The sequence below is a fragment of the Ornithodoros turicata genome, chromosome 1, assembly GCF_037126465.1.
Source record: "Ornithodoros turicata isolate Travis chromosome 1, ASM3712646v1, whole genome shotgun sequence".
Taxonomy (NCBI): Eukaryota; Metazoa; Arthropoda; class Arachnida; order Ixodida; family Argasidae; genus Ornithodoros; species Ornithodoros turicata.
This window is the reverse complement of record NC_088201.1, coordinates 78,605,413-78,657,769: the sequence shown is the minus strand read 5'-3', so window position 1 is coordinate 78,657,769 and position 52,357 is coordinate 78,605,413. Positions and strand designations below refer to the sequence as shown.

General features: G+C 45.8%; 2 long non-coding RNA genes and 1 pseudogene across 4 annotated transcripts; 1 reads left to right on the top strand and 2 right to left on the bottom strand.

Moving 5' to 3' along the window:
* Positions 1–2,053: 2,053 nt before the first annotated feature.
* On the bottom strand, positions 2,054–48,238 carry LOC135401315 (uncharacterized). 2 transcript variants are annotated; one of them, XR_010424782.1, is made up of 5 exons: positions 48,221–48,238; positions 38,498–38,595; positions 31,895–31,993; positions 28,793–28,849; positions 2,054–2,189 (listed from the first exon to the last, which is right to left on the bottom strand). It is a non-coding gene; the product is annotated as an uncharacterized LOC135401315 (long non-coding RNA). The 2 variants fall into 2 exon arrangements; XR_010424781.1 differs by lacking the exon at positions 48,221–48,238 and adding an exon at positions 45,603–45,643.
* On the bottom strand, positions 21,616–23,083 carry LOC135378553 (putative nuclease HARBI1; annotated as a pseudogene).
* On the top strand, positions 23,897–25,728 carry LOC135401322 (uncharacterized). Of its 2 annotated transcripts, XR_010424785.1 has the most exons (4): positions 23,897–24,030; positions 24,636–24,861; positions 25,061–25,117; positions 25,609–25,728. It is a non-coding gene; the product is annotated as an uncharacterized LOC135401322 (long non-coding RNA). The 2 variants fall into 2 exon arrangements; XR_010424784.1 differs by lacking the exon at positions 25,061–25,117.
* Positions 48,239–52,357: the final 4,119 nt, after the last annotated feature.

Genomic DNA, 52,357 nt, shown 5'->3' with positions numbered 1-52,357 from the left:
CGTATCCAGTTGTCGAATCGAATCCACCCATGTAAAAGCGTCAATTCGCTAGGAGAGCGTATCGTATTCAATTCGCTAAACAGAGGTGGATCGAGACTGTGGATGCGCATTCAGATTGTGCATGTAAATAGACGATGCGCATCAAGGCAAGAAGAGAGGATTATGGGAAGCGGCGTTCGGCTGCGGGCTAGTTGCGTCGTCTGCTACTCCTAGTCGGGATCACAAAATGATCATATTAGGGAGTTCGCAAGCCGTGTTTACATGAATACGACACAAGCGTATCGAATCGAGTCGAAACCGGAGAGAAGACGATACGCCATCGTTTACATGAATGCGCATCGAGCCCAGACCGGAGGTGGCGCCACGCCGTGTCATATCGGAAAGTTAGAGGCCCACTTCCGCAAATACTGCCATTTCCGGTGTCCCGCTACTCTCGCATCGAACGCTGAAACGTCGAAAACGTAGCATCTACGCACCATTTTCAAGCGTACTTCAGAATGACATCTGCTCTACGGCTGCAAGCCCTGCTGCTTCTGTTAGTGTAGACTAACCTACATATCCAAAGCGGAGCGTGGCTGCGAACTCCCTAATATCATCATTTTGTGATCCCGACTAGGAGTAGCAGACGACGCAACTAGCCCGCAGCTGAACGCCGCTTCCCATAATCATCTCTTCTTGGCTTGATGCGCATCGTCTGTTTACATGTACAGTCTGAATGCGCATCCACCGTCTCGATCCACCTCTGTTTAGCGAATTGAATACGATACGCTCTCCTAGCGTATTGACGCGTTTACATGGGTGGATGCAATTCGACAACTGGATACGATACGCTCGTGTCGTATTCATGTAAACGCGGCTGCAGCCATGCTCCGTTTTGGATATGTAGGTTAGTCTACACTAACAGAGCAGGGTTTGCAGCCGTAGAGCAGATTTCATTCTGAAGTACGCTTGAAAATGGGGCGTAGATACTACGGTTTCGACGTTTGAGCGTTCGGTGCGAAAGTAGCGTGACACCAGAAACGGCAGTATTTGCGGAAGTGCGCCTCTAACTTTCCGATATGACACGGCGTGGCGCCACCTCCGGTCTGGGCTCGATGTGCATTCATGTAAACGGTGGCGTATAGTCTTCTGTCCGGTTTCGACTCGATTCAATATGCTTGTGTCGTATTCATGTAAACACGGCTAAGGTGCCTGTTTTGACGCCTCAATGAAATGGCCCAACTAGGCAAAGAAGAAGCGAACATATTCGTCGCGTGCCCTGGAACAAGGGAAGACGATGACGAAGAAGTTAAAGACGCCTTTCGATAGAAGAAGCAGGAAGTACAAAATATTCAATTTTGTATGTGTCAGGTATTGTAACGGGCGTGATGAGAATTTTGCATGTTATTTATAAAACGTTGAAGACCATATCCTCGCTGAAAAATTGCCCCAGTGTATGCATCGGATATGGCACGTCCAGGATAGGATTTCCACACGCGCTACAGCATTTTTGACAGCTCTTAGCTGAAGATGATCATCGTGTACATTTTCCCGTTTCTGTACAGGCTCTAAAATAAATTATAGCGTCAAACATGTTTCACAACCTTTTTCACAACCACTGAGCCCTGATGTACTATATTTAGTGCATGACGCCATCTTCTATGGTCAAGAAATAGTAACCAAATAGTAGTAAGTAGTAACCAATAATAGTAAGTAGTAACCAATAATAGTAAGTAGTAACCAATAATAGTAATAGAAACCAGATCTGATCGAAAGGTTGAATCCAGGGCCGAAAGGGATATCACAACATTGGTGCTCGCTCCGTGCGCGTCCCATGCGTTTCGGGTGGCCGTCCCGCGGGTTCGTCGCCGCGCGTGCAACGTCCCGGCCTGCACTCGACGTTTGGACGGTTTAGTTTAGACGTTTAGACACGAGGTTTAGACGTTGGCAAAACGTGTCATGTGGAGCTGAATGAATGTTGTTAGCACATTTTGTGTCACGTGCTTGATATGGGATATGGCCACGTCGTATACTACTACAGAAATTCAGAATGCGATAGAGTAAGGTTGATTCAACTATTATTTATTCAGGGTGATGCGACGGCTATCTCTAGAGTGTGCCTTCGGAATGCGTTTTGTACGTGGTTGCCTTCTCCTCCAGCTTGTCGTTCGTAAAAACGTGTGTATTATGCAGCGGAACTCTGAGGAGGCCTGAAAAAAATATATCAGGGAATTATTGAACATGCTGCGCCTGTCGTATTTTGAGGCACGAGTATGTGGCATAACTGTCTGGGATTCATAGAACGTCGCCATTATCCCGTAGAATAGGAAGATGTGTCAGCAAGATAAATTTCTGTTTGGTGTCTGCTGCGCTCTCTTCGCCTTCTGTTAAATATGTAGCACACTTTCCGTGTGGCGACATGGTGCACGTGCCGTGGGGTAGGACTGCGGATAATTTTTCCCAGCTGAATACCACTTTTGCCCACCTGGTGTTATTTTGCCGTGCGCCGGAGATGTTTACCTCCCCCACGTTGCCATTGCCCTCGGCCGGGATTGAACCCGCGATCTTGAGTTCAGCAAGCCAGCACGTTACCAAGTGAGATTCCGACTGAGTTAATGTATGACCGTTGTTACGTTGACCGGAAACAAGAAACGAATCAAGAAGGCTACCACTCGCGCTTGTAACTCGTTCGAAGTCGTACTTCAAAAGCTAGAGATTAAGCGGCGACAGATGCAGCTTGGTTTGGCACTAAACCTAGTATCTTTACGTTCGAAAGGCTTGCCCCTTATACAAATTGGTTTCCACAGTCTCGAATTATTTTTTTATTGCATACATTCTCTCGACCCTCTATACACTGCTACTTTCTATCCACTTGATCTAAAGGTTGTGTATAGAATTCTTATCAACATTCAATGCATTTTTTATTCCTTACTTCTAACTACTTCTTATAGAGTTAAGGTATAGACATTGTATACAAGTCATATCTATTATGTACTTATAGGTCATGGAGTGAATAAGCATGCATGCATGTGCAAACAGTATAAGCTGTATATGTTGCAAAGATGACCATGATGTTAAAACTGTTAGTATCTAGCTCATTATCAATATTAATATTATTTATTGAATATTATTTTTCAATCATTTTATTGTTTATTCTGGAACTCTCCAGGAATTAATATGTATTTATATGTGTATGTAGTATGATTGATAGTTTTAACGAGTGGGCTAATTGGTCGTAACATGATGCTACAATTTTCTAGTATGATGGACACAAAATTTGCGAAATATTTTTCGCATTCCGTCTTCAAAACATTCATATATTATCATTCTTGTGTGTGTTCTGGTTCACGCACAACTGCAAAAGTACTGCACACTCTTGCTTGTGCTAGTCTCAAATACCAATACGCCAACTGCACTACATCTGCTGCTAAACCTTCAGGTTTCAGTGTAAAAGGATCTCACACAGTCAATGTACAACTTGGGACAAAGAGAATGACAAAAGGATCGAAAGAGAAATAAATGTGGCATATTTCAAATTGTACAAACTTTCCGACAAACTTTGAGGACTCATCAAACAACCAAACCTATGCTCACACAGCCTCAAAGAGAGGTATTTGGCCTCCTTTACAGACGTACATATGACTTCCAAGTTTTAGACACATACACTTCTTTACAGTCTGTGCTCTAACAGTAACAATGTTTCTTGTTTGAGAAACTTCCATGATTGCATTGGTGTTCAAACCATCATGCACCAGACCTAATAAGGTGCTCTTAACAAACAGTGTTCTGACATAAAACACAACCTCTTTATCACAGATGCAGTGAGCACAATCATTCTGGCAAACGCTTATAATTTTTTCTATCACCCCAAATCTGCAGTCACTCTCAACATAAGAGTTGCACCGATACTTATCTGCTGAACTGACACAACACTTAAGACCGTCCACTACTGCTTTCTGGCAAGAAATTCCAACTGGCATAGCAATCCCTCTACCATACGCGACCACACCAGATATGTTTCTTGTATACTTTCGCAAGTGATACCCTTTAAGAAAGTATTTCGTTAACCGAATGATGGTTTCATTGTGGTGGGCTTTAGAACACTGGCTCCAAACTCTTGGCAAAGAGGATATTTATATAAGAGGCCATATTTTTCAATAATCTGTAAATGAGCAAAACGTGTACCATTTACAAGGCGTGCGAGCTGTCCATTCATGTCCTCAAAGGGATGTTGGGAGAATAATTCCACATTCAGAAACATGGCTCAAAAGATGTGAAAGATGTGTGTCATGTTTTCGAATCCATACAATGTCTTATACTCTTTCAAAAAATTGCGCATTGCTTTCTTGGCAGCTCACAGCTTGTCAAGCGGAATAGACGCTCCCAAAAAAAAGTGGACAGTTCTGACAAACTTCAACCAGTTCTTGTAGTAAGCCGTGGGTAATATACCGTACAGCACCACAGGGAAAAAAACAAAACAATTTCGCCACTCTGAGGCCTTCCACAGCTTTCTTTGCTCCAGTGAGCGTGGCAATCGTGTGATCTCCCATGCAGGGCTTACCGCCACCAACCGTCTGTCTATTTTAAGAATGCTGTTTCCGAAGCTGTGTGGAAATGCTGCTTTGTGGTCGAACCACAAGGCTGCTGTATCTGTAACAAACCCAGCACATACAGCATGCATGTAGTCAACCATAAAGTTTGCAGGGAAAGCAAAGAACGATAACATAAATAACACATTAATTTATTTTTTATTCATTTTATTCATTATTATTTATTTTATTCATTTTTGTACCAAATTGGTATTCACTGGTTTCTTCTGCTCTGGCTGCATTTTCACGAAATGACTTGTCTGTCCGTACTGTTGGCGTCTGTTGTAGTTTGTCTGAATAGTTTCTTGCATGACCCTCATGATGACACCAAGCACAACCATATAGTCCGTTAAATTGTGTCATGTTCATCACCATAGCTCTACCCACAGAGTCAACACAGCAGGGACCTGGGAATACTCTTGTTGTGTGCTCCGTGCCATGTAACACCTGAGGCGGAGAGTTCATTCATTTCGTCAACAAGGGCTTGAGGAACAGATTCATGTTGGGTTTTTTCTTTACATACCATAAACCAGCAAGCAGTGTGCGTTTGGATTTCTGTTTGAGGGAGTTCATTCACTTGCAGCTGTAGAGGCCACACTGCGTATGGTGATGACTTAAAAAGCTGGACGCCGTCAGTACTCCAAGTGACTGACAAATGATTCGTGCCTATGGGAAGGCGTTGATGTGCACTACTCGTCGTGATATCACTAACATCTAGCGAAAGGCACTTTGGTTTCGAAATTGTTCTCCCCAACTGCTGAAGAAGGTCAACAAACTGGGATTTTAAGGTCAGAATATTGAAATAGGAGCCTCCATTACATAATGTTTTGCCATCATAGCATACATGGCAGCTCGGACAGCTCATTTCGGCACTACTTCCTTCACCCAGATACTCCATACATTTTGGGCAATATAAGTGTATGGATTTGTGTTCCTTGCTCTCTGAGAACTCCTTGAAAAATCGGTACTTGGATGTTGGAAGTGCTGTACCATGGGGAAAATGTAACTCCACAAGCTCCAGTAAGGATTCTGCTCCTCCTTTTGTGCAGTGATGCCTTCGGCAATGACCCATAATAAGGATAATAATGGGGTGTTTACGTCGCGAGACAACGGTTGTGCCTCATATGCACCAAATGCTCATAACCTCGAAACGCTCAAAACCTCCAAACGCCCATATGCACCGAAAAAAAGTTGGTGGTTTTGAACATTTGGTGGAAATGAGCAGGAGGGGAGAACCTGCTCATAAGCACCAAACGTCCAGATCATCCGAATGCTCATATGCACCGAAAGGCAGGAGACCGCAAAGGCCGGTTCTTCCTCTCCCGCATTTAGAACAAGGTCATAGGGTGAGAAAGGTAGAATGAATGGCGACCACCAAGGCCGCTTAATGTGTCAGTTTGAAGTTTATGTAACGACTTGGTCCTGCTTGTATGTAGCCAGAACGAATAGCGCCTTCTCGATTTCAATTTGAGTTTTATTTTCATAGACATGGAGGCAGCCTAGGACAAAAGACTTTATTCTAGCTCGAAAGGCACTCGGCTCCCAGGGCTGTAGTAACAAAGAACGTGGCCTACTCCGAACATATGTCCGGGCTCACTTACAATGCAGCAGCTGCAATACGATATTTATGTAGGGTTTATATTATGCATACATAGGCGTACAGTGAACATTTACGACCAGCTCCGGTGGCGCAGCGGTAACGCGTGCGCTTGGAGACTGGGAGGTCTGCGGTTCGAATCCGCGGACCGGCTGTGCCGTCTGGGGTTTTTCCTGGGTTTCCCTCAGATGTGTAATAGGCGTATGCCGGCACAGTTCCCCTGAAGTCGGCCCATGGACGCAGCTATCCTCCCCCCGAGCGGATTCCGCTCGGTCTTCCACTTCACCCTTTCCTCTCCTCCTCTCCACCACCTTTCCCTTCCCGAGAAACATGCCGCCTAATCAGGCAGGCAGACCTCTCGGGTTCCTCCCAACGACACTCCTCCTCCTCCTCCTCCTGAACATTTACGCAAAACCCTTCTTTCGAGCCTTGTTCTTCGCAAGTTGGTTAATCAATGCGCCATAGTCTAGAGATATGATAATCTTGCTTTCGGTTGACTACAAATTCAGAAGGCCTGACGTCTCTAATGGTTGAGCGCAGGATATTCTTGATCGATCAGTTTCATTGTGCTGAAGCTTCTTTCAGCATCCGCGACAGTAACTGGTGTGGTCAGAAAATAGAAGCCTGACGCAAATGCAAGGATTCTGGCTATATCTCCTGGAGGCTTTCTTGTATGTGTACGTTAAAAATTGTTTGGGGCCTGTTTGTTTTGCGTCCTCTCTTTTTCTGAATGACACAAACCGATATTCCATTATGAGTTCGTTGGCATCAATGTCTGCCATTTTCACTTTTTTTTTTTTTTTTTGCAGCGACTCTCCAGTTCAAGTTCTCGTTCACACTGCTCCAAGTTGTTAGCGTTTTACAGAAATCCAAACAACTTTTTACCACTCCACGAGTTGGTCGACGAAACAGAAGATATGGCCTGATCAGTGAGAATAAGAAAGAACTGCGATTTGAATTTTCGTTCCGCAGAAATACGACTCTTACTTTTTGATGTTGTTGTTGTTGTCACTTTTAGGAGAAGGTAGCAGACATTGCAGAATTGCTTCCTGATCATGTCGCGTTGTGTGTACTCAAGCAAGGTAAAGAGAGGAACAGAAAGAACAGACGCGATTTGTACACTACAAGCGGTGCAGCAAATGAAACCGTTTTTATGTTCCTCATTAAATGACCTGCAGCATTTATTGTTCATTAATGATGTTAAATTGATGATTAAAGATTAATGTTAATTAAAAAAGCATGTCTTCCAATTTCGAACGAATTAGGAGGGCGAATGATAGCACTTGATGGGCTATGATGCGGTTCCTCAGATGTCCAGAACGACGCTCCCTCATTTTTGGGCGCACGGAACCGCGCGGGACCATTTTTTCCGCCACGCAGCCAGGGACCAATTTTTCCGGGACCAACTTTTCCGGACTGTTTTTTTTTGTTTTTTTTCGGAACTCCATCTAGCATGCTCTACACATTCTCGCTCCTGTAGTTCTTCAATCTTCGGTCTGGAAGGTGACTGGCTTGGTTCTTTGGATGATTGGTTTTCAACTCATTTCTGTTTGCCCCACCGTATCAGGCATTCAAGATCAACGTTACTTCCTCTTATAAGTCGAACTCGGAAATTTACGTGCTAAAACCATGAATACAGACAGGTATTTAGGCCTTCAAAAACACCTAAATAGGCAAGAACATGCAAAAACAGACACGTTGTAACACATGCCAAAACTACTTCTAATGTACGCTTCACGACGCAGACTACTGTGGAACTGTAGCGAATGCTACAGAACCATTCGATGACGCCAATAGCTGACTGCGACGCTGTGCCGCGTCAAGGCTCCTTCCTGCGCCGCTAAATCAACCTCACTGGGTGTTATCGTTCATCATCTAACGTACATTCAGTTTAATTTTACTTCAGTTTATCTTTACTACTCGTTTTCTCTTATGTTTACTCGTTTCCTTTAGCATATGTAACTTAAGTCGCTATGGAGTAGACGGCGTTCCGTGTTGATTATATTATCCGTCCATCGGTCATATTTTCTCGTAGACGTTTTGTCAGCCACATGTCGGCCTCACAGACGGGCAACGTCACGACTGACGGCCTGGGAGAATGTGCATCCTGGGCCGACTTCTAAAGGAACTGTGTCCGACATATGTCTGAAATGCGTCTGAGGAAAACCAAGGAGAGACCCCAGACAGCACAGCCAGCACCGGGATTCGAACCCGGGTGCCTCCCAGTCTCGACGTGACACGGCAAGCACGCTAACCATTGAGTCACGCGAGCTGTGGCATCGCTCATGATCACAGTTGTCTCGCGACGTAAGTCCATCAATTAGGAACATGCTGCATGCGCATGACAATAGAAGAGTGACGGCGGGCGTGTTTGTCACGTTCAAACACCCGCCGACTCACGATAACCCCATTCAAACCCACATGTTCAGCCAAATCAAAACTTCATAAACTTCCAAACTGACACATTAAGTGGCCTTGGTAGTCGCCATTCATTCCACCTTTCTCACCCTATGACCTTGTTCCAAATGCGGGAGAGGAACACCCGACCATTGTGGTGTCTCGCCTTTCAGTGCATATGAGCGTTCGGATGTTCTGGACGTTTGGTGCTTATGAGCAGGTTCTCCCCTCCTGCTCATTTCCACCAAACGCTCAAAACCACCACCTTTTTTCGGTGCATATGGACGTTTTGAGCGTTTGGAGGTTATGAGCATTTGGTGCTTATGAGCTATTACCCGAGACAACGAGATCATGAGCGACGCCACAGCGGTCGTCTCACCACACGGCACCCCGTATTTAACGTCCCTCGCGGAAGACGGCGTGTCTAAGCAACTTCTACCCTGCCACCAAGTTGTTGGCGTCCTCGGCCGGGTTCGACCCCACGATCTCGGGATCAGAAGGCGAACACGCTACCGACTGAGCCTCCGAGGCCGATCCCCATAATAAGGAGCAGACTTTCTCCTCTTGTACGCACACTCCCAGGATACAACTCTTCATCCTGTAAAATAAAGAATGTGGGCGATTTATATTGTTGTCAGTTTCGCATTCAGTCATGTTTATCACGTCACTCTACTCCGTTCAAGTCTCAGCTATTTTTCAAACATGTTACAACGCAACATGTTAAGGTACACTATTAACGTAACTGAGCAGAATATTGTTAATATCTGCGAAATGTACTTCAATGACACATCCATCCCGCTTTGCAATAAATATGGCAGCTGCGGCATTCTTGGTGCGGACCATATAGTGTGTATTATTACACTTTTCCTAGCAGTACTGCCAGCATCCACAGGAATGAAACTGGTATCTGGCGCTAACAGTACATTTTGAAGGGGCCTTGCGACAAGACCACTTTTCCAATGCCTTCACAGTGACATTTTGTCGGTGGTAGCCCAGTGATCATGATATGCAGTCGAGCCCAAGTTGCATGTATCAAAAAGAAAGGAGCTCTTCCACAAAACCAAGCAGCTTTTATCTGTATTATATTTCATGAAACAAGAGCAGGACATACCAGTTCACTTTTTGCATTATCGGTTTCCTGCTGTGTGTTGTCTTCATTAGTGGCGTCAGTATGTGCGTCTTCGTAAGCCTCGGAAACCGGAGATAGCATGGTGAGGTCAGACTGTCCATGTTTTCTTCATCATCGGACGCCAGCAATGAAGGTGCAGGACTCTAGATGCGGAAATGTTTTTATAGGACAAAGTACACATGCCGTTTACAGTCATACAAGAACCTCTCAAGCAAAAAATGCAACAAGAAATGCAATTACCTCATCGTCGACAGGAGGAAGCATGCTGCTATCGGACAGCGGCTCAATTCTCTGTGCGTTATCGTCCTGCTCGCCTTTGTAACTAGCAGGGTGGTCCCCATCACTGTTATCATTGCTATCGGAAGAACTGTCCGCATCGTCTTCACCGAAAGCGCCAACGAAATCGTCACAGCTTGAGTCTGCATTGTCGGTGTCATCTTCTGCAGCCCTTGCCCGTTTCTTCTGCAGACTTGTGCCCGTTACCAAAAAGAAGGAACTAAATACCGTTACCCGTTACTTCAGAAAAAAGTAACGAAATACGTTACTCGTTACCAACATACAAAAGTAACGAGTTCTCGTTACTCACAGGTAACGAGTTACTTTTACGTTACCGCCGCATAGTTAAAGGAGCCAACAAACAGGCCGTCACTTGCCTTCAACTCTTTATCAATGAGAAATCATGATCATGACATAGAGATTGTGATATTAATAATTGCCGCTCAGATTATAAAAAAATAAAAGCAACACCAATCACACCAATATGGGCTCGGCCACTTCAGAAGAAGCTGATACTCGAAATTTGTCATTCATCCTTCGTGTTCCGTGTCTCTCGGCCCCTTACCATGAGTCTATATCAGTTTGCCTGGACCTTCTTCCTTCTTTCCGAAGTGGGGGTGATCGGAGATTATGAAAACACAAGAAAAAGAAACACCGGTTTTGGTGCCACCGATCACCAACGGTTCCCATAAACAGACGACGGGCTGCGTCATCATTTAGGGCGCTCAGAAGCTTAGCAAAGACAAAAAAAGGCTAGAAGTCCAAACGCGTTTTTTGTAGCCATAGCACAATTGGTGCCCATTCTTGGGAAGGAGTGATGGTCAGAGATTACGGAAACAAGAGAAAAGACAACAACACATCCAGCGAGGGACTGTAATGATACGTGGTCGTGGGTCACACAGGTCAAATCTGTACGCATTGCAGCACACGAAGTGCCGAAATGTGCTCCCCCGCGCTGAAGAAAAGGAACGAGTAACGTCAGTAACGAGTTACCAATTTTTGTAACTGATTCCGTTACTTTGCCAATTTTTAAAAAGTAACTGAATTGTTACTTCGTCACAAAAAAAAGTAACCGTTACCAAGTAACGAGTTACTTGTAACGAGTTAGGCACAACTCTGTTCTTCTGCCTCACTTTCCTTTTTGCTGGTACAGCCTATCATAGCCTCATTATCGCCAAAGAAACTTTCTGTATCGTCGTCTTCAAGTCCCGTTGCTGTTCGACATCACAGGCAATAGCAGACAGAAAAACAGTACAAAAACGACACACAAAAAAGCTATAATCTAATGAATTGTCGTTCATTCACAATCAGAGATTTCCCTACACCCCCCTCAAGGGGGGTGTACACCCTCCCTGCATTTTTGCAACACCCTCCCCTGAAATTTCTCAGGTGACCCCACCCAGCTCGGCCCCCAACACGTTCTGGTAAACTATATATTAGACTATATATATAGACTTTATATATTGAACTATATATTCTAGAAACCGGGTTTAGATCCACACGTGACAGACGCGATAGGGAGTCTTATCTCATAACGCTCTCCACCCGTCCGGTATCAACAAATCACAAGGCACCCTAGAAACACTTCACAGATAAAATATGCTTTTCCCTTTCACCTACCATCTGTTATGTTCTGCATGGCCACTGCTTTCTTTATTGCCTGCCACAACTTTGTATTAAAACAAAAACAAAAACAAAAAAAACTTTGCTCGTTCTGGAATTTTCCCCACGTAACCACTAACCTCCTTATCTTTCGCTATGCTTGCCAATTCTTGCCTGCTGTCCCGTTTCGTCCACGTGTTCGTGAACCTTCCATTTTTCTGTAACCGGTCCGTAGACTAGATCACTACTTTCACATAATCCCCTCCACTCTAACAAAGCAGCCATTCACTCCGACGGTAGAAGCCCGTACGGACCCTTTCTTCCCTCCGGGCTGTTGACCCACAATTCGCATGACCATTTAAACACGTCACACCTAACCCTTTAAATACCATGCCAATGATGAGGACGGTGCCCAGAAGAAGAACAGTCTCTGTTCGAAATCTTGGCGGCTTCTGTCCTGAGGCAACTCCCTTCCTACGTTCTGGTAGTGAGTCCGGCGAAGCGAATTACATCCTGTACTGTCAAACTTTGGTTGTACGACCACAGTGATGCAGATGATCGTACGATGCATTTGTCCGAAATCATTTGAAAGTGACTGTGCAGTGCATATATTGTGCGTATGTACGAGCAAAAATGTGTGTGGGCACGCAAACTCAATGTGGATCATCAAGAGCCATTTGCAGGAAGCAAATAAAGCAGGAAAGGTGTGCAGATATGTCACCGTTGTGCCACGATTATTTCCGTGTCTAAGAAAAATTCCGGAACCTTCACCAAGCATGACCCCCCCCCCCCTTGAAAGCTCGGCACCCCCCCAGTAGAGAATTTCTGGGGAAATCACTGTTCACAATGCATACATGCACGGCACAGCCGCACCGCGGCACAGCACAGTGCGCAACGACACGTGGCGCAATGTTATTTAAACATTCGAACGATCTCGATGTATTTATGGTTCAGCTTTAAAAAAAATAAAAATAAACATTTTAGTCTCATGTTTTTCGATAACGAGCCGTATAATTGGCACAGAACGCTTTCAGCATTTGTCGGAAAGATTAGCCAATCCAAGGCTCTAGTCATCTTCTATACATGTTTTCTTGTCACATGTTTCTCTCTTTCTGTTTGCTCTAGACCACCGTCATTTTTGAACCATAGCAGTTGTCGTGCTTGGCCAGTGTTCGCGTTCGCCGTGTTGTCCTGTGTTTGGACATATTCTTGTTATCATGAGCCACATTCTTGTGAAATGGGTTAGTGAAGACAGCTGGGGATGTTTATTCATTGCGTGTCATGCTTGACGTAAAAACTGCAAGGGAACTGGCAAAGAACCCGGAGCTCGTCCATAGCTTTATCGGTATAAAGGTGCTGTCACACTGGACCGACAGCCGACAAAATTTGTATGCCGACATCGAAAGACACGGTGTCCTTGCACCTGTCACACTGCACAGACCAAAGACGGGCGACGCGTCTGTCTGTCTGCCGGCCGTCACGGCTGGACGCTGTCGGCACCCGCCGCTGACAAACATGCCTGTCACACTGAACGACAGCAACATCGCTACTGCCGCCACCACTTTGTTCGAAGATGGCGTCCTGCACAGCAGAAGCTTATGGGAATGTGCGCCGTGGCGTTTTATCTTGCGCTCGACTCGGACGACGATGAAACTAGTACAAAAGCCACGATCATTGTGGAGTAGGAAGTGGCTCTTGCGACGAAAAAGCATGGGGTGCTACGAGAATCTCATGCTTTGTCTCCATTGTTGATATCAACGTTTTCTCATCTTCCGTCGTGAACTCCATAGCTGAGGGGCAACACAACGCGCGCAGCGAAAGCTTTCCAAAAGACAACGGTTTTCGCGAACACACCTCCGTCAGAGGTGCTGATTGTTTAAATAATAATCGCAACACCCACAACATAGATTTTTCATAAAATATCTTTTCGCGCAGTGGATGTCGTATGTCGGTCATCGGATTTTTGAGCAACGATCAAACTGCTTTTGACATGTCGTCAGACACTGACCGCCTGCCGATTTTGTTATCGAAATCTGTCACACTGAAACGACATTTTGTCGACTTGCGTCTGCCGCTGTCCGTCGGCGCAGTGTGACAGGTGTGCTTGGCAATACAATGTATGGTGACAACGTCTGTCTTCCGTGGGCGTCGGCGCCGTGTCAGTGTCGGTGTCGTGTCGGTCCAGTGTGACAGCACCTTAAGACGTACGATATTATCTGGGACGAAGAAGAGCCCTCACCAGCATATTTGGTTGCTGTAGGTAACACTAATCGTTTGTTTCGTTGCATTGTTGTGTATGCTAGCAATGTGCGCGCACACGAGGTTGCCATGGTCGGGGCAGTATCGCTGCGGTGCTGTTCCGGGAAGATCTTTTCTTAGATCTTGCATTTCCGGCATTAACTGTCATTCACTGTGTTTGAGACAATTTCAATTATTCTTTCGCTAGGGGACGAAAAAAAACCGGAGAAAAGACGGACTGAACTTGCGGCAATGACGACAAAAGGAAAAAAAAAGCGGCAGGTACATAACTTCAGTTTACTTTATTGCACCGACCATTTGTTTACTTCCACTCTTTGTTTTAGCGGTACGAGGGCTGTGATCAGACCGATCAGCATAAAGAACTGAACAAAGAAGTTGAAAGAATACAACAGGAATACGAAAGTTTGCGTGAAGAAAATACGCTACAGAAGGCAAAACCTGCAGAGGCGAAGGAAGGTGCAGGTATTCTGAAGCCCAGCCCATATTGGTGTGATTGGTGTTGCTTTTATTTTTTTATAATCTGAGCGGCAATTATTAATATCACAATCTCTATGTCATGATGTCATGTGTATTGTGTTTCCATGTAGATGCTGCAAAAATGGTGAAGAGGCTCCGTCGATTGGTGAGATCTGCCAGCACCACTGCCACTGGCCAGCCACCCACAATGGTAACTGTCATTTGGTGGTTTACATAGCTTTCTACAACAACCAACCAACCATAAAATGTAATGTGTGTGTGCCGATTAGGGGAAGCTTGGGGAAGAAAAAAAGCTTGTGGTTTAGTGGCAAAGGACAATTGTGCTAATTAGGGGAATTTTGTTTTATATTGGTGCACTCAGACCTCCACACAAGTGACTAACCTTTCGTTTCATGAAATGCATTATTGGTGTAAACCCCAGATTACCAGGCAAGTGCTCAATTTTTTTCGTGTTCTAATAGTGTCTATTTGATACAGGAGCATGAACTGGGTGCTGGGGAACCTCCTGTATCGATTTGATAGTGCCTAATAATGCCTATTCCAGCATCAGTGCCTAAACCCTGACTAGACATAGAAAAATGCCTATGATGGCCCTTAAGAAGTGACAAAACTTCGTTGTGCAGGCCAAATTGACATCGCTGATATTGCACGCTGCCGCTTACAAGGCACGGGTTTCGTTTCTTTGCTCTGTATTCTTATAGTGTGAATTTCTTGTACTCTAACCAAATGATAGCAGTCGAAGTATACACGGAGGGGCAGATTGGAGGGAACCATAACATGCCACCCATCCAGACTTGTACGTTACTAAAAAAAGTAATTGATTATCGTTACAGTTACCTTGTACGAAAAAGTAATTTTTTACCGTTCCAAGTTACTTGCCGGAAAAAGAAATGATGTAACGCCTTGAAAAGTAACGCGTTACTTTGCCAATTACTTTCGATATCTGAGAAAACGATATAAAAAAAAGATAGAAAAAAGATATAGAATAAAAGATATCCACAAAAAAGAGGAAACTGCGCAAAAATGAAGCGAAACGAAGCAAAAAACGAAGTCAGCATTGAAGCAGAATTTATTTCATAAGAGCAGTGTTCAACTTTAGTAGCAGCTGCTTCTCGAAGTTTTCTTGTCAGAACGTCAGCAGCCACACTGAACACTCTTTCCACCATCGCACTTGAAGGAACTGCAGTGTTGTACCGCAGGAACACCTTTCGTATTATTCGGTGGTCTGCAAGGATGGACAAAGGGGCGGTCGCAGAACAAGAAAGGTATCGAGCAACCTCATCGCTTCCACTATCCCCCGCGCTGGGTATGGAGAAACTGAAATAGTCTTCCTCCACGCAGCCTTTGTTTGATTGTTGGCAGCAACCTGCTGTAACCGTGACGTAGGGGACGCTTTCCAGCGATGACACTAACTGTGCACGCATTGCTTCATATTTGGTATCGATCCGGTTGACCAGCATCCTTCGTGTAATCACAGTTTTGTTGGGCGCCAAGTTTGTTACTAAATTCACAAAGCTTGGGGCTTCCACAACAGAGAAGAGTTGCATGGTGTCAATTACAAAAGTGGCTACCATGTCATCAATGTTTGCCTGAGAAACGCCCGTGGTTGAAAAACTATGCTGCTTCATGGTGTCCCCGGCTGCCTCTTCTGCTGCTTGCCTTTTCTTCATGATGCGCTCAAATCCAGCGATTTGTGTCCCATGTTGCGCCTACAAGAGCGCAAAAAGACCACGTTCAGAAGCGGGACTCCTATATTTATGCATACTTGTTGTAATCCAGACAGACACGCACTCATAGCGAATATGAATATCGTAAAGACCACGGTGGAATGGGCACTGGGATCTTAAGCAGCGACCATGTTACACATACCTTGACGTGTTTCCTGAGGTTCGAGCTCGTTGCCTTTGAACATGACAGGAATTTTTCTTGAGGGAGGCACAGCAGGCATTTGAACAAGATGTTGTTTCTGTCCTTTCGCTCCAGCGCTCTGAACATGTCGGGTAGCTGAGGCCACGGCGACAAGTCATTGCAGATCGTCGACATCGTTGTGATAGCGACAGTATTCCGCGCAAGACTGACAGGGGCTCATGGTCACAAGAGTGACATTAGTTTATCGGGGTCGAGAGTTCTGTGAAAAATGTGTCGAGAGGTTGAGAGTTTTGAGAGTTTTGTGAAAAGAGTCCCAACTGGAACTCCCACAAATGACTCATCAGGTTCACGGTACAACCTACAGTCCAACTTACTGCGTACAGGCCGGGTTACGGATAGATAGTACACATGAATGGGGAGAGGACAGTGGACTCAAAAATACACTACACGTGCGGAACACTGTGGCAATTGACCTCGGGGTCCTCGGGTAAGTAATTGTTGCGGGAAAAGTCCTAGAGATAAGACAGCTGCCTTGCACCGAACTTGCAGAGGGCAGTTGGTTTGTCTTCTCGCGGTGGTGAATCATCCCATATATGTGGGTGTGCGTCGTCCCGAACAATGTGGATTCTTTAGTTTCCAAGTAATCGATTACTTAGTAATTGATTACTGAAAATTGTAATTGAATTACTCAAAAAATTACTGGGCCCAAAAGTAATCGATTACGTTACAAATTACTCAAAAAAGTAATTGATTACTAGTAACGCAATTACCCGTTACGTACAAGTCTGCACCCATCTCGAAGCGGGATCTCCGGTGTTGATACAGTTCGAAGAACCCCTGTCTGACTCCACAGGCCATAACTACAACAAGTGTCGGGTTTAACACGGTTGCGTTACAGCGGTCTGGCTGGACGAGGTGGGTGGCTTCGGTGCATAGTGCATGGGTAGTAATGTCATTATTGTAAGGAAATTACGGTAATAAATTACTTTTTCTGGTAATCTGTAATGTAATGCATTACATTTGACATTATGTAATTTGTAATGTAATTTAACTACATTTGGGCAGTAATTTTAATGACATTACTAGTTACCTTTTACAAGAGAATCGAGTCTGTGTTCTGTGTCTGCACTTGGCAGAAAGAGAGTTGGCAACTGGCGAGTTAAAAGAACTGCAACTCCCACAATGAATTTCCACATCCTCAACATCGTTACGATTAAGCTCGCAGTAATGACTTTGTAATGTCATTACCCTTTTCGTAGTAGTTGTAATGTAATTTCGTTACATTTCAATTGCAGTAATGAGTAATGTAAATTAAATAAATTACATATAAGAAGTAATTTACCCAGGTATGCTTCGGTGTGTTTATGGTTCGCTCCGTTTTCTTTTCTTTCCGTTTGGTACGCTTTGGATCTCTGTACCATGTGACCTTTCTTCTCTCCCTTGTGTCTTGTGTAGTCTAACTGCCGAGCTCTCGCTCTCTTCTGTCTGAACATGTAACCCAAGGTGAAGTACAGGAACGTTTTTTCACCTCTCCACGAGGTTTATCTATCTGACGAGTCAGTTTTCTTAATCATTCTGATGAGGTCAGAATACCCTCCCTGCCAGAATTGTGCTGTTTCGTGGGTTGTTATGATAAAATATAGGCACGTTTTGTAACGGTTTTCTCTTTCAACACATTTGCCACACAGTAAAATGCTAAGCTGGGGAGGGGATGTGAGGTACAAAAGTAAGTACAGTTCAGGTACAATCCCTACTGTTCAGCACCTGGGGAAGCTGTCCTCCCCGCGTGCAGTGCCCGTGCCAGCAAGCCATATGAGCGAAAGTGACGCCTCCGTGTAGTGTGCATAGCTGGGCGGCCTCACTCATGAGGACCCTCATGAGGACCCTCATGAGGACGCCTCACCTCACGACGATGAGGTGAGGGTGAGTGAGGCCAGTCCACGCTGAATGTTCCTCATGTGGATAGTCCTGAGGCATTGTCCCTCATGAGGCCCACAGTGAGGGCCCTCATGAGGCCAGTCGTCGTGAGGTCTTCAATACGAGAGGGTACAACGTATTCTGTGAGGAGTCTCACAGATGAGGCCATGAGATCCTTTGTGAGGAACCTCATGGATGAGGCCATGAGACCTTTCGTGAGGGACCTCACGCATGAGGCCTTTCGTGAGGGGCCTCACGGATGAGGTCATGAGTCCATTCGTGAAGAGCCTCACGGATGAAGGGGGAGCCACCGCATATCCTCGCTTGGAGAAGGTGTGGTGGAGATGACGTCACTTGGCGCGAGGCCCAATGTAAATTCGAAGATCTTCGAGGATCGCCATGTTCCGCTCTTATGTTGCTTTTTCCCATATATGAAGGCTTTCATGAAGAACCTCAGAGCTAGGTGAGGGCATGCGACTTTTTCATGAGAGACCTTACAGGTAAGTCATGACTCTCTTAGCGGTCACGTTAAGTTGTTACATAACGTACAAACCCGAGACTATCGCACACGATTTCGTTGACGTTAAGTTGTGTTTTGGGCGCGACAGTACTTCTCATGGATTCGTTTTTCTGCCTGTTTACTGGAATAGCAGCGTCGTTTGAAGAGGCCCTGTACTGCGTTTTTAAAGGCGCGTGCAACTGCTTTTACCGGCTGATTTCGAATGATTGCAAGTGGACACATGCGTGCTATGTCGTGCCAAAGGTTCCATGTGCCGTATTTTTGTATTTTTTTTAAACAAATGTTACCGCTGCTGGGAATGTAGCGAGGCTTTCTTTTTAGTTTGACGCCTCTTGTTCTTGACAGCACACAGACTTAAATGCGGAGGAGAGTGTAAGAGTTGTACATTTTAGAAACCTTGCAAATATTGTACATTTCCACCTCAGTGGAATAGCCACCCAACAGAGATTCGGGGAAGGCGCGTTGGACGGGGGACACTTGACACCTCAGGGGGTCTTCGCGACCAGATGCTGGCTGGCAATAAATCAGTAGAGTGGGCCAAGGAAGATGCACTGTCCAAAGTTGCACGGTGCACGGATTGACAGCTTGGTCCGTTACCCATAAATACCGAGTAGTGGGCGGACAATTAGGAGGTGCCTGGTTCGTTCTAAATTCAAACTAGGCCAACCATGAGTTGGAGACGTTTGAACCGGGCTTCTGGGATTGGTGTTTGCTGGCGGGGGGTTGTGTCTCAAATGTCACCCTTTTAAGCGGAGGACACACGAAAATTCGTGTGTGGAAGCCGCAACGACTTGATGAAGACGAGGCGAAAGCCCCGTGACTTCAGTCGCTATAGTGTTGTCTTGTATATAGTTATGTAAATAACTATGTAAATAAAGCCCAGTTATTGTTCGAAAATACCGCCTGTCGGACGTCTCTTGGGAATATCTCCGATCTGTGAGCAACATCAACGGACCATCTTCCAGCAACAACGGAAGAAACTTTACTGAGAGAAATGGACTGATGGGAGAGAATTATGGTCTGTTTCACCCATGACAGTCTTCCAATTTGAGTTCTCAGTGGGCATACCTTGACTTAAAGCAAGCGTGCGAGACTGAGACCACGAGAGTCCGATCTTCAACTTGTCGTTATCTCCATAACGCGCGTTAAGTGCATCACTTCGCCCGTGATTCGCCACGAGTTCTTGCAGGAGCCTACCAAAAACAGCTTTGGAGCGCGCGAACTTTAAATATAACCATAACGCTAGCTATGTTAGAGTTCAAGATCGGGGCCCAAGCAGTAAGCTATACCAACGTCATGATAGCTCGTTTTAGTTTCACACGTTGATAAATTGCCTCTTGTTTGTCATTGGCGGACCACCAGAAGCCCAGGAGTACAAGAAGTGTTCGTTTTATCTGGGATTTGTTAAACGAACAAGTTCCCCGCTGAGTATCGGCTGGCTATCCAGATTTAGGCCCGAATTTTTGAACTCTTCTTTCCTTCTTTGCATTCTTTTCCTTTCCGTAGGTAGCCCGAAAGAGACTTTCCCAGAAAGGAAGCCTTCTCTAGTGCCTTAGTGGCAATTTTTGAACGTGCCTTACGCTTTCTATCTTCTTCCACTTCTTCGTGCCTTTGAATATATGCTACTGTATTCTCAGCAGAATAACGTCTGAACTATGTCACGTGTTCTTAGCCGAAGAGAAAGAAAAAGCTTTGCGTGTCTTCCTTCCCCGCCCTTGGATACTTTTCGGTAACACGTGGTTTTCGTTGCCAATATGTCTAAACGGACATGTCGGCCGATGAGACGGCTATCTTAATGGAGTTGATTGGGAGGTACAAGGGAGTACTTGAAAACAAGAAGACTGATAGTGTGTCAACGAAGGCAAACAGGACACCTGGGAAAGGCTTACGTCCCAGTTCAACAGCATGCCCGGCGTTGTCCGCAGAAATTCAAGGCAGCTTCGGAAAGCCTGGGACAATTTAAAGACCAAGTGGAAGAAGAAGACGGCAGAGGGCGTCAGAAAAACTATGTCAACTGGTGATGTGTGTACGCTTTTTTGGCGATTGGGACCTGCCATTCATCCAACTTTTCAAATCTCTTTTTTTTTCTTCAGGTGGCGGTGCCCCCCCCCCCCCCCCTCACCAATGGACCTGCTTTTGGAGCAGGTACAGTCTTTGGTCCCCTATATTGCAAAAAGGGTGCATAACCTTTACGATGGGGACCGCCAGCCTGCTGAGGTAGATGACCTTCTGCTCCCCATGGTGCAAGCATGTCGCGACGAAGGAGATATATTGAACATGGCAAGTACTCGGTCTTGTCCTCACAGCCACATTGCTTCCCTGGATTTTCTACTTTTATTTCCGTTTCATCGTTGGAGCACTCGCACCCATTAACTAACCGCGCACTTGTATGCAGGGTACCCGCAGGAGACGTACGCCAACAGTGAATCTACTGAGGAGTTCTGTTGTGATGGTCAAGAGCAGCGTGCTTCTCAGAATAATCTCGCTGATGAGCACCATGAGGAGCCTCCTGCCGACACCTCGACGTCGCAGACTCCTGCGCAATCAAACCGCGCATCTAGCAACGTCGTACTGCCAACAGGCGCTATTCAGAGTACGTCGACTGGGCGGAGAGTGAGACCTTATAGAGGCAGAAACGCTGTTCTTGAGTCTGCTCTCTCTGCAGAATTGGAGGCTCGAAAGCAGGCCATGCAACAGGACAGCACACGAAAGGAAAAGGAGCATGTCTTGAAAATGAAACTGATGCAAGAAGAGCATGAGACGAAAATACGTAACATGCGCATTTTCCATAGACTGCAAGTCAAATGCGAAAGGAAAAAAAACTGCAACAAAGGTGCTACAATTGAAACTGAAAAAACTCGAGCAGCAGTTGGCCCGTGGTGATTCGGCTCATGAGACGTGAAAAAGTCAAAATAAAATGCACTGTTCAAAAATAAAGTTTTATGTCAGCATGGTGTGATCAAGCAATATCCAGATTGCTCTGGCGCACACCAGAAAAATCGGTCTATATAAGTCTACGTCGTATGTGCGCTCCCAAGAGGCTATCTCCGCGATTGGCAGGAACACTGAAGTCGTCTTCCGATGCATCTGTTCCATCATCCGGGCACGGGTCATTCAGCGCGCCGGCGACGTTGTGGAGCGCTGCGCAAGTACAGACGATAGCAGCACATCTCTCTATCTTGTTTTGCAACTTCATACGGAGACACGGGAACCTCCTTTTCCAAACTCCGAATGCTCTTTCCACGGAGTTGCGTGTTTTTATGTGACTCGTGCTATACCTACAGAGGGTGGATAAAAAAAAGATTAGTTCGCTTCGAAATACATGTTGCGCACATACTACAATAGTGCGCTTGACTGGCAACAGGTCCGCCTTTCTTTCTGCTCTTTGCCATATGGCCTTTGTACGAGCCTGGTAATTCGAGCGTAAGTGGAGGCGAAAGGTCGCGCCCCAGCAACCTAACGGTAGGCCATCCTTTCGTCGCTGCGAAAGGAATGGCGAGAGGAACGACTACTGTTTCGGACTGAATGACAGGTAACCGTCAGACAGTAAAGGGGCACGAGGAAGGAATGATACGTTAAAAGTCTGTCAATATCTATACCTCCTCTCTGGCGGGGTTCTGGGATTGCTGAGTGGCGTCAACAGAAACGGCGAACACGGGTATCCTTGATCCCCAAGCAAAATGCCAGGAATCCTGCCTTCCTCATACAGAACTCGTGCTCTGCTGTTTTCAAATATGCGGCTATCATGAACTGACCCCAGCCAGCTGGCAACGATGTCGAAAAACTGAAGTTCCGGGCCAGTGATTGCCTGTGTAGGTAGGAAGATAGCACCTATCAAAACTGTGGACGTTGTGGTATGTAGTCTTATGCATACCATACCTGCATGTTGATGGAGAACACGCCTTTCCTATTTCTGTAAACCTCAGCGTCACTCCCTCCAGGGCTGTTTATGGGTACGTGAGTGCAGTCAATACAGCCTGTCACCCTTTGGAATCCGGCGATGGAGTGAAATCGAGCCATAACTGACGGTGCTTCGGACGCAGAAGGGAATTTCACGTATTTTGGTTAAAGCTCCGAAGCGATGCTCCTCGTCACTGCCCAAATTGCATTACATGTAGCTGGCTGCGATATTTTGACGAGATCACCGATAACGGTCTGAAATGCCCCAGGACCGTAAAACCGAAGAGTCACCAGCAGTTTCAGCATTGGAGGCAGGGGGTGACCTCTGTTGTCTGTAACGTCTGGGAGGGACAGCTGGCTCAGTATGGAGAGCACGGCGTTCTTCATGAACCGGAATCGCTGCAGAAACTCACGTTCGAATAAAGCTCCATAGGGTTTTCCCGATCCAGCAACTGACGGCGGTTCGGAGAAACATTCCAGTCGTCATCTAAGCGGCATAATAAGCCACTCGCTCGGAAAGCAAAGTCGATAAAGTTAAGGCACTCTACGAATGACTGGTGAGAAGCCGCCATCTTGAAAGAGCAACAACGACGAAGTTGACAGCGAAAGGTAGCATCCTACCCACCTATCGATAGGCCGTCCTTTGCCGTAACGAAAGGACTGGCTCAAAATTAGCGACAGTCCGCCATTCGAAAGGAAAGGGGAACAGGAAAGGAAAGTAGAGTTCAAAAATTCGCCCCCTAGGGTGCCTATGTTTGTGGCTCGCAGGGATTTCATATTTTTACCCTGCCACGACGGTTTCGCTATCTCCTGGAAAAACGTAACACGTTGTGCATGGTACGTCCATAAACTACTGCGATTATTTGGATTGTCGCAGCAGAAGAAAACCACAATGAGCGAGTGCAGTACCTTTCAAAGCCCGCTATCTGACAATTACTGGACATCGTACAACAAACATGGTTTAATTGTTCAAGTTGGAACACGAACACAGACATAATGAACCCTGTGAGAATGGGTATGGTAATATGCTATTGTAATAAACGAGATGGGATACAATGCCCCTTTGGCGAAAATGATCCTGGAGAAATACAGATAAAATAGTTAAAAAGCGAGCGAGCTGGTGACTAAGATCCATGATGAAAAACGCGAGACTGGGGAAAAGACGAAAACCAGACGTTGAAATTGAGACTTTGTGTGCGTCGTCTGGTTTTCTTTTCCCCAGTCTCGGGTTTTTCCTCGTGGAGTTGTAATAATTTTTGTAATCTTTATTTGTCTCCTCAAGATGGAGGCAGGAAAACTGGAATCCCCGTGACTGCAGCGCACGTTTGAAATGTAAAAGAAGGAGAAGAAGAAAAGCACGATGTGATTGCCGGTGCGATTAGTACCATCGTTGTGCGCAAAACACTTCAGCTGTGAGCGTATCGTCCGATTCTGGCAGCAGCGTCATACTGTTCTGAGAATCGAGTACAGGATCTCTTCAAACACTTTCCTCGCCACCACCATATCGTTTACATAACAGGTACATCTGCACTGTAGTATTTCGGGCTCCACTTTACAGAGGCCAAACACTAACGTTAAACCTCACTGTGACAGCAACAACTGTTACCAAATTTATCCAAGCATAGCAGGCTACCCTATAAACAGTTTAATGCCGCGCAGTATCATTATGCCAACTACCGTCACAGTAGTTCAACGCCGACGTCTCATGTGAACATGACTGGAAGTTCTTTTGAGGCTCATGTGATTCCTAGTGACTTGAAGACATGTGAGGCCATGAGGGTACTCACGAGACGAGGGATCGTAAGGATGAGGTGTCGTGGGGCCATGAGGGTCATGAGGCGATAAAGTTTGTACTGCGTGAGGTGATGATGAGTGAGGCCGCAGGAAAATGCCCACCTATGGTAGTGTGAGCAGAATGCCATTTTTAGTGCCTCTCAGGACTTTTAGGGCCTTTGATGGGCACCTAAAACAAGGGTTTTCGTGCCTAAATGTCCGGGCTGTAGTAATGAACGAGAGCCTGGGTCCACAAGGGCATGAAAAAATTGGAACACGTGGATTGTGTGGATTTTTTTCTGATATGTTTCCCTTAATTAAAGCTAATGTTTGCCCTTTACCACCCGACAGGAGGGCATAGGGAATTGTGTTAGTGTGCCCATCAACACCCTGGAGCGCTTAAAGGCCACATATGAAGGTGCAGCAGCAGCTCCCACCTTCGCTAGGAACCTTTTGAGGGCTGTTTTTGCTGACGACGAATTGCTCGGGAGATCCCTCTTAGGGATGCAGTCCAACGTTTGCAAAGAAAAGGTGCCCAAGCTACCATTAGATGAGTGGCGAAGAGATGCTGTCATTGGTATGCATTACATTTTTAAGACAAATGTGCTTCCTCGCTTTGGTATGATTCATCCAGACTTGTTCAAATTACACACAAAAAAAAGCAGAAAACAAATCCAGTTACTCGTTACCTCAGAAAAAATGAGCGATGCATGTTTCCAGAGCCGCACATGATCTCTGCTGTTTTGTTTTTGTTTGTTTACTTTTGTTGTTTACAGCGTTCCTGGCGGGTGGATTGGGGGAGGGGGACTCGCACTGCCCCAATTGTGAAATCAGTATGTTTGTTTATTGTTGATTGAATGAAGCCTAGGCATGTTTTGTGGTGTAGTGTAATGGTAGCACATGTGACCGGTGACCGGAGGCATGTGGGCTCGATGACACTTGTTGTCGTCTTTGGATGCTTACATGTATAATAATCCTGAAAATGCAGCATAGTGTACACATAATTTTTCCAAGGTACTGAAATATTTTTTGTGGAGGCTACTGTAACCGGCATATAAATCCCCTTTCCGCTTTGTCTTGCTTTCGGGAATAAATGGTGGTCTTACCCCCTACAAAGAAGAACAACAATTTGCTTGGCGACACATACATTGGCACTTTTGCGTTTCACGGAGGGAGGCTGCATCCTATCTTAGTACAGTAATATTTTGATAGGTGATGGACTAGATTTCTTTTCCTTCTTAAGTTAAGCACTACTATAGTGCCTATCACTACATGTTGTACACACGCAGTGACGACACTTACTGTCAACTGTTTTTGTCTGCAGACTAAACTTGTGGCTTCTTTGGTGTAGCAGCGGGACCAGTAAAAAAGCTTGGCATCGTTGCTGCTGTCCATAGAGAAGACTGCTTCGATACGAGAAAAATGACCAATGCCATGTATCTGACTGAATATAATTCCTTGCCCCCCTGTATATACTGTTCTGTCTGCTATGTACGAGGGGCGTTCAAGTCAAACTGGGACTTTTCATTTTTCGCAAAAGTAAAATGAACTCACAGGCGAGAAATTAGTTTTATTTTCAACGTAATCTCCAGCTGCACTAATGCACTTGTCCCAACGTTTCACGAGGGCTTGGATGCCAGCAGCCTAGAAATCCTTACTGGCGCGGAGCAGCCATGATCGGACCGCATTCTTGACCTCGTCGTCACAGCTGAAGTTGCGGCCCCCAAGGAACACCCTTCAGTGGCCCTAAAAGATGGAATTCGCTCGGGGGCGAGGTCTGGACTGTAACGGGCATGTGGCAGCAACTCCCAGCCAACTTCCTGTAAGGTGCGTGTCGTGAGATGCGCGGTATGCGGGAGTGCAGTGTCCTGTAGGAGGAGGACTGCTTTGGTGATGAGGCCCGGCCGCTTTTGCTTCAGCGCCTTATGCACATCCCTGAGAACCTCGCAGTAACATGCACTATTGATGGTGGTACGACTGGGCAGAAAATCAGCATGAACAACGCCAGCCTTGTCCCAGAAAACCATGGCCATGACCTTACCCGCAGACGGGGTGCTTCGGAAATTCTTGGGAGCTGGCGAGCCGGGATGCTTCCACTGTTTTGATGCGCGTTTAGAGTCAGGAGCGAAATGGTGCACCCACGTTTCATCGCACGTGATGATCCGATCAAGGAACGGCTGTCCTTCAGTGTCGAAACGGTACCTTAGCTCTTGGGAGATTTCCAATCTTCTCTGCCGGTCAAACACGGAGAGCTGCCTGGAGGTGTTCATGAATGATAGTGTTCAACGTTCCTACAGAAAGGTCCGTCTTCCGAGCCAGTTCGAGACATGTTATCCCTCGGTCCTTGAGGATCAAGCGCTCCACAAGTTCGATATTCTCAGGAACTCTAACACTGGGCTCTGAGCCGCCCCGCCCGGGATCGTCCTGCACTGATGTACGGCCGTCTCGGAACCGTTTGCACCACTCAAACGCTTTGCTTCGGCTAAGAGTATCGTAGCCATACTGAGCCTGAAGTCTTCTGTGAATTTCAGATGACTTTACACCTTCATTCACGAGAAACTTCATGACAATGGACCATTTCCGACAACGCGTATGCGCATGCCCAGCCCTTGAGCCCGCCATCTTTGAGTGGAAAACATCGCTATGGACCCACCTGCGGGAGACTGTCATGTTCATTGTGGGAAGATAATCGGTTTCAAGGTTACGCGGACGTAGGTCTGGTAACGAGTAGAATGATCTTTCACTCTTTCCGCATTCTTCTTCCAATCTTCTCCCGCTACTTCCCCACGCAATGTGTGAGTCCGAAAAGCGCGTCACCATTATTGTAGGGAAAGACACGACGTTCGACATTCCGTCGCCAGGGGCGACGCGAATATGGAAATGGCCCATTCGCTGTTCGATGGCCGCGCTCACCTTGTTGTCGGCCATTTTGTCCAGCACGTGTCTTCTGTTTTGCACAAACTTTGGACCACCACGTGGTGAACGCCGAGGCCTGTCGCGTGTGAAAATGACGAAAAAGAAGTAGCGCGAGCCATTTGTATACTCTTGGAGACAGAAGGTCCCGGTTTGTCTTGAACGCCCCTCGTATATAACTTCTGTTACATGTGTATATAGATTATATACACAGGCTATTTGTTATTTGGATAGACAGTCTATACAAAATAGTGTGACAATTAGGAGTTGGCTGTCTATAGAAATTTGTTTAGAAAGTATGTAGGATTTCTATAGACATCCTATACACACAATCAGGCTTCTGTCTATAGACATTCTACAGAATGTTGCCATATTTTTCTGTAAGGGGCTACAGGTTGTCTAGGAGAAATAACGTCGCATGCAGCCACTTGCATATTTGCATACAACACGTAGAACGCGATAGCTATCTCTTTTGTTTGCCAAATATTTTTGTATTTTTCTCGCAGTGTCAGTCGTAGACGCCTACGTTCATAAGAACACTTCACGTTATATCACTTGGTTATAGGTAAAATTACACAACACAACATGATCGTGAGTGTACATTATTCGGTACGCGTTATATCTGAAACATGCGCTTCCACTTGTCCATGGTCGTTGCCTCTACTCGCAAACCGGATCAGCCGGTGGTTGTAACCAGGGACCCCGAACTTTCTGTGCAAAAATATATCCGGATTCTGTGCTAAAACATTGAAAATTTGCGCTTTTCTTTCTCTGCAGAGAGGTCATGCATAATACTGGTCGCACGGCGGCATAATAGTCCCGCCCTCTAGCAACCCTAACAACAACATTGATAACAACAACACCAGTAACATTGATACATTGCACAGACACTTAATGCAATAAAATATGACTCCTAGTCTGATGGGATGATGTTTTCCACGCTTCATATATCCCGTTACTTGCACCATGAAACCTGGAATTTCAAACATCGGTGTCGCGATGTAGAGTACGCGCAAGTTCGTTGAACGTGGACCCCACGTCAACGTTCGGGTTGTTCCGCTAATGTGGTCTTGGGCCTGTTTCGAGAGTATGCTTATGAGGTTGCGATTGACTACTGCGATCCGCGAGAAACTGTCCTCAACAACACCGAATATCCTCTGGATGTACGAATAATGTCCTAACGAATTGGTACATCCAGAGGAAATGCAGTGAAATTGTGAAGATCCACTGCGAAGTGTCCAGAACCATTTCAGTTCGTAAGCACCACAATACTCAACACTTAAAAAATAAACTGGATCTCCGTACGGAACCGATTCCAGATGGACGACTTGTCACCAGCGAAACGTGAATGTTCGTGGACGTGTGTGGTTCTAACGTTGTGATTTGCACGTATTGCGCGTCTACCACCGTGAATAGTGGTGGCTGATGTTGAGTCTTGGAAGTACTGTGAACAAGTACTACAATGTGCATAGTCCAAGGCACAACACATACAGAATATACTAAGCGCACGATCAAACTTTTTCTGTCTAGAGCCTGTTGCTTAATGCACGTTTAATGACAAACACCACAATTGTGAGCGCCTTAAAGATGCTTACTTTTGGTTCTGAAAATCGCCTTGCTCCTTGCAACCTTCGACGACGTGTTAAGATTGGCTGTAAAATAAGAATAGATGGGGAAACAAATGAAATGTATAACTGTTCTTCATCGATGCCACACAACATGCCTTGCCGTTTGCGTAATGATCGTTTTCCTCACGAAGGAACCTAAACATATTAGATGTTCTTTGATCATCTCGACCCGTTCTGCGAAAGTACCAAGTCAGTTCGCCAGTTTAACGCTCGTGGTAACGTTTCTCTGCGTGGTGCGGATGGTGGAGTATTTTTGCGTTTGGTAGCAGTTAGTCACTGATGGGAGCGCCACTGACTGGTGTGAGAAAACTCGATCCGCCTGCTTAACTATCATCGCGCTCCATTAGAACAGCCTAGCAACACTACGACTACTCGCTAGCATAGTCGTCAAGGAAACTGCATCGCGCAACCATATAGCGACATATCATAAGGAGAACTGTATAGAGGAATTAAGCGAAGCATCACATGGTACTAACTGATGTCACTTATACCCGCTCCGAAAAAAAGGAGCTGTAGGAGGGACCGAAACGAGGCCATCATGTGATACCACGTGATATCACATCGTCATTCACGCCTGCTCCGAGAGGAGAAGTGGATAGGGCTGTCTATGCGAGCGCGCAACTTGGTATTTCCCTGAACTCACTCACCCGCTCCGAGAGAAATCGATAGAGCTAGCTATGTGAGAGCATAACTTGACACCTCTTTGAAGTCACTGACACACGCTTCGAGAGGAGAAGTCGATAGCGCTAGCTATGCGAGCGCATAACTTGGTATCTGCCTGAACTCACTCACCTCCGCTCCCAGAGCAAAAGCAGATAGAGGCAGCTCTGCGGACGCACGACTTGGTACCTTCCTGGACTCACTTACACCCGCTCCAAAAGGAGAAGTAGATAGAGCTATGTATGCGAGCGCATAACTTGATACCTCCCTGAACTCACTCACGCCCGCTACGAGAGCAGAATAGATAGACGTAGCTATGTGATCGCACAACTTGATACGTCTCTGGATTTAGTCGCAGCCGCTCCGGGAGGAGACGTACAGAGAGAGGTAGCTTTGCGAGCGCATAACTTGATACCTCCCTGAACTCACTTACACCCGCTCCGAAAGGAGAAGTATATAGTAGAGCTATCTATGCGAGCTGATCACTTGATACCTCCCTGAACTCACTCACACCCGCTACGAGAGCAGAAGTAGAAAGTGGTAGCTATGCGAGCAGATAACTTGATACGTCTCTGGATTCACTCACACCTGCTCCGAGAGGAGGCGTAGAGAGGGTTAACTCCGCGAGAGCATAACTTGATACTTCCTTGATCTCACTTACACCCGCTCCAAAAGAAGAAGTACAAGAGCTACCTATACGAGGGGATCACTTGATACCACCCTGAACTCACTCACACCCGCTCCGAAAGGAGAACTAGATAGAGGTAGCTGTGCGAGGGCATAACTTGATATGTCTCTGGATTTACTCACAGCCGCTCCGAGAGGAGACGTAGAGAGATGTAGCTCTGCGACCGCATAACTTGATACCTCCTTCAACTCACTCACACCCGCTCCGAATGGAGAAGCACAGCTTGCGATATACCTGTCTGGAATCGAGAGCTTGTGGTTTATCCGGCCCGGAATGTCCCAAACATTGCAAGATTGTTAGTTTCGACTAATAAACACATACTTGGTGGCATGCTGGATGTGTCTATTGGTCCTTGCAACACGTGTAGATTTCAAACAGGTTAAACCGCAAGCTGTCGCTTCCTGACATGGATGTCGCACGCTGCACATGGAGCTATCGTTGCGAGCGCGTAACTTGATATCCACCTCGTGTCACTCACATCCATTTGGAAAAGTGAAGTGGAGAGAGAAAGCAAAGCGAGGACATCACGTGATACCGCAGACTGCACTCTACATATGTAGACTGCACTTTGATTTCAAGGAACTGTAAAGTGAAATATAACCACAATGTTTCAAGATATTGCCACGTATCATCTTTGAAGCGACCACACGGAACAGCAACAACGGGCAACGAGGCATCGAACGGTGGGCTAAAATCCACGACACGCCGCACTTGTTAGCGAGTGATGCTTCCAGAAGCATCTGTTCCTACGCTCGCATCAATCTCAAGGACGGATCGACGACCCTGGAGAAGCTTCTCTATTTCCTGTTCTTCACCGACGCGTGTTTTCTACAATGTTCGCTGCTGTGTATAAAAGCTTGAGAGCTCCCAGCCGGAGTATTCTTTACTTTAGTTCTGTTTGAGAGCTATCGCTCTTGTGTTAGCCAACTAAGCAGCTGAATAAAGCGTTCGCCGATTATTCGCCTTCTCGCTCGTCTGTTTTCATCCATGACAATATATCATGTACAACTTAGCTGTGTGATTACACACACAAGTCATAACCTCTGAGTTCTTAATACTTTTCGCGCTGATTAATTTTGAACACCTCTAGAAACTGAAACGTGGTGACCTTCTACGTTCGCCGATGACAAAATGGGAGTTGGTCCCGGATTGGCGAGGGGCATTTCCAATCTGCCCACCAAGTTTCGTCTGACGACAGCAAGAAGGGAGCGAAGAATCGCAGTTCACCGTACTGGGAATTTTCGTTATACGACGAATCTCGGACGCTTCTGCGGACGCCGACCACGCGATCACGTTGTAAAAGGAGGGAGGAGGATTGTAACTAACACGAAGGATAACGCACTGCTCAAGACACGTTACCTCAACAGACCAACTCCTTTGGGATCCATCGAAACTAAACGCGTACGACTATCCTATTGTGGGAAGCGGATCGGTTTATCTAAAGTAAAACCTGTAAAGAGATGTCACAGCTCCAGTAAGAAATATACCAAATATTCAGTCAGAACAATTCGACATAGTCCAGCGTGGTGCTGTTTTGTACCTTCAGACGGCCTGCAATGACGATACGATAACTGGGTTAATTTATGTCACTTAATTTTACTTTACTTTACTGCGTTTACGGCGTTTACTGCGAGGATGGGTAGGTGGGAGGAAAATAGCTTTTAGTGAGGAGCGATCAAAAGAGCCTGGAAACCGCCTGAGTAGTATATCATGGTACTTACGTTCCTCAGGCAATGAAATATTGAAGTATGGATCAGTTACGTCCGGATGGAGTGCAGTTTCGGGATCTAATTCCGCGTCTTCGTTACCTAAACCTGTTTCTGAAACCAAATCAGATATGACACCATCAGAATGCACGTGCAGGAGAACTGATGGCAAACATCCACATGTACTAGATGTAATAGTCCAAGTGTTGTACTTCATCAGATGTGTCGTTTCCTCATCCACAAACATTTCAAGTGCTCTGAGAGGTCATTCGACGAACAACGCAATATACAAGTGTCTCACGCAACGTGTTATGAAAATAAATGAAAAAATCTACATGTCTGAAAACTTCCACCTCCTTCTGCTTCGTCAGAGTACATGCGCGTGCGCTTGTCCTCCTCTCCCGCCTCCCACGTGTTTCCTAGCTGGTTGGAAAACAAAGTGGTTCAAAGGAAAAGCGGTGTCCCGTTTGCGGCGTTCCAACATAGGGAGTTTTTACCTACGTCACATTGTGATGTGGCAGTAACGTACCAAGCTCGTAAGCTCCTCCCACTGATGGTCACTCTTCGTGCTAGCGACATGGAAATATGACAAACTGCGCTTTGCCTCAATGCGACAACCATAGTTTTCATACAAGGAAATGTAGAACGACAATGACAATTCTGTATTCGGGATAAAAGAAGTGTACGGACGCGACCGAATTTCAAAACACCATTCAAGGCTTCGTTTTCGAGCAAATGCTAGATAATCTCGGTAGCTGTGCCGAAAAAGTGACCACCACTCGGCCAACGGGTTCGTTTGACGTCATGTGAAAACACCCTATATTTAAAGTTCGACGCTCCAAAGCCACTTTGGTAGGCTCTCGCAAGAGCTTGTGGCTAATCAGGGGCCGAAGTGATGCATTATGGGACGCATTATGGGATAACGACAAGTTGAAGATCAGGCTCCAGTGGCGCGGCTGGAAGCAACGGTTTTCCCAAATTCATTCGAGCTACAGCTATTGTAGTAGGGAATGTATTTTGTGATGGAAAGGTGGTAAATCCGACATGCGCTTGCTGTTTCTGGCAAAGGGAAAAAAACATTTGCTTGGTGAATTTCGATGCTGAGATTCAGAAATACAATTTCTCGAGGCCGAAAATTTACCAAAGATGTCGTATGGCATGACCAAAGGCCGAGGATAAGCATTGTTGGCCCCATAATTTTTGGACAGGTAGATTTTTGAATATATTTTGTAACTCGTTAGGCGAAAAACCCTGTATATTACCATTATGAGATTCAGTTCGTAGGTCTATCTTCTTAACGCTCAAACGGTTTCGGCCGGTTACTCGAAAGTACGCAATAAGCTTGTTCCATTCTATCTGGCGTATTTCACTTAAGTAGTTAGTCACATTATCACTTGAATGTGGGGTGTTCGTTTAATGTTGGATGAATGAATCCAGCATTCTATGTGGGGTTCTGCTTCTTCACCCACGTTCGACTGCTTCATTTTGAGTGGACAGATATCGAATGTGCAAAATTAACATAGCACGTTGACACGGCGTGGCGTGGCGTTATACACTTAACACCATTGCGTTTTGGAACATAGGAAACACTGCCACTGTTGCGTCATGCAGAATCGTGAGACCACGAATTCTTAATGCGGTAGTCTTTGAGCTCAGCACACACTTGTACGTAAGTTACATACAATACTCAAGTTATTATATCTGAAATACTTTTGGAACTAACTTTGTATCTTTGAAATACTTTATCTTATCTTAAATACTTTTTGGCAGTAACTCATCTTCTAAGATGCTCCTGAGGTGTTCCTTATACAGGGTGTCCCAGAAAACGTGTCATTGAATTATAATAAAAAAACTACGCCACCTAGAATCATGCGGTCAACTGCATTTGTTCTTATTAGGTTTTTGCCACCTCCTGATGTGAGTGTCATGTATCGTGAATTTAATTATGTAAATATTTGCGAACTGAACTCGGAAATTTGCCAAGAATAGGTCACTTTTCTACCCCACCAATATGAGAAGCGTGCCGAATTCACTCAAACTCATGATAATTGACAGTGATATCCACGAGCTATCCTCTCGGAAAAAATAGCCGAACATCATGCTTTTCGGAGCACCGGACCATAACGCGCGATGACTTTTTGAGCGCAATCGCTCTGAGTCCGACGAAAGGAGGTTCAAAAGCCAGCCCACAGAGTGATAGTACAAAAAGTAACAGTTCCTAAAATTGGGAGAGGGAAAGCATTATCCCAGCGAAAGTCGGACGTGATAAGCCATGCCTGTGTTATCTCTTTCTGCGATGCCGGGATGGGCTGGGTTTCCAAGCTCGTTTCGTCGGACTGACAAAGATCGTGCTGAAAAACTCATTGTGCGCTATTCCGTGGGTGCTCCGTAGAGCATGATGTTCGGCTATTTTTTGGATGGGATGCTTCCTGAATATCCCTGGCAATCATCATTAATTTGAGTAAATTAGACACTCTCTTATTGGTGGGGTAAAAAAGTGACCTTTACTTTGCAAATTTCCGACCTAAGCTCGCAAAAATTCACATAATGAAACTTACGTTACACAACATTCACATCAGGACGTGGCAAAAACATCTTAAGAACAAATGCCATTGACCGCATGACTCTAGGTGGTGTAGTTATTTTAGTATAATTAAATGACAGGTTTTCTGGGACACCCTGTATACAGGGTGCTTCACCTAAGGTGATAAAAAATAATAACTGGCGACGTACTCGCCGGAGGATTGTTCGACTTTCGGGGGGGACTTTGGGGACTTTCGGCATTTAACTTCTGGAAACTTTTGCCATCATTGAGGAAGGCTTTGGACAATTTTTAATTGCAGTAAATTTATTTTTTCAATTGAACTTTGAAAATTGGCAAGCGAACCTCACTTTTATTTACAGAAATATGATGTCCTCCACGGATAACCGCAGACCCAACAAAAACTATGCACAGTATCGCAACAGAAATAGTCGAAAAAATTCGTAAAAATTACGCTTTAACCCCGCCTGCTTGATTTTCGCAGAGAAGCGCGCGCGAAATCTGCGTCTAGACGAGAAAGTGTCCCCGCATTCATTTGTCTTGGCTTCTTTGTGATAAGGCGGTTGTTTTGTTTTCTTCGTGATAAGTCGGTTGTCACAAGCATCAAGGTCAACACGGCGCAAAGAAAGGCAAAACAAGAAGCGGGAATACTTCCTCCTCTCCCCACAAATACTGTGCGCTTTTATTTGCGACAATCAAGCAGGCGGGGCTAATGCAGAATTTTTACTAATTTTTTAAGGCTATTTCTGTTGCGATACTGTGCATACTTTCGGTTGGGTGTGTGGTTATCCGTGGAGGACTTCACATTTCTGTTTAAAAAAAGTGAGGTTCGCTTGAGAATTTTCAAAGTTCAACTGAAAAAATAAATTTCCCGCAATTAAAAATTGTCCAAAGCCTTCTTCAACGGTGGCAAAAGTTTCCAGAAGGTAATTGCCGAAATCCTTCGTTGAGTACGTAGCCAGTTAGAATTTTTAGATTAGATTTTTCCCGATGGGATAGCTCCTGAATATCCCTGTCAATTATCATTAATTTGAGTAAATTAGACACGCTCTTCACATTGGTGGGGTAAAAAAGTGACCTTTACTTGGCAAATTTCTGACTTAGGCTCGCAAAAATTTACATAATTAAATTTACGTTACACGACATTCACATCAGAAGGTGGATAAAACCAAGTAAGAACAAATGCCACTGACTGCATGACTCTACGTGGTGTAGTTTTGTTTTATTATAATTCAATGACACGTTTTCTGGGACACCCTGTATATATATATTTGGGAGAAAGGAAGTTAAAGAAAAAATATTTTCGTCTGTTTTGGTTGGACGCAATACCACTTACACATTCATAGGTACATTTCATATTCCGTGGTACTCTTGTCACTCATGCGGCATAGCCTACAAAAACAACCCTTAGGTTTAAAGGGGCACTAAAATGTAAAGACAACTTGTTCTCAAATGACAGTTCGTGTTCCAATTACTATAGTGCAACCAAAATTAGTTCACACAGCGCTACCGTTTTGAAGAAAAACGCAATGAAAACAGAGCCGTCTTTGGCGGCAAGCAATGGTACCCTCAGGAAGCAAAGATTGACGGCAAGGTATATCTAAACAGGTAGCGCAACTCCCATAGGCCCCGGTGTCTTCAGAATGACGCCATGATAGAGACGGTCAGCGCCATCCAGCCGTTGCGCGGACTACTACGATTGTAAATAAATGGCGTCAGAGGTGACGTCAGCAGTATGAATAATAGGTAGTGCATAATTGGCTATGGCACGTTTTCGTTAGCGCACTTCGTTTGCGTTGTATTTCCTTTTCCTCACCCGTGCAACAGTACCAGACGAGAACACAGAAAAAATAAATCGTATCAGGTTTAATGAAACATATCAATTCGAAATACATATAGTTATCACATATATTGACAACTCCAAACAGATGGGCACCGTGATATCACACAGAAACGAGGAAGGTTCACTTAAGCTCCATTTCTTACCTAGAGCAATACGCACACGCAGTGATTAGACGTTTGCATTTAGTCAATGAGTGGCCATTGCAACAAAACATGACATCGTTGGTGCACAGCTGATTCCTGCTAACACTCACGCTATCATGGCCGCTCGTCCCATGAATTTTTTTTCGCGGGGCCAGCAACAGGGGATGCATTGTATTCATCAGTTCACACGTGTTAATCTTGGCCTACAGCTCCGCGATGTCAACGTCGCTACCTGTTTAACCCACAAAGTATACGAACTCCGCATTACAATGCACGGACACACGGCACGGATACTAAACGCATGGACCATTTTTTAAACGCTAAACGCATGGAGCATTTTTCCGACGTTTTCAGGACGCGCGCGCGCTCGGCGTGCGTGTGACCTCGTAAAAACCAGTTTTTCAACGCGCGTGGAGGGCGTACGCCGGAATCTGTCGACTACAGATATTCGCGCGCGTCCGGGCGCGTTTTCCGAGAAGTAGACAGAACCATGGCCGTCGTGCGGCAGACAAGGTGGCGTATGAGCAGCTCGCATAAATGTTTGGGACATTATCCATCACACTAAATTTATGTGAACATTTTAATGGCATCTGGAATGAAAGAACGCAGGAACCACAGGAAAGAAGAGCATCTGCACGTTCAACAGATATTTGTGGTCGACGAATATAGCAACAGTGGCGTGCGTCACTCGCTCCGTACGCGTCCCATGCGTTTCGGGTGGTCGCCTCGCTGGCGTTTCTTCGCCGCGTGTGCAAGGCCATGGCGTACGCGCGACGTTTTGACGCTGAGAAAACGTCCAATGCGTTTCGCCCTTTACTTCTATGTTTTTCGCCGGACCTGCTTCACGGCGTAGCACGTGCGTGCACGCGCGGTTTGGACTAAAAGCACAAGATGTATACCTCATCAACGAGCTGAAGCGACGTTCACTACTTCGCACCGAAGCAGGAAAGAGTCCGGTATGATTCTGATTCTAGCTTCGTAACGCAATCAAAGTTTCGAATTCTGACAGCAAGTGAGAAGATAACTTAGCGTGTGACACAATTTGAAGTGAACTTGTGTGGATATAAGTGGATACGCGGGGCGATGTGTTGGCCTAAAGGGTATGTTGATAAATGCTCGGGGTCTGTCGTAGCCAGCGAAGACAAACTGTGTTTCATAGAGTAATAGGAAGCAAAGACTGCTATAAACGTTACTAGTTTAAGTGAACAGTTGATTAAAATAATAGGTGCAGTTCAAGAAGACTCGCTCACTTACGTTCGTTTTATGTGGCCCTTCCTCCTCCTCTCTGCACGGCATCGAGTATCCGTGAAAGCGACATTTATTTATTTACCCTCAGGGCTACAGCAGATTATTGGGCAAGATATCGCAGGAAAACAGCGACACCCTTTTTGTCTCCGCTTTCTTTGTATTTGTTTGATAGAAAATTTCGCAAATTGTAAATTGACAGCATCTTGAAAGGAACGAGTTACTTTTTTGGGTAATTAGTATTCTACATTCTACTCAAATGCCATTGATCGGCCTCGATGGCTCAGTCGGTAGCGTGTTCGCCTTCTGATCCTGAGATCGCGCGTTCGAACGCGGCCGAGGACGCCAGCAACTTGGTGGTAGGGTACAAGTTGCTTAGACACGCAGTCTTCCGCGAGGGACGTTAAATACGGGATGCCGTGTGATGAGCTTTCATCGCACGTTAGAGAACCCTCAGGTGGGCAAAAGCAATCCACAGACCGACCGCTGTGACGTCGCTCATGATCTCTTGTTGTCTCGCGACGTAAACACCCAATTATTATAATCAAATGCTATTGGAGGTTGAGGATTTAGTGTTCTACTCATTTACTCAGTAGAACAATCACGTGCTGCTTACCATTGTGACGTAACGACACGTGGTTTTGGTACCACGCTTATCTGCAGCAATCTGTTTTGGTTCCGGAATGAATATTTTACATGTGCTGACTCAAGCCCCTTTTCCCTGTTTTGCTGCGCTGCACTCTATTGCGCACTATAGTGTAAGCCATATTCAAATTATTTATTTTCACCAGTAGCGGTTATGCAACCATAAGTCTAGGCATGATGAGGACAGAAAGTGTACTTACTCTTCAGTTTCGGCAACAACACAGTCCATATCAGTATTCCGCTTATCAACACTAAGCACAGGGACCCAAACACGATGAGTGAGCTTTTATTGTCGTGCCTGCAATCACGAGGAAACGAGAAACTCAAATTATGATTAGCTTTAGCGAACAATATACACGTACGTGATAAAATAGCATACATGCAGGCATGCTGGTGGATGAAATCCACTGTAAAAAAAGCCTGAGCTTGGGCAACAGAAGGACCGAAAGGACGACAAAGCACAAGCAGCCCAACCTTTCCGTCATTCACCAGCTTGTCCTTTCTATCGTCGAAGCTCAGGCCGTTTAATGGAACATACAGGTAGCCTGATAACAATTTCCATCATGGAAATGAAAGTATCTTATCGCTCGGCATCTTATATTTGTCTGCTATATTTCTTATCTTATATACCTTATATTTCTCATATACATATGTCTCTGCTCAAATTAGATGGTCGGAAACCATTTTCTGTATTGTTACGATGTACCAGCTGTCCATTTTTTGTATACCGCATAACCATTTATACGCATCGATCATTTATCATTGTATTCATATGTGTATCATTTCTATTTATTTAGTTTGTATATCCCACGCCCCACTGTAAATTTATTACCTTGAAGTCATCACAAATGCATTAGGCGTCAAGTTAATGAGAGAGTGTGTAGCGCTCCGTGATGCTATCCAGATGCCATATTGTTGCCCGCAGTATTAACAATATTGACATTTAATAAAAAAAAGTGGCAAGAAAAGCACCCAGCTATTCCCGATAAGAAGTTTTGCTATACTACTATATAGCTTGTTATCTTCAATGCTAGCTGCACAATTCAAGTTCGCTCAGTGTAGCGGGAAAGTGAATTAGGCGTTGCGACATTGACCGGAAGGCATCGCTTTCGCGCAAAGAAATTAAACCCTGAAGCAGGTACGCCAAGTTCCGGCTATCGTAAGCAGCAAAAACATGGACACGTAGATATGTCTAAAGGGTAAAGTCGTGAAAGTTAAATGAAATGAAATGAAATGTACACTTTGTTACACATGCTACATAATACTCAGCCGCTACACTACCAAAGGTTATATACCTTTTGACTTCACGATTGCTTCACGATTTCCTTACGAACCGAACTGTCGCTGTCCGCACATCCCACGGCCAAAGCCCCAAGCAACCTGTTCATCAAGGCGTACCCCAAGGAAGCATTCTCAGTCCTACACTTTTTAATCTGGTCATGGCAGGACTAAAATCGATAGTTCCACGCGAGGTCGCATTCTCCGTGTATGCCGATGACGATGCCCTTTGGACAGTAGGCAAGTCACGACCAGCCATTCAGCGCCGTTTACAACAAGCCTTAAACAACGTTCATCTCTACCTTACGCGACTTGGAATGGACCGTTCGGCCGAAAAGTGCGTAGAGCTCCCTTTCACCCACAAGGCTATGAGTAACTTCCCTCTTTGGGTTGGTGCACGGAAGCTCGAGCCTGTGCGTTCCCATCGCTTCCTTGGTGTGGTCCTGGACTCCCACCTGCGCTGGGGTCGCCACATTAAGCACCTTGAAACCAAAGTGCAGCGATGGCTTCCTGCCATTCAACATCTTTCTGGCTTCGGCTGGGGCTGTGATCAATGCTCCCTCTTAGCCGTTCACGCGGCTTTGGTGAGGGCGACTGTGCTTTACAGCCTTCCAGTCTTGCATAGGGCTTCTACAACATCGTTAAATGCCCTTCGGTCCCTGTTCGCCCGAAGCCTTCGTCGCTGCCTTGGCGTTCCTACAATGGTTGAAACACGGCAAGTCCTAGCTGAAGCTGGATAACTCCCGGTGGAGGTCCTCCTTGAGCGGGAAACGGCTCGACATTTCCTACGTTTGCGTGCGAACGTTCCCCGTCACCCACTCCTCAGGAAAATTCGATACCGTCCTGAAAGTGATTTCCATCGCGTTGCGCAGAGGACACGCCACGCTCTCACCGGCTTCACACCTAGGACTGTCACACCGCCGAACGCCCCCTGGTCTCTGCCTGTGCCACCCACCTTCGCACCTCTTCCTGACCCCCAGGTCCGCAGAGCTCAGGTTCCCCCTCAAGTCTTTCGAGCCCATTTTTATGCTCTCGTAGACGCGAAGTTTTCCACCTCTACCGCCGCTTACACTGGTGGCGCATCTCGAAATGGCAAGTCCGCGTCAGCATTTGTCATCCCCGACGAAGGCGTATTTCAAGGACGTCGCCTTTGGCATTGTACATCATCCACAGCTGCGGAACTCTACGCCATACTTTTCTTTTTTCAGCATATCGTTCCACCCCCCCCCCCCGGAATTGGGTGGTCTTTACTGACTCAGCATCTGCGCTGCAAGCAATTGAAAAGTCTGGCATCCGAGGCTCCTCCGCACTGTTGGTTATGGATGTGTTACCCGCTTACAAACTTGTCTACGAAGCAGGACATAGGCTCGCTCTCCAATGGGTTCCCGCCCATTGCGGTGTCGAAGGCAATGAACTGGCGGACAGCGCCACCGAAGCAGCTCTCTCGTCTCGGGCACGGACGCTTATTGCACTGCTGAGAGGCGATCGGCGGTCCATACTTGTCCGGCCTTGTGACTCCTCTGGCTACCCGCCAACGGACTGCCGACATACTACACCCCGCCATGCTGAGCAGAGTTGACACAGCGCTCGCTTTCCGCATGCCACCACATATCTCTCGTCAAGACGCCGCATTAGTTCATCGAATGCGCCTCGACGTGGCCTTCACAGCACCGTGGCGCTACCGCTTGAGACAAGTTAACTCTCCCCACTGCAGTCACTGCGGTGCTGTTGAAGATCTCGAGCACATTCTTCTCCATTGCCCACACTACCACCCTTCCCGCTCCGTACTCTCCGCGTCCCTCAACGAGCTAGACTCCCGTCCCCTCTCCCTCACAAAATTGCTTGGCCCCTGGCCGCATCCAGCTCACCAACGCTCTGTCCTCAAGGCTCTCTTCGCCTTTTTGGACGCCACAGGACTTCGATCCTCATTGTAACTGGACCCATTCCTTCATTCCCCGCTTCACCTCCAGCAATGGGGTAGAGTGTTGCCCCCGGCAATGAAACTCCCCACCCATCATCCTGAAATAAAGTTGTTGTTTTGGTCAGGGCGCGCGACCGGTAATCGAGAAGTGCGTGGCTCAAATCCCGCCGCTATCTAGCTTTTTTCGATGACCGCCATAGTTCATACGAAAGCTCAGTTTGCACAGATGTGTTTCTCCTCTCATCTGTCTGCACTGTTTTAAGGCGGTGCATCAGAGCCGGCACTTCGTCGTCTACAATCGAGGGATGGCGCAGCGAGCGAAATGGTTCGCGCAGACACCGCTTCACAACATTTTGACGCTTGCTTGGAAATACGGTACCGCTGATGTAACGTCTTCCTTTTGTGTTATTTTTGTTTTCTCTTGGCGCGCGACGGGTCAAGCGAAATCTTGTGCAAACATATGACCGCTCGTGCTCACATGCCAAGTCCAACACTGTAAACACGCATATCGCGCTCATCCAGACGGAACAATTAGTGGCGCGGCTTTTGAATGCGCACAGGCTGTCCAGCTGTCTCCTGAACTTCTTCGTCGATCTGTTGCTGTTCTGTGCTGTGTTGTTCTCGGGCGAAGGGTTAGTCACCAGTCGTTTCGTGTGATTTCTGCAATGCTTTCGCATATAATAAATGAAATTCCTCGTAACACAAAAAAAAAACTAGGTTGGACACGACGCGGTTGAAACACGTTGGTGTCGGCATGTTATAGCCTACCGACATTACGCGGAAATTGCGAAACGAAGCCGCAACCTGTTTTTGTTATTTTCTGTCACCCTGGGCTTACAAATTTCAGACCACGTTGTGGTGGTGCAAAACGCTTCATTTACTTGCACAGTCAGCGGCAATGAAATAAAACTGCAAAGAGGCTGCATAACGTTTCCCATATCCTTGGACATCAGTGGAGAAGGAGGAAAAAGGTAAAAGAGAAGAAGAAAAGGGAAGAAAAGCAGGGTAGAGGAGAAAAATGTGTCTGCCTGGGCCATACAGCTGATTGGAACGTAAAGTGCGAATGGAGGTTTCCAGTTTGGTCGTCTCTATAATTCGGGTCTGTTGTGCTCATCCTGGTCGTCACTAACCGCGGCCCCAGACTTCGCCCAAGCACAGATCAGCACGCCGCGAACTGGGTCTCTGATGTCCCATTCGTCTGGAAGTGACCTTCAGCTCGTGGTTCTGTCAGTCTGGATCTCGGAGTGAGAGCATTTCATAACAAATTGTCATTGTGAGTGTCATCTTGCCTATCCGCGCAGGAACTTCCAGAAATCCTCTCTAGCTTTCTTTTTCGTCCTCGTCGTGGCTGCCGACATCACGACCTTGTCTCGATTAGCAAAAACCGCACGGCACACTGATTACAATTGTTCTGGCCTGGCGTACGTCCTTCTGTAATCGGGAACTCTAATTCGCATGCTTCGAGGATAGCGAGGGTCAACAAGCTCTAGCAGGAGGTAGTCGTTATAAATTCGCGCAAGGTACGTACACCACCCTTTTCTCGTTCCGCAAGGCGTCGTCCAGTACCTACAACGAAGAGGCAGTACTGCCGGTTGGTTATACGTAACCTCTCCAAAAGTGCACTTCCACAGACCGCACTTCCTCAGTTCCTGTACGTGACTCTGTCCTGTACGCTTGCTACCGTCCGCCAGTTGGTCCTGATATTTCGCGAATGTTCCGGTCACTATACAAGGCATGTTCAGCGCAGCACAGAACTGAGCATGGGCTCAATATCGGGCTCCACTAGAGAGGACTCCCAAAACTACAGCGATGTTCACGTCCATATGATCTTGTCCGATGCTTGGTGGACGCTCAGTGTCAGCCACACCCTTTAGTCTGTACATTTTGCACTGCAGTGTTAGTTCACTGCGCAATCCTTTTCTGCGTTCAGAAACGACTTTCATGTCCGCAAGCGCACAACAATGGGTGATGGTTTCCGAGCGCCTTTAAGCTACTGAACAGGTGCATTAGTGACAGACAGACGTAACTAAAGCCCACAATATTCACATGTAACTAAAGCCCAAAATACTGACATGTAACTAAAGCACTTGTAGAGCGGCGCATTCTGCGTACTCTACAAAAAAAAAAAAAAAAGACGCCGTAAGCCGCTTTCTCCTTTCTTGTTTCCACCGGAGGCTCAGCGACTGCTCTATGGTGTCTTCCTGTAATGCGGCATGCTCCTCCTTTGAGAGCTCAAGCAATTTTTTGTAGTCGATGCATGCCGTTGCGAAGGACGTTGGCTCCATGTCTGGTCTTTGCGCTTGTTCCCCATAGTCAGCAATTCGGCGCTCGGGCTTCTTACACAGGGCTGGAAGGCTGGCCTTCTTGGCTTTGGTGTTGAGACGGCGCTTGGCCCTTGCCTGTTCACGTGCATTACAACGTTTTTGAAGGCTCAAAGTGTACTTCCCTGGCTTTGTTTGACACATCTCCTTGTGCACACGATGATGCAAACCTTCACGTGAGTTCACTGATACGGCTGCGGCAAATGCACGTGTTTGGAAAGACCGCCGCTGACAGAAGTTGATCCGCTTTCCCCCAACAAACTTCGCGATAACGGAATTGAAGTGCTCGGCGGCGTTATTGTCAACATTCATCAACAAGCTGCGAGCATTGCCTGCAACACGACTTAGTGTGATCTCAGTGACTTAGTGACTAAGTGACTTAGTGACTCAGTGATCTCCAGTGTGATCTGAGTGCGCAACCCTGTTCTGCACTCATGAATTATTTCCATGTCTCAAACAGCCAGAAGCTTTCGTGCCTGTCCGCAATGGCTTTGCTTCAAATGTTTCCTTTATACGATAGCTGACTGGTGCTCCGAATTTTTTCTTGCATTCCTGTTTTTAATACACAATTTCCAATGAAGTGAGGCTAAACGCGATCGTCCCGGCGGCGTTATATGGGGGAATGACATGCCACGATCATGCCCTCCCCCGCCCCTCCCCCCCGAGAAAATAAACATCGATGAATGAACAGCTCATGTATAGTATAGTCCGTTCACGTATTTGCGGCAGGGCTAAGCTGCGTGTGCTCGTGCTCCTGCGTCACAGTCAACGTCGACCTCGTCGTCCACCTGCACGTGCAGCGGTATAGCATTTCCAGCGCTCAAATTGTTGTCTTGTGACGATACCCTCCATGGGAGATGGCAGCACTGCGCTGCCCATTCTGAAGCGGCATACTCCACGGATGACCATACCTGACAAAAACTCGTGTGCCGAGTCAACGGCTTAACATAGATGAAATCTTTTTGTTGGTATTGGTTCTTGATATGTTTTTCTAGTGCGTGATCGAGCCAGATTTTCGATTTTGGGCGGCTCTATTTTGTAAGCGGGCGGAATCTCGAAATATAGCTTTTCCCAAACTTTTCGACGATGATATAAAAATTTCTGAGTCTAAAACGCAAAATCTGCTTCGATCAGGCACTAGATATAAGCATCCTCTTCCATTTAAAAGCAGTTGCACGGAGATCAACCAAATTTTCGCGGCGCTACGGGAGTTGAAAAATGTATGGGGATTCCCATAGAGCGTCGGTGGTGATGCACCGCCTTAAGGAACACCGGTAATGTATAGCCCATAACGCAAGTCCTTCCACACCCTCACAGCATCACTGCTAATATCTCATTATTATTCGATTCATATTGCTATCAGTACAATTATCGCAGACGATTATTATCAGCGTCACCCGCAGATGTAGCAAGGTTTGTTGCGTATTTGGCAGCGCTATGCAAGCTTACTTTTGATCTGTAAAGAGAAAAAACCGTGAAAGTACGTCCACGTAAGCAAATTGCGTCCCACCGTTCACGCCATTGTGTTCCAACGCGTGCGTGCGTGCGGCAGCGTGGATAGGGTTGACATTCTTCTTATTCTACCTTGTGAGGCAGGATAGACCGGGGGAAAAGGGTGTAGATGGAGGCAACCGTCGGTGACGGACCCGGTGCCCCTTGCTATCTGCCTAACTCGATAGATTCATGAATACGACAGTTGGAAAACACACATACATCTTACTGAACAATCATGGATGATACATACAATGAATGACTGAGAAAATAACCTACCAACCTAGCAATTACCTAGCAATTTGGGCGTTGAAGGGCCGAATGAGCTAATACAATGATCCAACATCCGAATGCGATGACGCTAAGACAGATGAAGAACGCACGTGAGCGCGTGGCACACGCTTGCATACTGTTGCCGCGCCACTGTTCGCTTATGACAATGGCGATGAGACTGAATAAACTGTTTGGTGCTCACAACCTGGAGCGCGGTCTATGATGGTCATGATACGCCGTGCTGCGCTCAGGTTGGTTACCACGGTAACCCGCATTCGCAGGCATTGGAACGCAATAGTGTGAACCGGCCTTAACTATATGGGGGGTGCAACAGCGACACACAGACGAACAAATGTCACAAAGAGGTCCGACGCGTAGGGACTTCTGTCATTCTCTTATGACATTCAGCGCTCTCATTCACTGCCCGAACTTGCGTGACCATAATAAAATTAGCGTACGTAATAAGAATCTTTATTACACTTCGTTTACATCGCTAACCAAGGTTTTCTATTGTGCAGTACTACTTTATACGGTGCACCAGTGGAATGTACCTCCCGATTATTTCCCTACTTGCGTCTACAACATCTCGTAAAATATGTACTCGCATGAAGTCCCTGTTGCGTTAGCCCACATGCTAGTGTAAAAATATCGCTTAGTCTTACTGAAGGAAACAGTCTCATGTTCGCTCACATCGATAACAAATTCATCTCACGTTGGACATCTTTTCAGGTAATTGTGTGTGTCATAAATTAAGCAGCGTCTAAAGATAGGTTAATTTACAAATAAAACTTAATTCGGTATGAAAGATGACCTAAAGTGCAAAAATTTCTCCTCGCGAAATGAAACGCGGCGTCACCTCTACACCAACACAAAAGAAACTGGATTTATCGGTTGCGTCGTTGGTGATTTATGAACGAAAAGCACTCCAATCTACGCTTCCCCTCTCTTTCTCCTTCTCCAGAAGCAAGACAATGTGGAGAGACCTCGGATTGGTCACCTAAAAGGACCGCCTGCGATGACTGGACAAATCGTTTCAGGAAACCAATGGATACCCGATCTGTATTGTCGTCCTTCTTGAGGAGGAAATGGGGAAGGAGAGCGTAAGACGAAAGGAGAATGGAAGGGATCCAGAAAGTGCATATGTAAGGAGGAATTGTAATTAGGTTTACAAGCACCGCGATACGTACTCGCACAAGAAGTAACGAGTGCGGCGCGCTACTCTGATGCTTTTCAATCTCGCTGATCCGTCAGAAAAGCTGCTCTCGTCGGCTGCCAGTCCGCGACGTCATGTCGGTCGCTCAATGGTAAAGCACGCGCAGTTTTCTTCTTTTGTCTTTCTTTCCTTTTTCCCCACGTCTGACAGAGCAGGTGCCGTAGACATGCCCCCTCGCCCTAGCAGACGATCCTCGCCGTCCAATAAAACGGTTGAGAAAAACAATTATGTACTAGGAGAGACCGCAGCCGCTGCGTCCACTCTGGTAAACTCATATTCTTGAGAAACGCGCGCTGTCCAAAGGAAATATTGTACGCGACACTTCCTGAATGTAGCTGTTCACTCCACGCGGTAAAAAAGAAAAAAAAAATGTTCTAGATGCCTCAAGGAGCCATCGTTTGACGTCCCAAAATTATCGGAGTATTCTTGAAGAGTTCCGGAATTTGGAGACTCCATGCACAGACTGCAAATGTCGTGTCTGGTGCTACTGCGCGTAGATGCATGATGCTCCGTGGTAGACTTCTTTTCGGCGAAAGAAAAGAAATGCTGCGCCTTTACAATAATGGTGAGCTATCGTAAGAACACTACAGAAACGGTATGATAAAAAAGTTACCGAATCCAGGCTTAGCAATAGAAAAAAACAGTGCGATTGGCTTATCATGCTGTAAATCTACTAAAACTCGCTAGCTTTCCTGTGCTTGTGTCACGAAAGGCTAGGGAGGGTCGTCCCTTCCATCTCTCCCCACGAGTGCGTACCGCATCGGTCATAAAATACATTATCCCGATGAATTCTGGTAGAAAGGCGAGAAAATATCAATGCTTCAACGATCTTCATAGGCAGTAATGTAAATGCTCCCCGCGTGTTTTTGCTTAGTTGTAATAACAAGTCGGCTTATATAGCGTGAATCACGGTACCACGGTTTGGGCAGGTGAATCACGGTTTGGGCAGCTTAGTAAACCATAAAAACAGTGCATTTTTTTTAGCATTTACACTTTACAGCAGCAGCATCAACATTTACATTTGCAGTTACATGGGGCACACAGTATAATGCAGAAATCACGTATTACCCTCATTAAAAAAAAAAAAAAAGGCTGCGCAAATGATGCCTAATGTTGTCCCTAACAGCGCAGCTCCATCGACGTTTCTGGGGATTGCGGAATTAGCGGAAAAGAAATCTCGATACTAAAAAATTATAAGCGACTGCCACGTAAGGTATGGAAGAAGGACGGGTTTTCTACTTTTTTGCTCTATCCACCTTCTCCCGCTTTGTGTTGCCCAGCATAAGAGACCGCAACAACGAAAACATAGGGATGTAATGTGCAAGTCATAACACCTTCTGTTCTAGCTGCTGCACTACTCATGACAACAATCTTACCTTCGACATATTTCACGTAGCACAATATGATATGAAAATGTTATACGTACCCACTTGTTGTTCCTCGGCGAGCACTGCAAATATATCACCCGGAGTCATTAGAACCACACAAATCTGCACCTGAGCATTGATCGTTTATTAACCAGGTCAGAGAAAATCAAATAGTTGTCTATAGTACGAAGTATTTTTTCAGGTGGCACGGGACGTTACAACGAGACAAAAAAGTATGTATGTATGGTAATATGTATTGTAATTAATATGTGTGATGCAATTCGTTTACAGTGTCCAAAAGTGTCTGTTTATGCAATCTGTGGTATCGAATACCTTTGTCCTCTCGGGACAGTATGCTGCCATGTTTTTGTCATTATTTTTCAGGGACTGTGTAACAGGGTCCGCCCTAGCAGTCCCGTATATGATTCCATATTCTACCAAATCGCCTACCACATAAATAAAGAAAGAAAGAAAAGTAAACCAGAGGGAGGCAGGTATTTCGAGGAAAGAAAACTGTGGGAGCAATATCAAAGACTTCGACAGAATACATGGAATCAATGAATAGAATCCAAAAATAAGTCTCTTGTCAGAAATAAAGGCAGTTCGCGACGCGCCTATGTAAGTACACAAAAACTAAAATTTCACCCACTTCTTGTGACTTTTTTCTTTTTTTTATGATTTCCTCCTGCGTGACACTTTCCGCCGCGAACCTTTCACCATGGTCCTTACTTCACAGCATCACTCGATACGAAAAGTTAGCGTTTGTGTTACTTTTACGTTACGTTTGAAGTTTTACATCACGTTTGAGTATACATTCAGCTTTATATTTCACGATTTGTCTTGGGCATGGTTCTTTGCGGTGGGGTGCTGTGTTCAACTGGTCAACTAAAACGCGAAACACTTTCCAGAAAAATACAACCTTGTTCTTGACACCTCTGCTACATGAAAGAACTGATGTTCTGAGGCTGGAACAACATGGGTTCGAGTCCTACAGCTGGCTAACCTTTTCAGTGACTTTCATCATTCTTCGTTAACTTCTGCTACGTTTGTTGCTCATGATCAGCGGTGGGCATCCTCACGAGGGCAAATGAGGGTGAGGGTGGCCTCACCCTCACATCAACCTCACCTCACGCACATTGAGGTGAGGTGAGGTGAGGAAAATGTTTCGAGAGGGAGGTTGAGGTGAGGTGAGGTGAGGAAAATGTTTCGAGAGGGAGGTTGAGGTGAGGTGAGGTGAGGAAAATGTTTCGAGAGGGAGGTTGAGGTGAGGAAAATTTTAGAGAAGGAGGTTGAGGTGAGGTGAGGTGAGGAAAATTTTTGACAAGGATTTTGAGGTGGGGTGAGTGAGGAAAAATTTCCGAAATTGAGATTGAGGTGAGGTGACGAAAAATTTTTGAGAGGGAGGTTGAGGAAATGTGGAGCGGCTATTTTCAATTGCGCGATCTCTTAAAAGGGCATCGAGAGCCAGCTTTTTCTATTACCAATGTAGCAGAAATGTTACTGTGAGCATACGCTCTCTACACTGAAATGTGTTCGCTGTAAGCGCGTTAGTTCCAGACTTTCAGTTGAGTCAGATACATGATAGACGTGTCAGATCAGATACACGTACAAGTGAATATAGCTTATGTGTGCTTTATATGTATTTAGCTCAGATTTCAACACAATCAAACTAGTCAGTTGGGTCACATACATGATGTGAGACACATGAACAACTCAGTATAGTTCCGTGTGCTTTGAGTGTTTAGATTTCAACAAAGCCAAACTAGTCAGTCTGTAAGCAGATGTCTTTCACGTATTATTTGGAACGATAGTACATGACAACCAATGGCCTTATCAGAGACTGATGTAAGAAATGGAGGCAACAACATGCGCTTTAAGTGCAATAAGCGCAAATGATGGCATATATTCCGTATTGCCACAAGTTGAATTATTGAGCTTTTAGTACGGCATTGAAGTTAGGTGAAAACGCACAAGAGGTCTGTGTCTACATAAAGTAATTTAATTAGTAATTTAATTGTGAAGTGAAAACGTTTTACAGAAACTGGTTAAGGTGAGCTCGACGAGGCAAAAATTATAACAAAGATGAATATATTGTAGAAGGAAGGTTGAGATGATGTGAGGAAAATGCTTCAGAAAGAAGGTTGAGGTGAGGTGAGGAAAAAGTGTTCTGGAAAATGTTGAGTGAGGTGAGGTGAGGAAAATTTTTCAGAAACAAATTGAGGTGAGGAAAATAATTTTAAAAGGAGGTTGAGGTGAGGTGAGTAACGAAGTCCCCAAAAAAATGAGGTGAGGTGAGGTGAGGAAAAACGTCTGTGACGAAAATTGAGGTGAGGGCAAAGATCGTGAGGGCATTTGCCCACCTCTGCTCATGATTAGTGTTGGAAACCGGGATATGCCGAATCCCCAAATCCCGGGAGCCGGGGTATCTCAGGACTCGAGTGGCAAAGCTACTATTGGAGCAACCGCAGAATGATTAGGAGCACATGTTTGAAATTGTCTATTTTTTTCTCTCATCAGCTGCTTCCAAAGCACCCTAATAGCTTACGCATATTTCCTTCCTTGTACGATGCGGTGTGGGGGCTTCGATTGCCGACGCGGGGGCAGTGACACCCGCGCCGGAGTTCCGTGCATTGCTTTGCGCATTCGAGAGGTATCGTCGACGTCGAACGACGTATGTGATGTGGTGCCCGCCGACAACAGAAAAACAAGAAAAGAAAAACTGGCGATCATAGGGGTTCGTTTAGCTTCTACGATGAGCACACGAACGAAGAATAGCGACGTTTCGCAGGAGCCAGGCGATTCAACCACCGTGGAGTCTCACTTCTTTTGTGCCCAAGGTGAACTGGGCGCTAGGTGCGGGAGACGTAGCGAACTACTCAAAACTTCTGCGGCCTCTCACACATGGTATAGACACGTCTCCAAAAATGTAACATGTACAAGTCATGTGGCCAATATACCATTATGGGGTTTGGACAGCCAGCTTTTTCTTCAATACTAAGCAGCCGGGGGCATCCATTTCGTGCTGCTTGTCAAACTTTGGCGCTTCGATGCTTCAGTTTTGTAAGTCGAAGCTTGGTTTCATTCAGTATTAAAGATATCGAGTGGCGTACACGTGACGATGGCGCATAAAACTGCTGAACCTCTTACTTGAGAAGACCGGGAAAAAGGGGTATCGTCAGTTTTTATTCTTTTTTATATATAAAAAGCGTCGCATAATACTACAATGCAATAGAGAGCATTAGGTTATGACGAACGTTTTGATTGACATGTAGAGCCAGAGCGCTGAGGAGATAAATAATAAATAAATAAATAAAAAGAAAAGAAAACGCGCACACAAATGCTGTACATGCGCCCTGTGTCGTTGTTTTTCTCAGTCAAGAAATCCCCTCACGGGATTGGTGCGGAACAAGCCCGAATCTCCGGATTTAAAAAAATGACCCGGGATTCCCAACACTGCTCATGATCAACGAGTTGTTACAAATTCTTCTTTTGTTCGACGTGTCAAAAGCACTCGGCTTACCTATTTGGTAGATCTATGCAGAGATACAAATCTACTTAAACATCTTTAACGGCAAGAAAGTACACCGCAGGGGTCCGCGACTTGTATCGTGATGGACACCATGCACTCCCTTTGACGTAACGTAACAAACTTTTGACGAAATACGTAGTCCATCCTCCTTGGTCGTATGGACTGGCATTTTCCGTAGTTCATAATACGAGCAAACGCAAACATACCTTCATCTGTGAGCTGCATGTCCATTGGTGGTCCTGCTTGAGCACCAACATTTTCAATGACATCGTCAAACACGCCTACACGTTCAATGTGAAAGTTTTACGCTGTCTTACTCTGAACGTCCATTGCGAATGGTTCTGTGGAAAAATGGTTCAGTTATTAAGCGACGATTGTATGGCCTAATTCTAGTCTAATCTATTGTATACTCCTTATTCATACCAACTATTCATGGGTAACTCGAGTAGGGTGTCTTACAGATCACTCAAGAACAAACAGTAAAAGGAAGGACTTGGCTCCAATAATATATTTAATCACAAGCTGGCGCTGTGTGTTTTATTGGTGATTCGTGGTTCTCCAATTATTTTGAGTTCTATTTTTCAGAGTATTGAACGTAAGCAGAGTTACGTTCCTGAAGAACGATGACTAAATAAATAGCAGTGAATGAAGTACAGAAAAAAAAAAG